Source organism: Clytia hemisphaerica, unplaced genomic scaffold (assembly GCF_902728285.1).
Source record: "Clytia hemisphaerica strain Z4C2 unplaced genomic scaffold, Clytia hemisphaerica genome assembly, whole genome shotgun sequence".
Taxonomy (NCBI): Eukaryota; Metazoa; Cnidaria; class Hydrozoa; order Leptothecata; family Clytiidae; genus Clytia; species Clytia hemisphaerica.
In genome coordinates this window covers 5,337-66,406 of record NW_027103551.1, presented here as the reverse complement: position 1 = coordinate 66,406, position 61,070 = coordinate 5,337, and the positions used below count along the sequence as shown (strand labels likewise).

At 35.5% G+C, this 61,070-nt stretch overlaps 3 protein-coding genes across 4 annotated transcripts; 1 reads left to right on the top strand and 2 right to left on the bottom strand.

Annotated features, from left to right (window-relative positions):
• Positions 1 to 2,223: 2,223 nt before the first annotated feature.
• Positions 2,224 to 5,497, bottom strand: LOC136800128 (uncharacterized). The gene is made up of 3 exons (XM_067056740.1): positions 4,775 to 5,497; positions 3,705 to 4,649; positions 2,224 to 3,283 (listed from the first exon to the last, which is right to left on the bottom strand). Exons 1-3 carry the CDS (start codon positions 5,471 to 5,473, stop codon positions 2,555 to 2,557), a joined length of 2,373 nt encoding a protein of 790 aa, XP_066912841.1. The 5' UTR covers positions 5,474 to 5,497; the 3' UTR covers positions 2,224 to 2,554.
• A 13,329-nt stretch (positions 5,498 to 18,826) lies between these two features.
• On the top strand, positions 18,827 to 45,162 carry LOC136800127 (uncharacterized). 2 transcript variants are annotated; one of them, XM_067056739.1, is made up of 4 exons: positions 18,827 to 19,217; positions 29,081 to 29,170; positions 40,993 to 41,109; positions 44,465 to 45,162. In XM_067056739.1, exons 2-4 carry the CDS (start codon positions 29,092 to 29,094, stop codon positions 44,536 to 44,538), a joined length of 270 nt encoding a protein of 89 aa, XP_066912840.1. In that variant the 5' UTR covers positions 18,827 to 19,217; positions 29,081 to 29,091; the 3' UTR covers positions 44,539 to 45,162. The 2 variants fall into 2 exon arrangements, with proteins under 2 accessions (XP_066912840.1, XP_066912839.1); XM_067056738.1 differs by lacking the exon at positions 18,827 to 19,217 and adding an exon at positions 24,025 to 24,669.
• A 1,626-nt stretch (positions 45,163 to 46,788) lies between these two features.
• On the bottom strand, positions 46,789 to 55,121 carry LOC136800130 (transcription factor TFIIIB component B'' homolog). Its single transcript, XM_067056742.1, has 6 exons — positions 55,050 to 55,121; positions 53,443 to 53,487; positions 51,953 to 52,032; positions 50,721 to 50,815; positions 49,643 to 49,697; positions 46,789 to 47,884 (listed from the first exon to the last, which is right to left on the bottom strand). Exons 1-6 carry the CDS (start codon positions 55,106 to 55,108, stop codon positions 47,187 to 47,189), a joined length of 1,032 nt encoding a protein of 343 aa, XP_066912843.1. The 5' UTR covers positions 55,109 to 55,121; the 3' UTR covers positions 46,789 to 47,186.
• Positions 55,122 to 61,070: the final 5,949 nt, after the last annotated feature.

Sequence of the window (61,070 nt, the reverse complement as noted above, 5' to 3'; positions counted from 1 at the left end):
AGGTGTACGATGACTTTTTCAATTTTCATTTGACTTTTGACTTTTTTTTGACTTTTACTTGACTTTTTTGTTTTTTTTTACTTTTTTCAAACTTTCATTTTGACTTTTTCCGACAAAAACGCCCACCGCCTTCGGGGGCCTAACATCTTCCGCCCAAATCTGTCCAAAAATGCCAAACCGTCCATAGATTTTGCTCCACCCATCCGCCCATTCAAGAAACTTTTTGACTTTTTCACGACTTTTATTTGACTTTTTGACTTTTTTCTAAGAATTTTTGACTTTTCCTTTGACTTTTTGACTTCTTTTTTTGACTTTTTTGACTTTTTTTTGACTTTTTGTAGAGACAATTCCCCCAGACAATTCTCCCCCCAGACAATTGCCCCCCAGACAATTCCCCCCCAGGACAATTGCCCCCCAGACCCCCCAGATGTCAAAAGTAAAAAAAGATGTCAAAATTTATAGTATCGAGTAACTCGATTTTAGCCTTAATGTTCTTATAAAAAACCTCATCTTTGAAATATCCTGAATTTTTTTGAAGACGTTTTTTTAAGTTTCATGAATGAATGAATGAATAAATAAATCGCACCTTGGTTTTCTCGGAGCCAAGAATATTAAAGCGACAATATGAAAGAGCGTCCCACCATCGTCCCACCTGCTCGCATGCTGCACAGGTAATTGTCTGGGGGGAATTGTCTGGGGGGCAATTGTCTGGGGGGCAATTGTCCAGGGGGCAAATGTCCGGGGGCAATTGTCCGGGGGCAATTATCCGGGGGGCAATTGTCACGGGGGGCAATTGTCCTGTCACGAAATTTAAGTCTTTTTTAACAAGAAACTTTTTTACCTAGCTTTTCAACAAGAAACTTTAATTACTACACCCCTGTGTCACAAACCTACCACTGGGACCCCAGCCTCACCCCACTGGATTTTTTAACCTTGAAATAATATAATTTCTATCCCCGTTGTTGAATATTAAATCATCAGTTGTGCAATAAATTTGAAATTTGAAGATCGGTTATCCCCTAACAGATTCACATGACACGTATTTACTGTGAAGGCCATGGCTCAAAAATAGAATACTCTGATCAGGTTCGCCAACCATCTTACTCATCTATTAAATCCATCAGATTTTGGATTGTTTAATGAAAATATCCTACAACTTCAACCCCACTGTCAAATTGCTCTAAAAAATGCACTCCAAAACCATCCCCACTAGAATTTTCGAGCTGGAAACAATAGATTTTCTATCCCCATTGGCATTTTGATAGAAATTTTCATACTCACTGAGGGAAAAAGTTCTACTGGGGCACTGAGACAGGGGTGTCAGCAGGAAAAAAGTGTGGAAGGGCATGCCGTTTACAATCAATTGTTCTATTTTCTTTATTGACAAAATGACTTACTTCGAAAGAGATAATTTTCTAATGATTAAACTTGTTGAGAATACTTTTAGACTTAAAACTCAAAACGCTAAGAACATCCAAACGCTTCAAAAATTTATATGATCTTTAACGTCTTTACATTTTTTCACAAGCATAACTCAGCTCGTCAGCATATTATGAAAGTTTTGGAAAAGGTCAAGTAAAAATTCGACATTCCACGGGCTACTCACGTTCCATGCTCCCAAAATTGGAACAAATTTTGACAAATTTCTGAGATCTCACAAAATAATTGGATCGTCGTGTGAATTATAAGCATACAATAATTCATGATCATAAAAATTAAGCATAGACTAAGGACCCTCTATTTAATTCAGAATTCTAGGTATCAAAGATGGCATTTTTAATTATTCTTGTTGTTATTCATTCATTCAATTCGGTCGTTCCGTAAAAAACGATTACATTACCGGTAGGTACAAAGAATAAAAATATATAATAAAATATCTCCCGACGAAAGGAATTGAGGTTGTTATTCATACGGTTTACGAATGATATTTTTGATAAGATAAATGACATTAAAATAAATTTTGTAAAACAAATAATTGTTTTTTTATGACAAGGGATTGACATTAATTTTGTGAGTGAAAAAAATTTACAAATAGTTACTAAAAATAAAAAAAAAGTGTAAGATGTGTTAATAATATCTACATGTTTTTTATAAGAACGTCGAGAAATATTGAAGCCTCTTAGATGTTCTTAAATTTTTAGGGTTATAACCTTGAAATCATTTTCCATTCATTAACCTGAAAGGTTACATAAAAGTTGCACATTTTAGAGCTTGAGCAAGCCAATAAGAAAAACGATGTTGCTTCCAAAAAAAATACTCAATTCGTGACTCCATTTTAGTTGTCAAAGAAAATATTTGTTACCTTAAAATGATAAAATGTAACAAAAACTGAAATGATTATCTCGAAAATTCTATGTACTAACTAATTTCAAAAATTATATTTAATTATACTGTAGTAGTCTTAATCTTTTAAATTTAATCATCGGAAGAATCTTCAGTATTGGTTTCATCAGAAGAAATATCACTATCACTATCGGTTTCATCTGAAGAATATTCATTTTCGTCAACAATCGTGAGATTTGTCGTGCATCTCATGATCCGATTACTTGGATGGTTACCAAAATTCGTCAACAATCGTGAGATTCGTGGTACATCTCATGATGGAATTACATGGATGGTCATCAATAATTCCTGTATCTCCTTTAAAGATGATGAGGATGATGTTACTCCACTCGAAGCCGGAAATAAGTTGATTGTCAATCAATAACATGTTTCCGTCTACGAGAAATTGATATGGACTTTCACCTTTATTGAAATTGTTTTTACGTTTTCCATACCTTTTCCATTTCAATTGCATAGTGTTCAATGTTTGAAGATCTTCCTCCTCGTATGAAATATCATATATCACTAGCACTCCATCGTTCGTTATCTTTCTCATTTTTGTGATGGCATCTTCAAACGAGCTGGAAGGGTAGGGTTGCTTTCCATTAGGGTGATTCATTGGTGGAAGTACTAAACCGTCTTTATACACCGAACTATCTCTTTCTTCAAAGCTTAATGCCTCTCTAACGATACTTTCACAGTTTCTTAGATTTACGTCAAGTTCATATTCCATGAAATCGTCATACTCCGAAAGATCTTCACGACCTGATAAAATATCATGATGAGCCATTCCGTTTGATGCAATCCAAATCACATCAACGTGTTGTTTGACTTTCATGATCATTTCTTTCCATTGATAATCGGTAATATGACACTCATCGATAAATAAAGCTTTGATGTTTCTTCTTCGAATCCTCTTCGTCAGCCTTTCCATGTCCTCTTTTTGTTGCTCTTCATCGAGCTGTTGAAAGAAAAGAAAAATTTTATTTTAAGTAAATCTCTTCATTTGGATGCAAAGGATCCTAAAAGTCTCTTACAGAAAAATGCATGATAAAATTTTAATTGACTTATCGTTTCTGACTTTGCTTTAATAATACCAGTAAACTTAAATTATTTACAGTATTAAGTGTAGAATCATTTTTTCAAGATGAAAATAACGAAATAAGCAAATCATGAATCTGTGTTGGCAACTTAGGTTGTAGCCTTAAAACGATCTGAATTTTCTTTTACTTTTACTTTTTCTTATCAGTTATTCTATTATCGTTTGTAATCAATAAAACAATATATTGTAATATAATTTGAAGGCGATCATTCGATCAAAGCCGTTTTTATTTGGTTAAAATTAGAAAAAGATTCAAAATTAGATTCAAAATGCAACTTACATGGTAGAGTCTGTATCCATAGACGTCAACTCCATGTTCTTTTCCCAATTCGTCTTTCAATCTCCACTCAAGAAGGGTTTCTAAATCATCAATCATCAATTCATAACCCCTCTCAATGACATACATAACACGTTCTTTGTACTTTGATATTCCACTCAATTGTTTTGCTTTTTCCTGAAGGATGAAAGACTTGCCGCATCCGTAAGGCGCATAAAAGAGGATCTTATTGAATTCAGAAGTGTCTGTCTTCATGATGGGAAGTTGACGCTGACTGTAAAAGAGTATGTTGTCAGTAGTGCAGACGGTATCGATGGCTTGCGAGATATACTCCACCCAGTTCGATGTCGTAATGGGTGCTGTTTTTGAAGCATTAATGGCAAACACAACGATTCTCAGGAGGTCTTTAACTTGATTTACTGCTGGGATGAAAGGTATTCCAGAGGGAACGGTCGGATATTTTGCCAACAAAGGGGATAACCAACATTTCAAATCTGTTTCTTGGTCAATGTAATGTTGATTTTTGGAGAGCAGGTTGTCCTTCTCGACATAAATGACTGGATGGTACGTCCAGCCTTGTCCTAATTGATCACTCAACCTCTTTTCTATCAACTTATGGTATTTATCCAACTGGTCAAAAGCTTTTATAGTCAGTGTCCGTTTGATTTCAACGCATATGATTAATTTCTTGGTCCACGAGAAAAGAAGGACGTCAATCTCCTGGTGCATTTTCTTTTGGACATTGGTGAGGAAACTGATGGAACTGAGAATCACAGTATCTTCAAGAACAAGGTCATCTTTGATCGAATAGAGTTTTTCGAAAAACGAGCGTTCGCCTTTTTCACCGAGCTCCGATAGAACTAATCCGAAAAGCCATTTTATTGTTGGATGGGATGGTGGGTTTTGTATGACCAAGTTTTTGACTTCATCTTTAACGTCTTTTAACGTCTGGAAATGAAATGAAAGATTTTTTACAATTCAATTTGCAAATTGAAATATTCAATTTAATACAGGTCTCCATGTGCTTGTATTAAAGAATTTTTACAGTTTTGAGAATAAAATTGATCAGTTACCTTTTTGAGAGTTTGTTCCAGTTTTGATCCTGGTGATATTAAAGCCAATTCCTGGATACATGCTTGGATGAATGTATTGTTATCCTCGGTTGTTGATGGTAAAGTCAGATCGTTTGTACTTGGTTGACGACAGCAGCATAACATTCTTAAAGAACTTTGGATCGGTTGATTGCCAATCTCTTCCATCAAGAGATACATGATTTGGACATTCAAGATCCAATTATAGAATTCTCTTGCGTTGATATCATTACCGCTAGAGTTGTTTAATTGGAGATCATAGAAAGCTTGAAGTTCTCCCGTAAACCAAAAGGCTGGAGAATCCTTCTTCAAATTATCCAAACTTTTCTTAAGAGTGTTTAAAATGTTAACATCGAAATCAAGGAGATGTACGGTTGAATCCTTCTTTGCGTATTGGTGTGATTGAAAAACTGGGGGAATGAAAATTGGATCGTGACGGTTGGCGTCAAATAATGCTGACTTGGCATATTCTCTTTGGAGAAGATGATCAGCGGCACGAATAGGGTCGGTAAATAACTGACCATTCCCGAGGTTGAATTTTCGGTTTTGTTTGTCGATGGTGGATTTTGCATTTATCAATATTTGATGATATAATGATGTTCGTTGGGTGCATTCTGATGGATCGATATTCTTCGATTTCAATGCTTTGATTTTCTGTTGTAAATTCAATTGTGATGCCATTTTATTTTTTTAAAGAAACTTGCAAATAGAAAAAACAGTAGATATTAAAATTAACACACTTAACAGCCTATTTATCAGAATAGAGAAAGTGATAGTTCAAAGATTTGAAATGATCTTGTTTGCTTTATAAACAGACTTTTGTCAATTATAGTCATACCACGGGACTCTCATTAAGAATTTTCATTCAAAATAAGGTCTGTTATATTCTAAGTAGTTTCTTGGTCTTACAAGAAATGTCTTTTTTATAAGAACAAACAATATACAAGAAAAAATTAAGAGCATTTCAAGGTGTTGCTGACTCTAAAAGCAAAAATACTTACAAAATGGCGAAAATAAGAGATGTCAAAAATACTTTTAGCCTTAAAACCCAAAAAATTGTGAGGTTTCAAAATCTCTGGATGTTTTCATAAAAAAGGTATAGTAAGATATTAGGATATTTTGTGGTTTTCTTTATAAAGCGAACAAACAAACAGAATTTTCATACAACACTTTCCAATATTTTCATTTCACAAGATGGAACAAAAGACTCTATCTAATGGGCTATAATAACATAGCCTGTGGTTTCCAATTACTGCATACCTTTATAATTTATAATTTGTTATAAGCACGTTTTTTTTTCTCGATATAGTATAAGAACACAATATATTTAACCATAAGGCTTCGAGGTGCATAGGCGAAGCGAGATACCCTGCAAAATTTATGAAAAAGTGCAGACGTTTATGACATATTCTTTTGATAAAACAAAGACAATAATTAGAGTGTCGTAAAAACTGCTCTCATCCATATATTTTGCAGGGTATCTCGCTACGCCTATGGGTCAGAAATATATTAATATTAAAATTTGTAAAAAAGAGCATGTTAAAATCATGTTTTTAAGCATCAGTCGAGAACACCAAGGCATTGACATTCTTATAAAAAGTGCGTGCGTAAGAGGATCTTTGTTTATTTTCTCTCTTGTGTGCAACACAATACACGTTTTTTTTATAAGAATTGTGTAAATCCATTTTATCATGGATATTCTTAACTTTTTTGGGAAGATCGTCCTAAAGTATTCTTACAGCATTCTTAGGTTACTATCCTAATTCAAACGTCTCAAGCATAAATTGGCATTTTGCCAAAAGAGTGAATCTTACTTGGGGCTAATTGACAATTTATAATTGAAAATACTCTACAAATGGTATTCTTAGCTTGAGTAGCAAAATTCCATGATGGTGATATTCTTAGCATTATTCTTAATTTCTTGGCCATTTTCATCATGGATATTATTATTTAAAAAAAACGTGCATGTTAGCAGAGAGATAAGTTAGTTAAACACCCCGCGTATTGAATTTAAGTTATTAGGAAGGATAAAAGGGCCAGGGTTTCAGGGGGTACCTGATTTCGGAATTCCGTTAAACACCGTCTAAGAGAGAACCGAAGCTCCACCACCGAAAATTCCTTTGAAATTCAAGATGTCGAAAATTCCGCGAATTTTGAATATTTTTTGCCAATTCCGAAATTCCGGAGAACGTTTTCGAAAAATGCCGTTTTTCCGCATTAAAATTGTCAAACTTTCCGTCTCCGTCAGAGGGCCCAATTTCCGAAATTCCGTCTAAATTTCCATCAAATTCTGCCACACCGTCCGAAAAAAGGGCCGATTGCGCTCCTCCGCCAACTGTGAAAATTGGTAGAAATTTGAATCAAACGTAACTACTTTTTTATAATATATTCTGGGAGCATGACAGACTAAAAAATTTGACGTCAAATAGTTAAGACATGAAATTGCAGCTCCACATGAAAATGAAAATTTCCAGTGGAAAACTCTACAAAAAATAACCAAAAAGCTGTTTTTCAAACAAAAATCAACTACTACAATCCATCTATTTGACCAAAACTCATCCAAATGGCATCGGCAACACCATCCGTACTACCCAAACGAAAAGCTGCTTCCAAAAAAGTCGCACCAAAGGATGAGATCATTATTTGTACCGAAAATCGCTGCGTCGCTGATAATGATAAGGACTCGCTGATCTGTTCGAGCTGCAAAATATCTGTTCACTATCGATGTTGCCTGCTTCCTGCGTTTGCAATACAAACAATTGAAGAAAATAGACTTCAAAAATTTATTTGTATCAATTGCGTTGAAGTCCCGACTAAGCTGCTCGAACTTGTCCCCAAGAAAGAAAAAGCCCAACCATCCCTTCAAACACAAAACGAAATGAAAAGACTTCGTAGAGAAATCGATGCATGTGAGGGAATAATAAAGAGCAGTAGAGAGTTCGAAGATCACCTAAAAAAACAGCTCGAGGACAAAGACGCCGATCTCCAACTTTCTCATACTAAAGACTGTGAATGGAGTGAACAATTAGTGAAAGATCTTCATGTCACCTCTAAGATAAAGAAAGTTTTTAGAATAGGGAAGAAGCCTAACCGTCCACTATTGATATGCCTCAATAGTGAGGAAGATAAAGATAAGCTAATGGGAAATCTCCCGTCACTAAAGGGAAACGAAAAGTATAAGGGCATGAGCATCACGGAAGACCTATGTAGATCCGACCGCGAATGCTATAAGGAACTGTCCCAGCAGGCTAAAGACCGAAATCGTAATCTCACCACGAATGAGTTCATTTGGAGAGTCCGAGGATCCTCAAAAAACGGATTCGACCTAAAGAAGGTTTACAAAAAAACGACACTAAACAACAGCCAAACCAACGTAACAGCCAACAACCCAACCAGCCAATAAGGCCAAACAAAAATGATAACGACGATAGCTCAAATAAAAACCCAACAAACCAAAACATGAACAAACCTACAGAAACAACCCCAACAATTAGAGAACTTAGGATAATTTACACAAACGCTGACCAAATGACAAGTAAAAAGAAAAATGAACTGTTAAAAACGGTAATCGCAGAACAACCACATATAATTGCCATAACTGAGGTAAACACCAAACGAGTCTCCGAGAGAAAAGATCAAGACTACTCTTTCGAAAATTACTCCACACCATATAAAACAAATATTGGAATGAAAAAAAGAAGAGGAATTATAATACTAGTTCACAACTCCATTGAACACCTTATCCTACAAATAGAAACAAAAATTCGATTTGAAGAGGTCTGTCTGATAGAAATAGCAATGCAGAACAAAGACACAATGTTATTTGGCTGCTTTTATAGAAGCCCGACCAAAACCGAAACAAACGACTACGATGAAAATAACAAGAACATGAACAAGCTCATAAAAGATCTCTGCTTAAACCCAAAATACACTCACCTATGTCTTGTAGGAGACTTTAACTACGGAAAGATCGATTGGAAACATTGGTCTTCCCCATGCGAAGAAGATAGCAACGAGGAAAGATTTCTCGATGCTCTAAGAGACTCTTTCTTATACCAACATGTCCTCGAACCAACACGCCGACGTGGAACCGATAGGCCATCGACACTCGATCTCATCCTTACAGGGGAAGAAAATCAAGTCTCTGAGATAAAATATCTTGCCCCACTCCATCTCAGTGATCATAGTGTCCTCTTTTTTAAATTCTATGGCTACTTCACTCTCAAGGATGAACTAAATAGATATCAATATAACAAAGCTAACTACCACCTAATGCGAACCCATCTGAGTCAAATAAACTGGTCCACCAACTTCATCCAGCGGTCAGTAGAATTAAATGTAAATGAGAGCTGGGACCTGTTCCTAAAGCAAATGATCGAGCTCCGAAACCTTTATGTGCCAACTTCCAACAATAACAACAAAGACTTGCCAAATAAGATCAAAAAAGGCAAATGCCCATTAAATTCAAACACTTGTTACCTAATTAATGCGAAACGAAAAGCACATAGAAAATGGATCAACTCTCTACATGATGAAGACACTGAAAGATATAGAAGAGAGTATGTAACAACCCGTAATAACGCCAAAAGAGCCCTGACTCGATCCAAAAGAGAATTCGAGAAAAAGATCAGCGAACAGTCCAAAACAAACCCAAAAAGATTCTGGAAATACATACGTAGTAACCTTAAGGCAAGATCTGGAATCCACCCTCTGCTTGAGAATCCAAATGACGAAAACTCCATTAAGTATGACGATAAAAGTAAAGCTGACATCCTCCAGAACCAATTCTGTAGTGTTTTTACGCGTGAGCCACTCGAGGAGCTCCCTGAATTTGATTCTAGGACGGATAAAGAAGTTGAGATCAACATACTCACTGAAACTATAAGGAAAGAACTAAAAAAGTTAAATCCAAATAAATCCCTCGGCCCAGATGAGCTTCACCCAAGGATGCTCAAGGAGCTTGCCGAATACATCGCAGAACCGATTTTCCTGATAATGACAAAATCTTTCAATGAGAGTTGTCTTCCGAAGGACTGGAAGCTTGCAAACGTATCACCTGTCTATAAAAAAGGAAACAAAAACATAGCAGAAAATTATCGTCCAATCAGCTTAACATCTATAGTTTGCCGAATAATGGAAAAGATTCTCAAAACCCATATTATGACATATCTTGATCAAGAGAAATTACTATCTAGCAAACAACATGGCTTCATCAACCGCCGGTCAACTGTAACACAATTACTAAACTACCTAGATGCTTGCACCGAAGATATTGGAAACGGTAAAGCCGTAGACGCAATATACTTTGACTTTGCAAAAGCATTCGACTCAGTTCCTCATCAACGTCTCCTAATCAAACTGGAAGCATATGGGATAAAAAACAAGCTGCTTGAATGGATCAAAGACTTCCTGAAGGATCGATCCCAGATTGTCAAAGTAAACGGAGTTGAATCGGTGCAAAAAGCAGTGCTCAGTGGAGTACCTCAAGGTAGCGTCCTAGGGCCTACCCTTTTCGTTCTCTATATCAACGATCTACCAGAATCCGTTAAGTCAAAACTATTCCTTTTTGCTGACGACACCAAACTCGTCAATAAAGTGGAATCAGTTGAGGATGCACTAGTAATACAAAACGATATTAACCAACTACAAAAGTGGTCCGAAACATGGCTATTAACTTTTCATCCTAACCAATGTCATGTGCTAACCCTAGGAAAGCCAAATAATATCAAACATGTACACGAATACACACTAGGGGGTAAAATTCTTGAACGTGTATCATTCGAAAAAGATCTTGGTGTTATCATCGATAAGAATCTCTCCTTTGACCAACACATATCAAACCAGGTGAAAAAAGCTAATTTAATGGCTGGTCTTATCAGGCGGACCTTCACGTACCTCACTCCAGAACTGTTTCGAAAACTGTACGTAATATTTGTCAGACCACACTTAGAATACGCCCAGGTTATCTGGTCACCAAAACTGAAAAAACACGCGAGATTGATAGAAGGTGTTCAGTGACGCGCATCTAAAACAGTTGAGACATGTGGACAGCTAAGCTATGAAAATCGAATGCAAAGAATCGGAATAACTAGTCTAAAATACAGACGCGAGGTAAGTGACATGGTTGAGATCTTTAAACATCTAAACTACTATGAAAAATCTTGCATCCCTAAGAAATGTGGTTACATTGTGTGAGAACGCACGACTCTGAATTAGTAGTAATCTTTGGGAACGATGGTGTTCGCGGTCCGCAGAGTAACTCCCTATACTATCGGGGCATTAAGCAGTGGAATAGTTTGCCTTCTAAAGTAGTCAACTCATCCTCAGTGGAAGAATTTAAAGAGACCCTTAGTGTGGCCTGGAAAGCTAAAAAGTTTGAATATGATTGAAAGTGTCACTATTGTTGCATACCTGTCTATATTAACAATGTAAATAATTAACCCAAAATGTATGAGCGATTCATAGAGGCCCATGTGTCCGCACGGCGGCCTGCGAATTTGTAAAACAATATTATTAATACTTCCTCCTATATCACACCCCCTTCTCATAAACCCACTGGGATCATTTCCCATTGGAAAAATTGGTAAAAATTTCGTCTCCAGTTGAAAATTATACTCTTAATCTTTATCCCCGCTGAAAATAACCAGATAAGGTAAGTAAGTAAGTAAGTAACTATTTATTTACCATTTGAACACTTAAAATACAAGGAAGTCGTCCCTGAAAAATATTATGCTATTTTTTCCATCCCCACTGAATTTTCTGACTTTTCTGACAAAAGATAGATATCAAACCCCTATTATAAAAGATATGGGAATATCAATATCAGTCCCCACCGAGTTTTGGTTCGTTATTTTTACCCCTACTATGGCCGATAAAATCACACCGGGTCTGTGAGATGAGGGTTTATTTTCCACAGGGGACACGATATTTTGGCTAATTTTCCTAGTGGAAAGGGTTACCAGTGGGTGTGTGGGAAGGGGTATATCATGGAATTGGGCAACCGAGCCTATAATTTTTAGCGTTTAACCATCGAATACCATAAGGTTGCTCAAAAATGCTTTTTTAGATTGAGATATATGTTGCATGCTAGATTTACGCAAGGTTTGCATCCTAACCTTTGAATACTTAAACATTTATATACGAATATTTCAGGATAATTTTTCCCAAAATTTTAAGAATACATGTATAATCATATATAAAAACAAAAACACCATTCTTGAAAAGAAGCGTGCAATGGGCTCTTCCAGAAAATGTCCTTATATAGGGGGTGGAAGATATATTGTCCGGGGGGTAAATTTTCTCTGTCCGGGGGTAATTTGGGTTGTCCGGGGGGTCAACTGATGCTTGTCCGGGGGACAAAACCCGATGTCTGAGGGGCCAAAAGTCACTTTGTACGGGGGGTAAATCACTGACAATTGTGATATCCTCCACCTCCCCCTCATATTCAATTTTTTTCTAGAAAAGCCTTTCGCTTAGAATATGCAAGATAGGATACTTGATACTTCTGTTGTCTTGTTGCTAAGATACTTGTTGTTTTTTTGTCAAATAACTGTATAAACATTTACTCTGTGGTCATTTAAAATCGCTGTCATTTTGTTGTTATTGCGAAATTTCATTCTCACGCCACTTACCAATTCATTTAAATCATATCACAAATATTTCCCTTTCTTTCCCTCGATACAGATTTTTTATAAGAACAAACTATATATAAGAACATATGGAATCGATGGCTGAAGTGTTAAGAACAAGCTAAGAACATTTCAAGGCTTTGCGGGCTCTAAAAATACCCTACTTCTTTCCTAAAAACACGCTTTTCGGTTTTAAGCCAAAAAATGTTTTTAAAATGCTCTTGACTGTTGTTGCCCAATAAACGATAGTCTGTTCTTATAAAAAAAATGTGTCGAAGTAAATTTTAGAAAAGCGATTTGATAGAATCTTTTAAACAGAGTGTTTACATCTAGGAGAGAATCGATTAAGAAATACACGTTTTTCTTTATAAGAATACACTTTATAAGAATGTCCATGATGAAAATGGCCAAAAAATTATAAATAATGCTAAGAATATCACCATCATGGAATTTTGCTACTCAAGCTAAGAATGCCATTTTAGCATTTTCAATTATAAATTATCAATCATCCCCAAGGCTCACTCCTTTTACAAAAGTGCCATTTTATGCTTGAGACGTATGTACTAAATGTTAGATCTAGTATGATTCAGGATCCTAAACTAAGAATGTGCTGTAAGAATATTTTAGGATGATTTTCCCGAAAAAATTAAGAATATCCATGATGAAATGGATTTACACCATTCTTATATAAAAAAGGCGTGTACATAAATATAGCAATAACAAAATTTCTTTTGATTTCATCACGGTTTCTTTCTTAAGTGCTATTTTGTTTGCCCAAGCTTTCTCATTGGTTCAAATTTTATTACGAAACAGGGGGGGTCATGAAGTTGGTGCCAGACATCATGATGACTAACTGCAAAATTAAAATCTGAGAGCGCCATTAGCATTGAGTACCCAAAAGTGCATTTGACAACTTGCAGGTTTGACACCACCCTTTTTTGCACCTATTACCCCGCAGTACTAAACGCATTTGACTATTGCCAGACTGGTCCCTCTTTCTGCCATATTTAGTGGTCTTGAGTGGCCGAAACTCAAGGTAATCACTATCTGAAACCTGTCAGTACCCTAGACAGCCCTGGGGTTGACACTAACCTTGGTAATTTTTCTCTATTTGATTTATAATAAACACAAAGCCTAACATATGATACAAAGCTACAAGGCCCAACATTTAAAGTCAAGTCTGCCCAACATTATTTAGGTCTAAAACCCTAGAAATAAGAATATATCACTTTTGCATTGTTTGACGAAAGACTGGGAGAAAAGCTTAAAAGGACATTGTAGTGATGCACAACTTAATAAAAACACCCCTGTGTCACTGACCCACTGGGACCCCAGCTCCACTGGAAAATTTGGCAAAAATTTCTTCCCCAGTAGGAAAATACCCTGGAATTTTATCCCCACTGGGAGATTGACTTATATTTCATCCCCACTCGAAATTAAATGTTTAAAAGTTGGACTCCAAAACCATCCCCACTGAATTTTTTAACTTTTGAACAATAAAATTTCTATCCCCCATTAGGATTTCAATAGGAATTTTTATCCCCACCGAGGAAAAAAGTTCCACCGGGGCTGTGAGACAGGGGTGTATAAAAACAAAAGACTGGCAATATTTAGCTGCAATTAATTTTAAAATAAACAAGCTGATTTGGTAAGTCTGGAGGATAAAACAAATAAATCAAATATGACCCACCACGGTACTAATCGTATCATGATGTCTGCGATCAAGGTCGAAATATATTGAGAATTCCGGTTATTTTAACGTTTTTCAAGGTTTAAGCATTCGATTTTGGGCTATCTCTTTAATTTAATCGAATATTTCAATTTGGGATGGGTTGGCAGACTTCCAGGCTATATTCTGAGCCTTAGTGGACTATTATTGAACTTTTGGATCCTAAGTCTAGCGTTATAAAACTCAGAGTTAAAACTCTACCCAGGGGCGGATACAGGAATTTTTATCACTGTGTGAAAATTCTGGTTTACCCCGATTTTCCAGTATAGTCCCGATTTTTGAATCCGATAATTGAAGGATTACTCTACCCCATCGCTACATGCCACACACATGTATATAATATCTTTGATTCACTCTACTTATAAGAGCACAGAATCATAGTTTCAAAATGTACTCATGTTAGTTTATGTTCTTGTAAAAAACTTTAGATCAGACTCAGAAAGAGAGAAAACTTCGTGATTTGTTTACACGTAAATCGCGATAGTGTGAAGGGTATGAAAAAGTGGTTTCACCATGTCAATGGTTTCACACAGTCTGAAGGAATGAAAATTCGTGAAAAGTATGCAAAACTATGTAATTATCCTCACGAAATTCTGCCAAAATAATCTCCACCGTTGAGGTATGATAACAAGATGAATGCGACTCCTTCAGAGAACTTATTACGATGGAGAGTCTCTCTCACACAAACAAAAGCTTCTTTGACGTCATTTTGAACACAGAAAGTGAAACGTATCAACAGATGTACCTTTTGAACATTTTGTGTACAGAAAGCATTTATGTTTCTTTGAAAGAACAAAATATTTTTTCTATAAGAAAAAATTTATAGAAAACAATTTTAGTTTTTTTAGTTTTTCGAATCGAGAAAATTGAGTGTGTGAATTCACCACGTTCACATACCCTGTATCCGCCCCTGCTACCCTTACAACCTACTTTAGTTTAGAGTACTTGCAAATCGATTGTGGTTTCAAAACTTCTTTGGGAATTTTTTCTCAAAAATTATGACCTTGATTGTGATACCAACTGCATGATCCCCCCCTGTACGGAATGCAAGTATGGTTCCAGAAGCCGCCGGAGGAGAGAGTTTATGTGTTCTTATCTTCTAGGAGATCAAATGTCGCAAAAAGTTGACTTTGAGATGTCGCGAAAAATAAATTTGAGATGTGGCGAAAATTTGACTTTGAGATGTCGAGAAAAGGATTTAGAGACATCGCAAAAAGCTGACTTTGAGACGTGGCGAAAAATGAAATTAAGATGTCGCAAAAAGTTAACTTTGAGATGTCGCGAAAAGAATTTAGAGACATCACAAAAAGCTGACTTTGAGATGTGGCGAAAAATGAATTTTAGATGTCGCGAAAAGTTGACTTTGATAAGACCAATTTGATGAGGGGCAAATCACTACAAAAATAGTGTACGAGATTTATGATGTATTTTTGATTTATGAATTACTTATGATTTATTTTTGATTTATTTTTTATTTATAAATTTGTGTACGAGACTTATTTTAGTGATTTGCCCCTTGCAATTTGGTAGGCTAAAAGTAGGAAAAATTAAGATAAGCTAATCATCGACAAAAGCTTTCTGGTCCTTATAAAAAACAGAGTTTGTTGCGACCTCCTGGGGAGGGAGGGTGTTACACCCCTGTCTCAGTTCCTCGGTGGAACTTTTTCTCTCAGTGGGGATGAAAATTTCTATCGAAATTCCAATGGGGATAGAAAATCTATTGTTTCCAGCAAAAAAATTCCAGTGGGGATGGTTTTGAAGTGTAATTTTTTTCATTCAACTTCCAATGGGGACAAAATCATAGATCGATTTCCCAGTGGGGATTGAATTTTAGGGGTTTTTTTCCACCGAGGACGATTTTTTGGCCAATTTTTCCAGTGGGGCGAGGGGTCCATCGGGTCTGTGACACAGGGGTGTGGTGTTGCTTGGTGAGAAACAATCTAAATTTTAAAATACATGAAGAGACCTAATTGCGGGAAGGGGTGCTGCTTTAAAATTGGATTAGTTTATTAATGAGAATATTATTATTAAGTCCGAGATTAGGCGAGGCCAATTTAGTTTCTGTTGTTTTGCGGGCCAAGCTACCCAAAAGAGGGTCGGTCGATCAGCGAAAAAATAAAAATAAAATTAGAATTTCACCAATAAAATCTCCTAAAAAGGCAGCAAAAACTTGACAACAATGTGAAGTAGAAAATAAAAAGACACAAAAAGGTCTTCATTGATAAAATGGAAAATTGAACAAAAAATTCTCAAAACCTTCGAAAAACTACCAAAGTTTTGAAATTTTGGCAGTCTGTAAAGCATTGAAGCATCTGCTATCCTGATTTCCCGACTTTCTAACAAGTGTTTCTATCTGTTTTCTAAGTATTTTTCTGAAATTCGTCTGTACCGGTGAAATAGGTGTCCTACCCCGGTTCGAACCACCAAATGAAGTTTACAAACCCAATTTCTTACCACTTGCGCCAACGAGACATGGCAGAATGCTGTCATACACAAATACTTATAGCATGAAATTTACAGACCTTAATTAACAAAACTCCAAACCCTACCGGTGCCCCTACAAGGATCCTAATTTAAGTCTCAGGGTACGAATGCCTCTAAAAATGCCGTCGGCCTTATATTGCAACTCTAGAGCTCCAACCCTAACCCCCCTTAAGAAAAAATTGACTGTGTAGCAAGTGTGCAGTTGCACAACACAATCACGAAAGAAAATTTAGATGTATAACATCTAAAGACAGGTCCGTACGGCTTTAGATGTAATCCATCTAAATTGGCTTGTAGATTTAAATGCATTACATCTAAACACTAAATCCCTAGTACGCGATCTGTTTGATTGGAAACGAGGCCATTACAATATGCTGAAATTGGCACCCAAAGAAAGCCCGCGAAACCATCCTTGGGGCTCTTTACTGTAGAAATTAAAATTTTTTATTTTACAGTTTTATACAATTATTGGGAATATTTATATGGATTATATAATTTTGGATGGTTGCACGCTTTAGTCATACCTCTTTCACATTCTGGCTTTTCTTATAATTTTGATCAAAGTTTTACTGAAATAAGCATCATCTTCGACGACATCACTGAACAAAAACATGTTTTTATTTTTTAGGAGAATAATTTATTTTTCATACCATTTTGAATTCTGTCCACTGATTGCACTCTTCTGACTGGTATGGTTTCTTTTCATGTTTTTCATACTGCTCCTACCTACCTAGCCTGGATATCCAGACCAGGCTGTAAATTTATTTTCATATCCAGACGATCTCAATCGAACAACGGAATCGACGACCGTACCAGTCAAACCAAATCGAACGCAATCGACCAATTGAAATTCGATTGTCGAACGCAATCGAATCTCAATCGAACGTCAAAATTCTGGGTAATATTCGATTGGTTTGATTGTTATTCGACTGGTTCGATTCGATGATTCAATCGTCGATTCTGTTCGATTGAGACTGTCTGGCTTTATTCTTGCAGCTTCCCAACAACCAAGCTCTCAAACATCACAAGCTAAATGAAATTACTTTCGATTTCCCGTAGAAATTATGCGATTAACAATCCGGGGGTCAATGAATCGACGATCGACCGCATAGTGGGCACCACTGCTGTTATGGTGTCGATTCCAGCCAAGCCATATTTTATCATTCTACAGAAATCCCCGCTTGAAAAATCAAAACATTGATACGTGGTCGAGTTTACTAAACTTTGCCGAATTAAAACGCGCGAAAATATCATATGACATATGACCACGGCTTCCGTTTAGTCCGATCATGATTCTGATCACGTGATATAGCTTGATGTTTTGATTTTTTTAAACCAATGAAATCATTTGTTTATACCGCACTAAAGGCCTTTCTAGATTACCGCGCAAATAAAACCGGGGGTCAACATGAACAGTCGAGTACTATTGCAAACTAGGAGAAATGCGTGTATTTCGCTTAAATAGGATGATTTATCCTAAATAAGATAAAATCGATAGCTTAGTTAGGAGAAATAGCAGAAAAAGTTGATTTTCTGAACAACTTCAGAGATCCGCGTCTTTTTAACTCTCTAAATCAATTATACGCATAAAGAAGATCATGTTAGGCCAAATGTTAGCTTCTTATCAGCGCGGAGTGAAAAAATATAAAACATTTATCCTATTTTGGATAAAATATACAAATTAGGAGAAATAATGCTTTTGTTACACGCTTTGCCGTATGAAAAATATGAGCGTGAATGAAAAGTGTCGAAGGACGAGAAAGTGTTCATTCTCCTTGACACAAACCACACAAACGTAAATTGCGCAAATGTGTCTACTACAATAGGATAAGTTTATTTATATCTAAGTTTCTATTTCTTCAAAACATCGTTACGAGCAAAGTTTTTACTAAGAGAGTTTGATGCATAAAATCTGAAGTTTGTCAAAAGTTGAATAACTTCTGAACGCACGCTGACTGATGGATCAGACTTCACAAGCATACTATACTGGCTCCAAATTTCTTAAATTTATGCAAAGCTTGACGCGGATCTCTGAATTTGTTCAGAAAATCAACTTTTTCTGCTTTTTCTCCTAACTAAGCTATCGATTTTATCTTATTTAGGATAAATCATCCTATTTAAGCGAAATACACGCATTTCTCCTAGTTTGCAATAGTACTCGACTGATGAACTTTAAAGCCTGCTGTGGGAAAGGGAAATGGTTTTGAAGAACCAAATATATACAGAAAGGTTTTAATATTATTCAGATATCAGGAAAACAAGTGACATTTACGTGGTTGATCTTTATAAAGTTTGATCTGACGGTTTGTTGTAAAGAATGTTGACCCCCGTGTTGGTTTTATAACCTTTATTTTTGGATTTGTGAGAAGACAAATGTTATTGTAAAAAAAAGTCATTTGGAAGTGTAATCATACCCTTTCTAGGGAACTGGACCAACATTTTTTAAGTCAGAATTCATTGCCAGTAATGCCGCAGCGTGGTTTGAAACCTTGTTGTAGGTCTGGTGGAAAATGGATTTATTTCTGAATGTGAACATTACTGCAGCTAGAATATTTCCCTTATTTTGACAAACAAAAGGTTCAAGGTTTGTTTACTTTTTATTTTACTGCATTTCTCTGTCTTATTCTGATGTAGTAGGCAGTTGAAAACTCCTAATTTTTTGTTTTTGTCAGTGCTCGCTCGGCAGCCATTTTGAATTTTTTTTTTTTGACGTCTGTACTCGGCAATTTCGTGACCTCTACAGAATCGACGATTTTGTGCCTGAGGGGAACAGCAGTGGCACCCCCCCTGGATTCTGGGGGGGGGTTGAGGATTTTCAGATTTTTAAAAAAAGGGGGGGTTGGGTTGATGAGAAATTTCAGGTGGGGGTAACCCTATGTAGGTGGGGGTAACATTTTTCAGGTGGGGGTTGTCAAGTTTTCTGTATTTAACATTGTTGATTTTGTACTTTTTTGTCTTTTTCAACTTCAAAAACCTAAAAGAAAACTAATACTAATTTTAATGAGTGAGTGTTCAAACAAAGCACATCTCTTTATATCCATTACCTATGACGACATATGTTTCCTAAAGGAAAAAAGGATAAACTGAATTTTCAGGTGGGGGTTCGAAGATTTTACAAATTTTGGTGGGGGTTGCTGAAAAAGGTGGGGGTTGGGCTGATATGAGATTTCAGGTGGGGGTAACCCTATGTAGGTGGGGGTGACCTTTTTCAGGTGGGGGTTGGAGGGGTGTGGCCCACTATGGACCGCAATCAAACGCAATCGAACATCAATCGAACGCAATCGAATATCAATCGAATCTGAAAATTGCGGTATTATTCCATTGATATTCGGTTGCGTTCGACAATCGAATTTCAATCAGTCGATTGCGTCCGATTTGGTTCGACTGGTTCGATCGTCGATTCCATTCGATTGAGATCGTCTGGTCATATTTTTGATGTTTCTGCCTGGTTTACAGCCTGGTCTACCTAGAGCGATTTGCATTCCAATATCAGAAGGGAGCACATGCGCACTTCATCAATTCAAATACGCAACGTTAAAAATTTCCCGACCTTGGGTTTACAAGGGGTCTAGGTAGACCAAGCTGTAAATATCAGAAAAATAAATTAGGCGGTCATCAAAAAAATGCTCTGTTCGCGTCGCAACGGGTGTTAAAAATGCATACGGCGGACGGGCGGTCAAAAACATTCCCAGGTTTTTTTTAATCAGGCCAGTAACTCAGGGGCAGGTGGTAACGCGAGCAAAACAATTTTTCGATGGTCGTCAGAGCAATTGAGAAAAAAGCTATACTTTAAAAGAACAAATTACTCTTCCCAGATTTTTTTCTGCATCTCTGCGCCGGAAAATCAGCGGAAAATTTGATGCGGGCGGGTGACGCGAATAGAACAATTTTTCGATGACCGTCTTAGGCCACAATAATATAGTTGTGTTCGCGTTGCCCGACCAAGTGAACGAACCTTCACCCAGGTCAACCCATGTCATGCGAGGGGAATTGGATAGTTAGTCCAAGGTAAATGTAAATGTGCTCATTGAAAGCAGCTATACTTGTGAAAATATGCCTTAAATCTTCCAGCAACTCCACCAATAGAACTTAATAAGTTGCTTCATCTTTCTTTTTTGTCCAGCAAATGGATACGCTCTTGATCCGTCAGCATTTCTTTTCAACCGAATCACTCTTTCTTTTTGATTTCGCTGCTTCCTTTTTCTTGTTTCATTCTCCATGCTTTCATCATCAGCATCATTACAGTAATCATCTTTTAAGCTTTCAAGTCCTGCTAATTCAATGCCTTGTACTTCGTCTAATTCCAAAGCTTCTAAAGATTATTACAGTAAAATTGTTCAAAATGTAGAAGATACCCTAACATTAAAAAAAAATTTTTATCAATGAGGGTAATTTGAAAGGTTCATTCATAATTAAACAGAGGATTTAAGTGAAAAGAAAAACTGAAAAACCCTAATAATTGACCCATAAAATAATGGTTCTGAAAAAGTGGACTGGGATACAAATTACCTAATAAAGGCCTCTCCTAAAAGCCAAACATTATTAAATAATCTACTTACCCAAGTCTCTATTACCAAGGTCACTGCTGATACCCCTCTCCATTTTGATTTTCCTGAAGGGAGAAAACAAACAGTGCATAAAACAGCTTCCTACAGGTAGCAGAGGGTGTAGAAAGTTTTTGAATTGGTTTGCCACAGCACAAGTAACTAAAAAGCTACTATGCAGATGGAATGATAAAATTTAGGGATAGCAGGGGGGGGGGAGCAATCAGTTACTCCACAACATCATAAGTACTAACTGTTGGAAACAAAATATATATTCTAGAAAAAACTTTGGAAATCCTTCCTATGAAATTTCTGTAAAATCAGGCCTTTCATCCAAATTTAGAAAAAAAATTCAAAAATTTCTACAAAAATTTCAATTTTTTACAAAAGAATTCCTTTTTGGTCAGTTAGTATATATATTATTTATATATATCAATTAAGTTTGAGAAATCATTTTAATGATGATGTCAAAGGAATTTACTATATGGCAGTTTGTATATTATAGCATTCAAAGTACTTAGATTTTCAATCAAACCAAATGCATTTAGCAATGAATAGTCTATTCAAAAAAAGTAAAAGCAAAAATAAAACAGCTCATCAGTGAATTGAAATTGTAATGCTTGATCTTCCCTGTCCCTATATCATTCTGAAAAAAAAGAGATATTTTACATAAACTTCTATGTTAAAAAAAATATATACAAATCTTTCCTAAGAACAACACTAATTCATTAGAAAACCTGTAACTCTAATTCTTTTGACTAGTAATTACTAATTGGTTTTCTTTCTAGCAAAAAATAGAACTGGTACCAGCCAGTGCTTATCGAACAACTTCTAACAAAAATTGCAATCAAATCAAACAAATGTAATCGAACACGATCAAATAATTGCAATTCGAACACAATTGAATCTCGATTGAATGGCTGATTCCTGGGTAATATTCAATTGTGTTCAATTGCGTTTGAATACGGTTCGATTGATTCGATTGATAGTCAACCATGTTTGGTTGGTTCGATTGATCTTTGTTTTTTTTCAATTACAATGAATTATATATTCAAACGTCTCTTTCTCTCCTTCTAGATCTTCTAATGTAAATAGTCTTTAAAAAATCAAACATTGAACTATCAAAAGTTTTTATTTGAATCGCATTGTTTGTCAAAATCAAAACACAGTCAACAACAAAACAAAAACACAAAGATGGTTTGTTGGGGTCCTTCTTGGCCAGTGGTGTTGATTCGTTTTCTTGACAAATTCGTAAACTTTTTGAACGACCCACAGCATGGCCCGAACATGTTTGGGCCAGTTCAGACAGGTTCAGACTATATTTGGGTTGCAAAAAAGTGTGACTAAATTGCCCCAAACATTTGTTTGAAATAAGACAAGCGAAGCAGTGTTGGTAAAAAAATCTGGAAAATCCGGCCCGAACATAGCCCTGTGCAGGCCATTTCTTAAAAAATATTAATCCAGAGGCCTGAACATGTTTGGGCCATGCCGTGACGTGGTTTGTCCGCCTTTTTGATTACCTCCTATCCTTACCTATCCTATCTAAAAGAGCTATCCTATCTAAAAGAGCACTCCTCTCGCCAACGCACTTGCAAAAACCTCTCATTGATTGACCTTATTTTATAACTTTATAGATACTTGCTCTAAAAGTCGAGGAATGATGAAAATCCTTTGTCACTGTTTGAACTAACTATTTTCATTTGACAGTAAACAAACATTTAAAACCAAAGAACTTGATCAACTTCCAAGCATCATTATGATGCGTTCTCCCAAACGTGTAAATATATGTGCAAAACTGCTTCACTCCATATATAAATAATTCACTTTGCAATAATTTTTAAGTATAGCTATAATACTAGGCCCCGCGTGCTCGATAGGATTGATCATCATCGGACAATAACAGATCGATATAATGTGATCAATTGATTACAAATTATCAATCTGGATAAAGGATCGATAGAAGATTTAGCCATAAAAAAGTCTTGAGTATCGATCCTTTGTTGATCATTTATCGTGCTAGTATTCCAATCAAGTATATCGATTAGTTATGGAGCATAAATTGATAATGCATCGGTCATAAAATCGCTTAAAGTTCAAGCATATTGATCATCGATATTATAACAGATCGATGTATAATCGATAACTGATCATAAAGCTTAAAAAATCTTGAGTATTGATCTCCTATCCCGATTGATAAGTAATCCATCGATCACATTTTGATCCGTCCTGAACACTGTCAGATGATCGATCCTAGGAGAACGCGCCGCCGCCGGGCCGGGGGCCTGGATAAATATGAATGTCATCCAACCTACCTTGAATAAGGTGAATATTTCAATTGTCAATTATGTAGTAGTCATCCAGGGAATCGTAACCGTATGGCATATAATTCTCATCCAACAACATCAACCATATCCTTCCATCCAAAACAAGAGTAGTAATCTTTATAGTTTCTAGTTGGTTTGTTGTCTGTATACAATCGAATCTTAATGAATTTATAGCATGTGCATTATGTTTAACTGTTGACAATTCTTTCTAGCTCTTTTCTCTAAAATTATTAAAACTAAAAGAATGTCAATACCTAGTCATAGCTAGTCCAGTAAGTGGTAAGTAAAAGTATAAAGGGTAAAATGCAGTGAAAATTTGCAACGACATTTAGTCTAGCAGCTAATCTACCATTTTATTTCCGGGAACGATTACGTCATTCTACATGCCTCCTCGCTTACACTTGTTTAGATGTATTTCATTTAAATGATATAGTCAATTTAGATGTATTACATCTAAAGCTACACGGAACGTCTTTAGATGTAATACATCTAAATAATTTCGGAGTCTTGCCGCAGTTAGTGTGCAGAAATGAGCAAATGTGTAATCAAATGTGCAAATGAATGATTAAGTGTGCAGCGATAGAGTGCACATATGCACACATGATTCAAAGTTTGTTTTGAAAATGTGCACACTTGCACATTGATGGACAACTGTGTTATTCTAATGTGCAAAAAACACAAATGTGCACATTTAAGTGTGCAAGTGAAAAGGATGGGAAACTTCAGTTTTGCACACTTATTAAACGTGTGCACACTTAATTCAAATGTGCGCACACTTAATTCAAACGTGTGCACACTTGAGTTTACTGAGGTCATTGCAGTGTTATTAGAATGTTTTGAGCATTCGAATGTTGCCAGGGAGAAACAAACAAAATCAAAACAAAAATATTTTTTGAGGGAGAGGACCTAGGACAGACTTACTGATACAGCATGGAACTTATGGAAGAGAAAAACTTCACTTATTTCATTATATGCAAAGAATTAAAGATGAAGACAGCCAGATCAATGGCAGAGCTATGGAGTGATATCATTTAGAATCGTTTTTGTCTCTATGTCTATGCTTGTCTGTTGTGCCTGGATCATGAGAGTTCGTGAAAAGTAGATTGGTTAGAATAAGCTTAGATGTTTTCCAGCAAAAAGATGCTGAATTTTATCACAAGCTTATTCTGTAAGTCTAATTTTCATAGAACTTAAACAAAGATCCTGAATATCCTGAATTTAAAGCTTTCTTTATCAAATATATACAATTTTTTTTTAAAGTAGGGAAATCTTTTCTTCTTTAAACTTTATCACAAATAATTATCAAAAGGTATGTGCTTGGCCTGATATTTGTAGATTTAATGATGAGACAGTGATTCTCAAAAAACATCCGTGTTACGGTTGTAAAAATATTAATGACATTTTGCATCGTAAAAAGTGCAATTAAATAAAAACTTGCTTCATTTGCAACCTTCTATTGGACAGAATCGATCACGTGATGTATATTTTTCCAAAATTTGGGTTAGAAAAAGTGTATTTTCCTATAGGCAGCCTCACAGAAGGAATTTTTTAATTAGATATTATTGTTCTAGATAAACATTCATCTGTTTATTTTGTATCAGGCAACCTTCATGCACTTTTCATTCGTGAGATATCGCACTTCAAATCACACATATATTTTTCAGATAACATCATTTTATGAGCGTTTATTTATCCAGATGAAGATTAAGTGGTATCAGGCCGATCCGTAGTCAATTTGTCTAAAGATTGGTACCTTTATCTTTTGAAAAAAATTACAAAATTTGCAGTAAATAACAATTCAAATTTTCTATCAATTCAGTGGATGTCAAAAAGTGTGTCAAAATCTAGCTAAAAGCATAACACGCACTGTACACAGAGCTATTTAAAGGAGTGCTCATTTCAATAGGAAAACAATGGTTGTTCTCTTGGGAGAAGTGCCTTCTAGAGATAGTTGGTTATCTATTATTTTTACATCGTTGCTTTAACATACCGATAATAATTCCGTAGTTTTTTTTTTGTTTTTTTTTTTGATTATATAGTAACATTAATTTCGAAATTTGGTTTGTTTATATACTTGCTCAAAAGCTTAAATAGAAGAGTGTACTTTGTACTTTAAATTGCTCAACAAACAAACATGAAAACTGCTGAGACAGTTAAAAGGAAGTTTCTTTGTAAGATTAGTCACACCGACCCTGAAAGTACAAAAATCGAAATAAAAATAAAAATTATTTTTGTTTTCAATGCTTTACAGACTGCTAAATTTTCAAAATTTTGGTAGTTTCTCTAAAGTTTTGAAGATTTTTTGCTCAATTTTCCATTTTATCCATGAAGACCTTTTTTGTTTTTTTTTCTACTTCACATTTTTGTCAAGTTTTGCTGTCTTTTTAGGAGATTTCATAGGTGAAATTCTAATTTTATTTTTATTTTTTCGCCGATCGACCGACCCTCTTTTTTGGGTAGCTTGGCCCGCAAAACAACAGAAATTAAATTGGCCTCGCCTAATCTCGGACTTAATAATTATATTCTTATAATAAATTGATCCAATTTTAAAGCAGCGCCCCTTCCCGCAATTAGGTCTCTTCCATATATTTTGAAATTTAGATTGTTTCTCATCCAAGTAACACCAGACCCGCCCCACTGGAAAAATTGGCCAAAAAATCGTCCTCGGTGGAAAAAAATCCCTAAAATTCCATCCCCACTGGGAAATCAATCTATGATTTTGTCCCCATTGGAAGTTGAATGAAAAAAATTGCACTTCAAAACCATCCCCACTGGAATTTTTTAGCTGGAAACAATAGATTTTCTATCCCCACTGAGGGAAAAAGTTCCACCGAAGTAATGAGACAGGGGTGTAATACCCTCCCTCCCCAGGAGGTCGCAACAAACTCTGTTTTTATAAGGACCAGAAAGTTTTTGTTGATGATTAGCTTATCTCAATTTTCCTACTTATAGCCTACCAAATTGCGAAGGGCAAATCACTAAAATAAATCTCGTACACAAATTTATAAATCAAAAGTAAATCACAAATAAATCATAAATAGTGTAATCCATAAATCAAAAATACAACATAAACCTCGTACACTATTTTTGTAGTGATTTGCCCCTCACCAAATTGGTCTTATCAAAGTCAACTTTTCGCGACATCTAAAATTCATTTTTCGCCACATCTCAAAGTCAGCTTTTTGTGATGTCTCTAAATTCTTTTCTCGACATCTCAAAGTCAACTTTTTGCGACATCTTAATTTCATTTTTCACCACATCTCGAAGTCAGCTTTTTGCGATGTCTCTAAATCCTTTTCTCGACATCTCAAAGTCAAATTTTCGCCATATCTCAAAGTCAAATTTTCGCCACATCTCAAATTTATTTTTCGCGACATCTCAAAGTCAACTTTTTGCGACATCTCAAAATCAACTTTTTGCGACATCTCAAAGTCAACTTTTTGCGACATCTTAAATTCATTTTTCGCGACATCTCAAAGTCAACTTTTCGCGTGTACTGAAAACATGAAAAGCCATTTCCACCGTCAATTCGTATCCAATTATATTTCCCCTGCATCAAATTGAGTATCAATATAATTCTTGATTTAATCTCATGGTTGATTGAAATTCGATTGACGTTTTTGCTTACGTTAATTTGAAATTTCCCGCGAACTTGTAATTTCCCTCCTAGCTTTTTTAATTTCCCTCCTAGATTTTGTAATTTCCCGCAAATATGAAATTTTCTTCGTTTGGAATATCATCACGATTTTTGACTTTCTTACTAACTTCAAAGGCTTAAGTAAATGGAATACTATCCAATTAAAACTCGATTCGCGTTTCTATGACTTTTCTGAGACCTCTTTTTAAATTTTCAGATTGATTTCCAGTGTTAAATTGATGTCTTTCAGAATTGTTAGAATTTCAATCCAAACTATGAAATTAACAAGGAATCCCATGCTTGTTTTCGTGAAATTCTGGATAAATTACCCTCGGTCAAATTTCGAAATGTTTTAAATTTCCCTCGTTGCACTCGGGAAATTTCAAAAAATTTCAAAATTGACCTCGGGAAATTTATCCCGAATTTCCCTCATAACCATGAGATTACTAGTACGAATTTACCTTAGAACCATTGTATTTTATATAATACAAAATTTTTATTAAAAAGTGTCAATTCCAAAATGTTAAAATAACGAAAGAAAGTGTCATTATTTTTCTAGCTCTATAAAGTTATCTCTACGATTTTTTTATGATAAAATGACTGTCAACTTTTTATTATGCATCACTTATAAGTATATATTACTTAGTCTGATCATCATTTTTCGGGGAATTTGTTTGACAATCGTTGTATTTAAAGATTTTGTCAATATTTTTATAAAACGTGTCATGTTGTTGACATAGCAGTACTATTTATTTTGGCTTTGCTAGCCAGCACCCTACCATTTTCAGGGTGTTAAAAGCTAATAATATGTTTGGTGCTGGCTAATTTGAAATTTTTACTTTTGAGCAACATTATTTAAATTTTAAAACTTTCGGTTGCCGTAGACTTCATAATATCTCACCGACTTCCCAACTCGAAACTTCTGAACTCGAAAAATATCCTGCCTCTTTTTCGCGACATCTCAAAGTCTACTTTTCGCGATGTCTAAGTCCTTCTTTTGGACTAACCTCGGTGGAGGTCCTATAAATTAACCCATGTTCGTAAGAACATCCTAAATTTTTTAAGCCTTGGCATGTTTTTAACTTTTTGATTTTTAAGCCTAAAATATTCCTAACATGTTCCTATTAATTTTCGTCACTTTTTGAGGATCATTGTCTATTTTCCTTGTTCTTAACATTTTGGTTATCGAAGCCTTATGTTCTTATATAGTTTGTTCTTATAAAAGTGTGTATTGAAAAATTTTAAATAAAAATCCAAAACTTCCAGTCTGTAAATTTAATATTTATTTAAACTGTCCCGATCGCGCGGGCGACGAGCAAAAGCGAGTGCCACTTTAACGCGCGCGCGAAGAAAATAACCTTTTGAGATACTGTAGAGACATACCTAAAAGATGAATATGAGACGTCGAGAAAAGTTGAAATTTGAGATGTCGCAAAAATTTGACTTTGATATATCAAGAAAAAGGATTTAGAGACATCGCGAAAAGTTGACTTTGAGATGTCATGAAAAATTGACTTTGAGATGTCACGAAAAGTTGACTTTGAGATGTCAAGAAAAAAGGACTTTGAGACATAACGAAAATGTTAACATAATGGCAATGTCCCTGAAAATAATAAAACGACATATGGCACGTCATAGGCAAGACCCCTGAAAATAATAAAATGACATATGGCACGTCATAGCCAAGCCCCCTTTGAGTGAGACGAAAGAGTGCAATTTTATAAGTTTATAAATGTTTCTTTTTCTTTAAGAACAAGCTATATAAGTAAGAACATAATGCTTCAATGGTCAAAGAATAATCTACAATTTCTTGGAAATTGCACAGAAATACTCACAAAATCGTGAAATCAATAACATTTAAGAATATTTTCAGGGCTAAAATACATATAAAGTTAAGAACATGCGATTTATTTATAAAATTTTCATGTCTTTCTCTCTTTAGGCGATCCAGAAATGCTTTACAATTCAGTTCACTCAAAAATTTTCTCGCTGCCGGAAGATTTTCATTTATATCCAGCTCACGATTATAAAGGTAATGGTAAAAGACTTATGGAGCTTTTTTTTGTCACTAATCTCTCTAAACAGTTACTTTATGTTTTGAATTCTGAAATTAAACTTATATGTCTTATATACCCTGAGTATCAGAGGTTAAGTTTTCAAAGAATATATTAACCTCTGAAGACCAATAATAGAAATTTTATCGCGCATGTGTCAATCTAATCAATGTAGAGGAAATCAAAGTTAATTGAATCGAAATAATTGACAGACTTTATGTTATGATTCTCTATCACTGACTCTTTGTACAAAGCATTGATGACTTTTTAAGTTGTGATTTCAACAACGGAAATAAAAATATCAACTTTGAACTTCATCCAAGATCTTGGATGGTCGTCATGGTTACTTTTGTCTTTGTTGATTGCGCGCTGAATAGAATCTCGATTCGTCGGCACAGCGTCAATATATGATTTTGACCTGTGCTATTCACGGTATGTCTTATATTTTTTAAAGACCCGGGGGGGGGGGGATACTTAGGCAAATAGAGAGTACGGTATGTGCCACCCTTCAGGGTACCTTTTTTGGATTTCCAAAGTCCCGCTAAGGGTCGAGAAAATCAGAAAGTCAAATTTCAATCCCACTAAGGGTCGAAAAAATAGGAAAATTTTAACTTTTTACCCCCGGAAAGATCGATATTTGGTCAAAAACGGTCAAATTAGTCCCACCAAGGGTCGTAAAATTTCCAAAATTTTCCTTTGTTTTTTCCTTTTTAGTCCCAGTAAGGGTCCAAAGGTCGAAGGTTGGGCGGCACCCCCTGTCAGCTCGCAACCCTAGTACCCCCCGGGTTTAAAGATCAGAACGTTGTTGTGCTCCTACTTTGACATCTTTTTCAATCATTCTCTAAAAACTGAAAGATCTTTTTGCTACTGGAAGATTTTTATTTACATGCTTTTTTATATAAGCAAGTGTCAGTTCCTATATGAGGCTTACATTATGCTTAGCATTCTATTGCTCTCAGACAAAAAGCCATTGTTTAGGTACAAAAAAGTGAGCCTATATATGCTTATAAACGTTATAAAAGCTTATAAAAGAAAAAAAAAACATGTATACCCAGCTCATGATTATAAAAGCAGAAAAATTACTTTTGAGAAAAAAGGGTTAAGGTATTTACCTTATTTACTTACTTTTTTTCTCCAATCTTTTGGCAGACAATGACGTCATCACCCTCATCAGTTACCCTTGTCAACATTATTAACATAACGTTTATAAAATGGTGGGTTGTGAATATGAATGATGTCATTTTCGAGTTTGGTAAGGTAGATGTCGGCAAGATGTTTCATTTTCCAATCTAACTTCTACCGACAATCAGATGGATGCACCATGGGTAGACCCTTGCCAACAACTAGCTTACCAAACTCGAAAACGACAACATTCATATTCACAACCCATATTCACCATTCATTACAGTATTTCCCGATGTCTGATTAACGCACTCACCCCTCTGTTTGGTGATTTTTCTATTTCCGTAAACTCCCCCCTCCCCGTCGGACCATATCAAAACACCCCCTACACGTTATTTATAAGAACAAACTATATAAGAACATAAGGCCTCGATGGCCAAAATGTTAAGAACAAGTTAAAAGAACTTTTAAGTCTTTGCAGACTTTATAGAACACCAAATTTCATAAAAAAATTGACAAAAATACTCAAAAAAAATTGCAAAAATAAGAACATGCTAAAAACATTTTTAGGCTTATAACTCAAAAAGTTAAGAACATCCCAAGGCTTTGGATGCTCTTATAAAAAAACGTGTATTTACTAACTTTTCCAAACTAACACGGAAACCGTCAAAAGAAAAGTCTGTTTTAAATTTACTTTAGTTTTGAGTATTCGTGATATTTCATTACGTAATGTTTTCTGAGAAAACAAACCGATTTTTTGACAGTAATGGTAATGGTAAATTTTGAAAATATTTTTCTTGAACTTTTTGTGAGCAAAAACTGGGTAGTTTCTGTAAAGAACATTTCACTTTTTTTTATATAAGAATACACTTTATAAGAATGTCCATGATGAAAATGGCTAAAAAATTAAGAATGATGCTAAGAATATCACCATCATGGAATTTTGCTACTCAAGCTAAGAATGCCATTTTTAAAGCGTTTTCATTTATAAATTGTCAATTACCCCCCAAAGGCTCTCTCCTTATTTCACAAAAATGCCATTTTATGCTTGAGACGTATAAACTTAATGTTAAAATCTAGTCTGAATTAGGATTTTAACCTAAGAATGCTATAAGAATATTTTAGGATGATTTTCCCAAAAAAGTTAAAAATACACGCTTTTTTTATAAGAATGGTGTAAGTCCATTTCATCATGGATATTCTTAACTTTTTTGTGAAAATCATCCTAAAGTATTCTTACAGTATTATTCTTAGGTTGGGATCCTAATTCAAACTAGATTTCACATTTAGTACATACATATCAAAATTCCATGATGGTGATATTCTTAGCTAGTCTAGCAAGCTAGACGACTAATTTATACATAGTAGAAATAAAGCAAAAAGTAATGAAGGGAACAATTTTAGTCGTCTAGAAACCTTTGTGCACTAACTCCAAACAAAAGAAAAATGTCAATATTGCAATACACGGGTTTCGAATTAAATTTTTGCTTAGCTTTAGCTTTGATCCCATGTAAATTTGCACGAAAAATATCAAGTAAACAGAACGAAAATTGGCCGTGTATCAAGCAATTTTAGCTCATTTTTCCATTTTGATAGACTTTTATGGGTCATTATGAAAACAAAAAACATTAAAATAAAAAGTCAATCGTTTAATCATATTTCTTTTATTGAATTTAAAATAGAAAAACATCTTTTGAATGAACACCTGGCTTTCAAAAGAGAAGAAAGGAAATCTATCAACCTTTTATAAGGCATTTCCCCTTATCGCTCCTTTTATTTACTTGATTTTTTCTCTCGCGCCAGATTTAATTCGAAACCCGTGTATTATAATTTTTTCCCGCTCAAAATAATTCTTGAGAAAAAAATGTGTGTGGATTTGTGTATTGAAAGTTTTTCATTTTGAGTTGATTTTGTTTTGAGAGTTTGTTATTGCTTTATAAATTGTTTTCTCGCTACGCAAGTTTCTGCGTAGCTAGCCGGGGTATCTATAAGGCTGGAACACCGGATTCCTCCAGTCGTTTATACAAACTAAATCCCGTATTATTATTATTATCTCATTTCTTTCCTTATATAAATTCAAAAGTACAATAGAGATTTCCTGTTTATAAATTATAAAGAGTACATCTCGTACTAAATAGTAGCAACATGAATTACCCTGAGGTGTATTTGATCGAGAAAAAAATCGGAGCTTTTCACACATCAGTTTAAAAACGTAAATTGATAATTTGATTTGAAGAAGCTATGGTTACTTCCCTGATGCTAAAAAGCACACTGTGATTTGAAAAGCGAATTCCGCTTCAGATCGTTAGATAGGTTTCGTTCCTAGATATAAATAAAGTGATATATATATAAATAAACTAAAAGATATAATAAACAGTATATATTAGATAATATTTTTCTGGACTATAATTTCCGGATTTTGGGACTAGATTTATGTTCGAAAAGACGCTGTAAAACACTGAAAAGATTCACAGAATATTCATTGGTGACTCGATAAGGATTCTGAACAAGCTTGATTGCGTCTCATGATTTATGATGTTTGTTTCATACGAATAGAATTAGTTTTAATAAATTCCTAATCAAATAATATAATTTTTTTTTTTTTAATATTTTCCTAGCCTATGAATCCTTCCTCAGGCAGGCTTTGAAACAAAAAGAAATTTTGCGTGATATGGGGTACTGTTAGATAAACTTCCCCCATTCACTTTATTTCTTCTTGTTATAACTTCAATTTCACATTTGTCTCGCACTTGTGGAGAGAATCGGAAATTGAAATTATATCAAGAAGAAATGGAAAAAATCGCATCTCAAAGAGAGTTCTAAGTGAATCCTGTACGTGGATTCTCCCAAAAACTCTGTATTCATGTTGCAATATCAATCTATTGGGCTCACGCTTGTGGAGCTGTTCAGAGATTGAAGTTACATCATGAAGCTGTGATATTTCTGAGAAATTAAGAAACTTTATTTAGGAGTATTGAATGTGGATAAGATTCTAATAGTAGTATAAAATTAGACTAAGTGAGAAAAATTTCGCACTATATGCGCTGTCCCTAACAAGGCTATTTTTTGAGCTTCAAATTTATCAAATTTTAGTACCTCAAGATTTAGTTTTTCAATATCCTTATCAAAGCATTTAAACATACAACCCATAGCACCAATAATGACTGGAGTGATATTAACTTTTGACAATCGCCAGAGAGTTTTTATTTCGGTGGAGAGGTCTGAGTATTTTCTTAGCTTCTCTAGGCGTTTTTGGGCAACACGGTAATCGATTGGGATGGCAACGTCAATTATGTTGGCGGTTTTATTGATTTTGTCTATAACAACGATGTCTGGTTTGTTGTATTGGATACGGTGGTCAGTTTGGATCGGAAAATTCCACAGTATCCTAACATGATCGTTCTGTTCGACAATTTTTGGTTGATGTTGGTACCAGGGAATCACTTTATCGAGGATACCGTACTCGTTCAGGAGAAGCATGTGGATGTACTTGCATACATTGTCGTGGCGTTCAAGATATTTGGTGGGTGCTAAGGATTCGCAGCTGCTTATGATATGGTGGATCGTTTCTTTTTCTTTTCGACAAACTCTACAAATGTCTGATTCTTCTGTGTGGAAGATGTGTTTTTTGATGTAATTTGTCGTTATCGCTTGTTCTTGTATTGCACATATGGCTGATTCGGTCGCACATTTAAGTGAAGCTGCAGTTAGCCAATGCATCGAGGCTTGTTTGTCTATGTGTGGTTCGTCAAGAAGCTTAGCGTACTGCCCGTGGAGATTTTTCGATTTTAGAGTTTCAACTTTCATATCAGTTCGTTTATTTTTAATTTTGTTTTTCCGTTGTTGTTTGTTGAGGGTAGACATTTGTTCAATTTCAAACTCGAGCTCCTGGCAATAGATTTGCGCCCTTTCATGTATCGATTTTGCGTTTCTAGAGGTCTGCCAATCAGAAACCAAGTTGAGGAGGGCTTCATTGGTTGATAGCAAATAGGTACTGAAGTTGATGATCGAGTTTTTGAAGTGTTCAGTTAAGTTTATCAGACCTCTACCACCCTCCTTTCTTGGGATGTATAATCTCGTTATGTCGCTTTGGCTGTGCATTGCGTGGAACGATTGCAGCATCTTGCGTGTCTCGCGGTCGATGATTTCAAGTTCGGTTATGGACCAATCCAGTATTGGAAAGCCGTATGACAGTGCCGGTACTGCCCACATGTTGATGGCGTTGATTAGATGTTTACTGGAAAGTTCACTTTTTAATATCATTTTAAGTCGGGAGAAATATTCCTTTTTCAATGACGATTTCGTTTCTTTATCAGTCGTAAAATGTTCTTTGAATCCTAGATATCGATATTGTTGGTTCGGTTGAAGAGATGTTAGGAGCTCGCCGTTATTGAGAGTGATGTCTTCTGATGGTTTGATCTTTCCTCTGATGATGGTGGTTTTGTTGCATTTATCGATCCCAAACTGCATGCATATGTCATCACTAAAGGTTTTGACGATAGCAATCATTTGACGCAGTTGTTGGTCGTTTGATGCATACAGCTTGAGGTCGTCCATGAATAGCAGGTGGGATATGGTGTTGTTGGCGAATCGGTATCCGAGGTTCGATCGTTTTAATAACCATGACAATGGTAGCAGGGACATGATGAACAACATTCCGGACGGGCTGTCTCCCTGGAATATGCCTGTGTTGATTGAAAGTTCGTTTGTCGTAATCGTGCTTTCGTGAAATGGAAGTGTGATTGAAGTTTTCCATTCTTTCATGGTTGTTTCGATAAAACTGATGGTTGTCGAGTCGAATTTATGCATCTTCAGGACATTTATTATTGTTATTATTATTATTAGTATTGGTATTATTAGTATTACACGCATTATAAACGACTCCAGTCTAATTCTTAGCATATTCTTAATTTTTTGGCCATTTTCATCATGAACATTCTTATAAAGTGTTTTTCGTACCTTTGAGAATTTCCCTTTTCTTCAAATGTCACGACCTTGATTGCAGTGGCGCTGTGGGAAAATTTTTCTGGGGCCAAAGTCAATTTTTTTAAATGTCCAAAATAATGAAATGAAACCCCCAATTTTCCAAAGTGGTGCCCCACCCACCAGTCTCAAAACTTTTACTTATTCATTTGCCTAGGCATAATGAGGAAGGGAATTTTTAGTGGATAAGAGTAGATATATTTTTGATGTATGGAAAAGGGATAAACAGGCCCCACCATGACTAGAAAATCGACTGCCAAGACGCCCTAAATCACTAAATAAAAATAGACAAATTTGATACTTGCTAGAGCGAAAAGAAACTTAAAGAAACAATGTGTAATACGAGCGATGCGAGCAAAAAAGTTGATGTTTTATAATTTTCAATTGTTGTCAGCAAATTGGTCTTGGGGCGCAGTTAGATTTTCATTTAATAATGCTATATTGCCGTACACAAAAAAACTAGTAAATTAGCTAGATTGCAAAGAAGTTACCAGTTAACTGTATTGCGATATCAAATCGGGCGAAAAAAATTGCAAGCATTTTAAAATTATCCCAGTAAAATTGGTCCTAGGGCGCAGTTTAAGGCGCATAAAGTATGATTTTTAAGATTGAAGCGTTCAAAAAAATCTCTTTTCGCGCCCCTTGCTCTTCGGCGCCCCTTCAAAAAAGCTCAGCTACCCCCCTGCCAAAACACCACTGCTTGACTGTAGTGTTTTATATAAGATATTTGTGGACCGTAGACCGTTAACCGTTAACAAGAGACAAGATTATAAAAAAACTAGCCTGTAAAATAGTTCACGGTTTGGATATCCAGGCTAGGCTAGAGGTTGATAAAATCAATAAATTTCTGAGCTTTTTCATGACCCACAGTTCAGGCGATTCTCGGACGAGAAATTTATACACGATTATAAACGACCCCTTATATTTAAACTAAAACATATCAATCTTATACAATTGGTGTCTCAGCTTTTTCTGGTATTTCCAAAAAAGGGTTTTTCCTCAGTGAAAACAAAGCAAAAAAATAGCTTTGATCTTTCAGCTGATAAAAAGGGTCTTGGAATTAAATCAGAGATGTCGACATTAGACCAAGCTCGACCAAGTTAAGGTACAATTGGTGATTCAGCTTTGTCTGGTATTTCCATACTATAAGGCGACACAATTTTCCAATCTACATAGTTATGGGCTACCCCTTGCCATGCGTACGTATTCACAGGCGAGAATGTTCTATCTAGAAGCCTCCTAGTGTCAGGTGTTCTTGTACGCGCATATTTTGAATCACTAAAGCGGGAACATAAACTGTTGGTATCTTTATTTGTTAGTTTCTTGTTTCTCTCTATACTCCAGGGGAATAAGGCGGGTTCATGGAGGTCAAAATTCTTGCTACGTTACAAATTAAATAATTAATATGGAAGTTTGAATCACTGATTGAGAAAGGATTTTTCCTCAGTGACTACAAAGCAAAAAAATAGCTTTGATATCTTTCTATCAATTTCAGCTGATAAAAAGGGTGTCGGAATTAGTTCAGAGATGTCGATATTAGACCAAGTTACGGTACAATCGGTGATTCAGCTTTTTCTGGTATTTCCATACTATAAGGCGACACAATTTTCCAATCTACATAGTTATGAGCAACCCCTTGCCATGCGTACGTATTCACAGGCGAGAATGTTCTATCTAAAAGCCTCCTAGTGTCAGGTGTTCTTGTACGCGCATATCTTGGATCACTAAGACGGGAACATAAACTGTTGATATCTTTGTTTGTTAGTTTCTTGTTTCTCTCTATATGTACTTTTCTGTTGATTTCACGTTCTTTCTTATGCTTTGGGGTAGACATTCGATTTAAAAAATTCTCCATTTCTACAAGCGTTTTTTGTGTGCCTCGGGCGGGTGTGGGCGAAGGGTGTCGATTCAAGGGGCGTGATACTCGAAGGTTTATTCGATTCAATTCATCTTCGCATTTTATCGAGTTATTGTTCGATGATTTAATCGAATCGTATCCGATTGATGTTTGCTGATGACGACTTAATCTATTCGAGATATCGATCAGTTCATCTTTCCGATATTTCCGTTTGTTTGTTTCAACCGAATGGTTTTGATTATCGATTTTGTATCGGGTAGAATGTATGTTATAGACACCCTGTTTGGGGCGTGATAATCGATTGATTTGCGTTAAATTCATCTTTTTATTATTTCTTTACTTCTATCTACTAAAAAGGAGAGAAGGAATGAGCATACATTCTGGGACATTAGCATCTCAACTTTTTTAGGAAAATCATCCTAAAATATTCTTACAGCATTCTAAGGTTAGGATACTAATTCAGACTAGATTTAACATTTAGTACATACGTCTCAAGCATAAAATGGCATTTTTGTGAAAGGAGTGAGCCTTACTTAGGCGTAATTGACAATTTATATTTAAAAATATTCTAAAAATGCCATTCTTAGCTTGAATAGCAAAATTCCATGATGGTGATATACTTAGCATTATTCTTAATTTTTTGGCCATTCTCATCATGGACATTCTTATAAAGTGTATTCTTATGAAAAGCGTGTATGCAGAAAATAATGTTGAAGGGACAAAGTCTAATTTATATAAACTGATATTATCCCGTTACGAGATTATTATAAATTTATACTACACCAATGTTACTGTATTACAAACTATATAAGAACATAAGCTTCTATGGCCAAAATGTTAAGAACAAGTTAAGAACATTTTAAGGCTTTGTTGACTCTAAAACACCTGATTTCTTAGGAAAATAGACAAAAATGCTCAATAGTGAAATTAAGAACATGTTAAGAACATTTTTAGACTTAAAACTAAAAAAACTAAGAACATCCAAGGCTTCAAAACTGTTGGTTGTTCTTATAAAAAAACCTTTATGGCGTCATCAAAATGGATTTTGTTAAAGCTTTTTCTTTGTCGTTAAGAAGCCATTCACAAATCAAAATATCCAATAGTTCCATTTATACTGACAGAAAAACAGAAGACAGAAAAATCGTCTGAAACGAGAAGTTTGTAAAATGTGATCTGTGGAGGAGATCCGATTTATTAAAACATGAATGGAAAGTACACTCCTCCATAATGCTCATTTTCTAAATTGCTCATCTCAATTAATCGTGTCAGTATAAATAGAACCAATGAAATAAAGTGGAAGTACTACCAAGATCGCAATCGCTCACCCGAAAGGGATAATTAGTTGGTTTGAAATATTTACCGTGAAGTCGGGTAACTTGCATCTGTGGAGAAAAAACTTGTATAGCCATCAAACGACTGACCAATCAAAGCAGCAAGATTTCAAAACAAATGAACTACACAGCTCCGCTTGCAGCTCTACTCTACCATTTTTGTTTTGATTTAATTTTGTATTTTATTAACCATAATCATTCATTTGAGGGCTATGCATGCTAGCCTCCACTAATGCAAGTTACCCAATCTCGTTGATTACAGAAACCTTCTGGGGCCTCTCCTTCTTTAGTAAAACCTTAAAGTATTTTTGTGTAACAATTTTCCAGAATCGAGATATCAAAATTTGAAATTTCTGAAAATAGGTTCTTACACGGCTCTTACGTTGAGATTAAATTCCATCCTAAAAGCCGAAAAAATGTAATTTAAATATCTCAACTTTGGAAATTAGTTAAGCAAAAATATTTTGAGATTTTGCTCAGGACAATAGAAGGACATATGCCAAATATTACAAACCATCTGATTATTCCTTTAAATTCTGAAAAACTTTAAAACACCTAAAAGATTATCAATATATTTTGAACTTCATTCGTTTACCCTTCTTTACTCTCCTTATTTGCAAAAAAGATCAAGATCAAATCGAAAATCAAAAATTACAATCCAATTATTTCGATATTTTATAAATTGGCATTTTAATAGTTTTAACACTCCAGGGAATTTTAATAGCAAAAACATCTTATTATTGAGAAAACTTTGATATTTTTATTACTCTGTCAAATGATTGGCCTGAAATGATGTAATCTTTTGTATCGGCCAATAAGAATTAAGACTAGCAATAGGTCATCGTTAAAAATCTCTGATTACCCGGGAAACGAGACAGTCGCATTATCTTTATCCCAGCTGGCACGCAACGTTGTTTCAAGGTTTATCTAACGTTCACAACGTCCATTTAACGTTAGATTAACGTTGAAACAACGTTGCGTGTCAGCTGGGATACAAAGTGAACGGAAATGGTATGATCGTTGAGTAGATATATTTCATTTATATACACGTTTATTTAAGAACAAACTACATACACGCCTTTTTTATAAGAATGGTGTTTTTTCATTTCATCATGGATATTCTTAACTTTTTGGCGAAAATCATCCAAAAATATTCTTACGGTATTCTTAGGTTAAGATCGAAATTGGCAATCTACAGGTTAAAAAGCTTTAAAAATGACATTCTTATGTTCAGTTGCTAAATTCCATGATAGTGATATTCTTACCATATTCTTATTTTTTTTGGCCATTTTCATCATGGACATTCTTATAAAGTGTATTCTTATTTAAAAAAAGCGTGTATCAGAACATAAGAATACAATGGCCAAAAAATTCGAGGGGGTAAATCACTTAAAAAGGTGTACGATACTTTTCAACTTTTTTCAAACTTTCATTTTGACTTTTTCCCGACAAAAACGCCCACCGCTTATAGATTTTGCGGCCTATTCAAGAAATTTTTTGACTTTTTCAAGACTTTTTTTATACTTTCATTTGACATTTTGACTTCTTTCTAAGAGTTTTTGACTTTTTCTTTGACTATTTGACTTTTTTACTTTTTTTTTTTGTAGAGGTGTACGATAATTTTTCGAGTGATTTACCCCTCGGATAATTGCATTGTCATGAAAATTTGCGCTTCTCCCATCTACGCCTGATAATATAGAACTCTCGATTGATTCTCGAGACTACATTTTTGAGTTGTAGATTAATGATTTGCCTGAGCTCTCAAAATTTTGAGTTTGAATAGAATTCGTTAAATTTATTTTGGAAAAATATCCTTTTTTACGTTCACTATTACGGTATAGCCAAGTAAACAAGGACTTTTAAAAACAGTCTTTCGATTGTTTTCACGGGGTCCACAAACCGACCGCTAGTCTATCCATGAATTGTACAGATCATTTGAAGGAGTGGGGTTTCGAACTTCAATCTTCTGGTTTGCGACGCTGACCCCTTTGACCACTTGTTCATCGCTCCCACAGATCTGTAAAGCCCGAAGGGCTAGATTTGCGGCCTTTATCGAAAAGTCAAAAGTGAAGCAAGTTTTGGTAGGATTTCCTACCAAAGAAATCACGTGACAACAAGCAATTTCACTGGTTTGGGAGATGCGAAATAGCGTTTGCCGCCTAATTTTTTTGATCTCGTGCTCTGAAAACAATTAAAATGCTAGATCCTATCCATCGGCACGAAATTTGAAAAGTCAAATTTTTGCTTCACTTTTTTTTGCTGGAGAAAGCTTAAAGTTGCCTATCTAGCCCTTCGGGTTTTACAGATATCTGTGATCGCTCCTGCTTTATACAATATAAATGGGGCTCATTGAGGTGCAAAGAAGAACTTGTCCTTGTGTACTTTTGTGCCACTCTTTCTGGGAGTGTGATAAGAGACTTGGAGGTTTTTTAGTGATCCTGATTAGTTTAATATGATGTAATCTTTCTTTGTTGTTGACCAATAAGAACCTTTTATTTCCCACCAGGACATCACGTGACCACAGTCGCCGAAGAAAAATCTTTGAATCCTCGATTGACCAAAACAAAAGAAGAATTTGTTCAACTTATGAAAAACCTTGGTCTCGCCTACCCGAAAAAGATAGGTATGAAAACTTGTATACTGTAAAGCTTTCTTTACTTAAGAATTGTTAGATAATGTTTTTTTAGCGCAGCTCAATCGTCGCTGCTATACTGAGGATAGATTATATTGACAGATTTACTTTTTTCAAGTGAACGTTATCTGCTCTGGGACTTCCTCTCACACGCCAAATGAAATGAGTTTCTAATGTTTCATAAAGGTCAATAGACCTGCGAAATATATTGCTATAAAAGATTTCACTTCCAGCTCTACCCAGGCGCAATCCATGTTCCACATGAACCCATAGCTCAATGGTAGAGCAAACGCCTGCGAATGGTCTAGTCTCACCGGTTCGGTTGGCTGGTCAGAACTTTTCGAGTTTCAAGCCTAAAAATGTTCTTAACATTTTCTTATTCTCAGCATTGTTTTGAGTACTTTTGTACATTTTTTCTAAGAAAACAGATGTTTTAAAGTCTACAAAGACTTCAAATATTTTTAACTTGTTCTTAAGATTTTGGTCACAGAAGCCTTATGTTCTTATAGAGTTTGTTCTTATAGAAAAAACGTGTAAAGTAACGATGGCTGGTCAAAATGGTCAATGCAACGACCGTAAAAGACTTTGGGGGAGGGGGTACTAGGTTTGCGAGGTGACGGGTATGTCCGAGCTAAACATCGAAAATTGACATTGCTGCGGGAAACAATCTTGATTTTTTTGGGACCCTTCAGAGAATTTTTTCTCCCAAAATCTTTGTCGACGTTTCACCAAATTCGGTCAAAACATGATGAGACTTCCGAAATTTGTAACACTTTAAGAAGGTAATTTCGATTTTAGTGATTTTGGAGACCCTTTCAAGTGAATTACCTTTAAGTTTGTATCTCTTTGAGAGATATTTCAAGTATGAAAAAGCATGGACTCGTCACCTGTTTTCACAAGTATCCCTCAGGTTTCACAAGTTCGGCCTACATTTAACCTCGGGAGGCACATATCTCTGCACCCTTAGAGAAAATATTTCCTAAGCTTAGAGAGATTTCTCTGAAATTTTTATTGTTTCAATACCTTAAAGTACTTTCGGGTACCTTAATAGCAAGAGGGTTTTGAATAAGCAAAGGTGTTGGATTTTCGAAAAATTAATTAGCGCCCCCCCCCCCCCCGCTATTAGATAGCCGAGAGTAACTCAAAAGGGGACGGTGTTAAAGCAGTGTTCATTTTTCCTTGAAAAAAAAACTGACTTTACAATGAACTTCTTGACGACCGAAGTTTGTCATGTGTGGGTAGGCCCGTCGTTAAACTTGTTTTTTGTAAGAATGGTGTAAATCCATTTCATCATTGACATTCTTAACTTTTTTGGGAAAATCATCATAAAATATTCTTACAGCATTCTTAGGTTAGGATTTTTAGACTTTTACCTATAACCTTTGAAGGAATTCTTCAATTTTTATAAATTTGGTATCTTTGGATACCCCGAAGGGCTGATATTGTGCTTTTGCTGAAAAGTATGCCAAGTCAGCGCTTGACCAATTAGAAGCTTCGCGGGTTTTTGGAAAAAATTAGCAGTAATATTTTTTGCGATATTCACTTTTTTTGCTTGGAGGAGCTTAAAGCGCTCCATCTAGCCCTTCGGGCTTTATACATCTATGGAACTAATAGGCCTTTCCATAAATTATTTGAAACCATTTATCAAGGTGATCATTAGACTAGAGTCTACTTTTGGCTGAACTTTGCTTTTTGATAATTTTTTATGACGCTGAGTCCAATGAAGTAGACTAGGAGCATTTGGCGAGGTCGTCATTTTGAAAAAAAATGTTAAAAATCCAAATAACAATAAAACTACTTGGAGTTGAAAAGTATAATCAAAAATGAGAAACAAACACGATGAACAGATTCTCAATCCCTTATTCTCAAATAAAAACATTGCTTCATACTGTTTTTAACTTCCAAAAACAACTAAAATCTGGCGGACTGTTTTACAAGCAAAAGCATATTACCATATACTACCGGGCCACTTAATCGCGCCATCCAGTCTATAAAAAAAGCTTTCAGTGGACCCCGGGCTAGGTGATCATAAATCTGTACTGATAAGGAGGAAAATTTAAGATCTCTTGAGTCATCAAGTGTTACTTTTAAAAATAGAGTAAAATTTTATGAACTTCTCTGGGAATCAATTACTATATAGCAATTTTTTGAAAACTAGGTAAACGTTGATCGTGACGTAATGTATGAAAAGGTTTATTGCAAACCAAAAGAAATGATCACTTCAAAAACAACAACAAACCACTTAAGGATTGACGACACGAGAAGTTTTTTTTGCGTTGGTGCAACATGCTCTATCCCACCAACCTGAAACGCTTTCTCGTCTTTCCATCGACAACACTTATTAATAACATTTGTGTGTCTCACTTTTATTTGTAGAAAGAAAAAAGGGGGGAAACACGAGAAAGCGTTTCAGATTGGTGGGATGGTGCATGTTGTATTGCACCCAGGGAAGGGGGGGGGGGGGTACTAGGGTTGCAAGCTGACGGGGGAGTGCCACCCAACTTTCGACCCACGTACCCTTACCGGGACTAAAAAGGAGAAAGAAAACGGAACGTTTTGTGAATTTTACGACCCTTACCGGGACAATTTGACCAATTTTGGCCAAATTTTGATCTTTCTGGGGGTAAAAAGTGGAAATCCAAAAAAGGTACCCTTAAGGGCGGCACTTACTGTACCCTCCATTTGCCTAAGTACCCCCCACCCCGGGCATTGCACCAACGCGAAAACAACTTCTCGTGTCCCCAAGCCTTAAACCCTTCTTTATTGAGAGAGAAGAGAAATAATACACGTTGGTTCTATTTGCTTGACTATCGAAAACAGCCGTGTTCTGTGTTTCAGCTACGAATTTCGATCTGTTCTGATAAGATCTTTGAAAATTAATCAGCTAGAAATAATGATGTGTTCTGACGAGACAGGGATATAAAGGTCATCAAACGTGTTCTTGTTGTCTAGGTAACCCTAGAAAGCTTCAGAACACATCTTTGAAGGAGACAGGGGTATAAGCAAGAGAAAATTGATGTGATCTTGTTGCCTAGTAACCCTGGAAAGCTTCAGAACACATCTTTCGTGGAAAATACAAATATCTTATAAGTTTATCTTGGCAAAAATGTTTTTCCTAGATTTCAGAACACATCCAACCATAAGGTAGCACTAAGTTGAGCGATACAAATAGTGCCATGAAGGTTTCCTAGAAATCAGAACACATCATTTGTATAAGAAAATTGAAGGTTATGACATGTGGTCTCCTGGGGGTCTCCTAGAAGATAAGAACACATATTTCTTAAAAATCTCTCTGCTGGCTGCTTCTGGACTATATACTAAAACTTTACAAATTTCCTTTTTCTAGATGAAGCTGTTCCTTGGAATATGAAATGTGGACCAAGTCAGTTAGGTCAATTACGTATGGATGGTGGCGAATAAATTATGCAAAGAATTAATTATGCAAAGAATTATTAATTATGCAAAGAATGTTAATTATGTATCGATAATGTTTTGAAATGAAGTAGGAAGTACAGCGATTTCTATTGTGACATTTACTTCCTTTCCTAGAAAACGGTTCTAAATTAATTATCGTTTCGAATAATTATGATTGAACTTTACTACCTACAGTAGAATAGAATGATATTTCTCATTTAATTTATTATGATTATGCTAAAAAAACATAAACATTGATGATTTTTATGCTGTGTTGTAAAGTAGCATTTTTTGTTTACGTAGCTTTCTTTTTTATAATTTCGGGATATTTGAAGGAGCAAAAAAGATGTTATAATGGGTCAGGTCAAACGAAGGCCGGGTATCAGAGGCAAAAACCACAACTCGTTCCGTATTGGATCTCCACTCACTCCTATGATCTTCAACGAAAAAGAAAGTCGCATCATGTCTTTTCCTGATTTTTTTGCGATGTTTTTCATACTGTATTCTTACAGGGTCCCAAGTTTTATTACCAATTATTTTCTCTGACTTTTTACTAAGACCAATAATAGAAATTTTATCGCGCATGTGTCAATCTAATCATTGTAGAAAAAATCAAAGATGAAGAGTAAATATTACCATATTGTCAATGTCTACCAGACTGTATCAGTATGCAGTTTACAATTTACAAATTCCCCAGAAACCTGCAAGTGTAATTGAAATGAGTTTATTTCGAAAGAAATCTTTTACACGATTCCCAAATGTATAACAGTAATCACGGACTCTTAAAAAAAAGCATTGATGACATTTTTGAGTTGTCTTTTCAACGACGGGAATCAAAGTATCAACTTTGAACTTAATCCAAGATCTTGGATGGTCGTTATGGGTGCTTTTCTCTGCGTTGATTGCCCGCTGAATAGAATCTGGATTGGTCGGCACAGTGTCGATATATGATTTTGACCTGTGCTTTTCACGGTAGATTGTCCTGTATTTTTCACTAGAAGGACCTATCATGGCTGGGTTCAACACAGAATATTTTGGAAAAATAGAGACTATTAGATTAGATAGGAGCCTTCTGATTTTAAGCATTTATAAAACTAAATTCCCCGACTTACTTAGGAAGACATAATAAAATATTCCCTGACTTTTCCAGGTTTTCCCTGACCAGCTTTTTCCAAAATTGATATAAAAAACCCAGCTGGCACATAACGTTGTTTACTCTCGGGTACCTAATAGCCGTCCCCCCCCGCATATTAATTTTTCGAAAATTTTCCACCCAGGACATTCTTATTCCAACCCCCCCGCTTATTAATTTTTGGAAAAATATTTTTGAAAGTTCCCTCTTTTGTCCTAATTCTGCTGTATTAGCCTACTTTTCAAAAATTTTCCACCCAGGACATTTTTATTCCAACCCCCCCGCTTATTAAGTTTTTCGATTTTTTCCGACCCCCCCCCCGCTTATTCCAAACCCCCCGGCTATTAGGTACCCGAGAGTAAACGTTTATCTACGTTTATCTAACGTTCACAACGTCCATACAACGTTAGATGAACATTAAAACAACGTTGTGTGCCAGCTGGTAAAGGTTCTTTTACTGAAATAGGGCTCTTTCAGAAAATATCTGTACATGAGGGGTGTAGGATATAGTGTCAAAATTTGTCCTGTCCGCGGGGTAAACTTGTTCTGTTTGAGGGCAATTTTGCTCGGAAAAATTTTGGACTTTAACATCTCGAATGCCATTGACGGAACTACACGTTTTTTATAAGAACAAACTATATAAGAACATAAGAATTCGATGGCTAAAATCTTAAGAAGAAGTGCATATTAATACTAAAAAAATGGCAACAAATTTCAAGTCTTAAAACTCAAAAAGCTATAAGAATATTCAAACCAAAGGCTTCAAAAATTTTGGAAGTTCTTATATGAAAAACGAATATTCCACGAGAAGAAATTACAAATCAAATCAATAATGTGAGCCCGGTTAAAGAAATAGAGAGCATAGAGAGCAGCATTTTTATCTACCGGGTGCGCCACAAAAAAGTTTCTCTCTTTGAAACTGATTTTCTCTAAATCTAAGAATTAAGAAACAACTATTCCTATTTCATCGGAAAGAAGAAAGATTAACTTAAATTTTGATGGGTCATTTATTAAATTCGATTCATTATATCAAAAGTTATGCTCAATTGAATAAAAAAGGTACTTTCAGAAAGTGCCGAAAACGTTAAAAATCGACCTATAGGATAGATTGTAGTACAATAGAGTTAACATCTCATGTATATATTTTGTTTTTTCGTAATATATAAAAACGCTAAAAATATGTTACACAAAGTCTCTTTGTTTTGTTTATATATCAAGTTTATATACATAAAAAATGTGCTTGCTTCGAATTTTAATCTACAGTCAACCCTCAGTACTTTGAACCGAATTTGAATCTTTCTATAATTCAAAATAAAACGTCAGTTTGTTCAAATGGAAAGTGGTATAAAATAATCCCTGTAATTCGATTTTTTTTAAATTCGAAGATAATTTGGGATGAGCTGGAGTTTTTATAAGATACTTCACAAAAGAGATACTCGGATGAAATAGGAATCAAAGAATACCAGACGTATGTAAAGTTCAAAAGCAAAACCGAAAAGTGAAAAAAAGAAATTAAAAAGAACTATTCACTATCCGAATCAATCACTCGCAAACGTTTATGTTTCTGTTTCCCCGATTTTCCCGATTTTCCTGATTTCTCAAAACCGGAATCGGTCAAGTCCGTTTCGGGGACATCTTTGAGCGTCCTTTGAAAATCAGTATTATCATTATCTAACTCGTTCTGGTCTGCATTTTCTTCATTCTGTTTTTGGTCCGTAGTTTTAACATTTTCAACAACTTTCGTTTTCTCTACGCGAACAATACATTTGGGCATGTCTCTCTCCAGCAAGGGTCCTTTATTCGAAGCATTGTCCTCCGTTCGAGTGTCATCGCTTTTAATTGTTTTTTTACGACCTTTGTTAATTGATTTCTTATTCTGTTTTTGATCAACGATTGAGCTCTCCTCATCAGCGCTCTCAAACCCCTCGCCCTCCTTCGCGGTCTTTTTCTTGTGGCCTTTCTCTCCTCCTTTGGTCTTACTTTTAGAACTTTCTCCCTCTTCAGTTTCGCTACTTTCATCCCCGTCATTCTCCTTGGCGCCTTTTTTCTTCCGCCCTTTTCCTGTTCCGCCTTTGGCGTTGTTTTTCGAATTTTTTCTTTTTTTCGCCTTGTTCTCAACAGAATCGATTTCTTGGTCGAGTAATTCTTTGAGCTTTTCCTCCTCTTCGCGCTCCTCTTTGCCACGTAAAAAGATCTCCATGTTCAACGGTAAACGGTTTGCTGTGAAAACAAAAACCCTTTATTATCATATACAACCAAAGTAATGTGGGGTGTGTTGAGAAGAGAAAAACTGACGGAATGTCTTGTCAAGTGAAATTCAGATTTGATTCTTTGTATATTGAAATAAAATTTTGCTGCCAAATAAACGCCCCCCCCCGTTTATTAAATTTTAAGAATATTTTCAGTTGGCAAAAAGAAGTACCCTTATTTTTCTCCAAAAAACCTGATTTTAGCCTATATTTACCTTATTTTTGGGTGTTCAGAAGTACAATTTCCAATCCCCCCGGCAATTAGGTCCCCCTCCGTGTTTTAAATTTCAAAAATTTTCCAACCCCCCCCCCCTTTATTTGAACCCACCATCCGTTTATTTGGCACCTAAGAGTATTTTGATTGGATAAACTTTGGCGGATTTCGCAGATTTGAATCAAGTTCTTCTGGGATTTTGCAAAATAGCACGTCAGTGCAGTTAAATTCCCCTAAAATTTGATATATTTTTTTGTAATCCGAGAAATGTTTTGTTTTGTTTTCCTTTAATTTCCGTCATTTAGTATAAAATTCCCATTTCCACACTAAAATTTTTGTCACTTTTCCGGAATCTTTCCGCTATTTTCCCCGGGATAACCGGTATGAGATTGGAAAGGGTTTGTTTCTTTAGACCAGCGTCTGAGATTCAGAAAAGGCCTTAAAACAGTTTTTCGTAGGGCACCCCTTAGATCAGGGAAATTCTTTGATATCATGCTCCTAATGGGGTGTAGAATTAACAAAAAAAATTTTACTGCATTTTTCGAGTGAATCGATTATTAGTTAATCGATAGAACTTACAAACGGTTTTTTCGAGATCTGAAAATCAAATATCCAATGCTACCAATGGATTCAGTGTGAAAAGTAGATGAAGAAAATGGGGTTATTTATTAAGTTTCGACCACCTGGTGCCGAGAAATGGCATTTTTAAGGCGAAAAATCGACGTTTTGGGCTTTTTCCGATGATGCCAGCATTCTTCTGGGAGCTTGTCAGAAAAAAAAAACATTCTCACAGCTGGATAGCCATGAATTAGCAGTATACAAAAAATGGTATGGTTTGTTAACTATCGATGTCTAGATCTCGAGGTAGGTTTGGTTTAAGCATTGAAAATTATCGATATTTTTTACTGAGTCAACCATTGATAATTCTATCGATTAACTCGAAAACTGCAGAAGATTCGAAGGGCAAATTTTTTTTTGTCAATTCTACACCCTATTAAGAGCATGATATAAAAAAATTTCCCTGATCTAAGGGGTGCCCTACGAAGTGACACAATTCACTACCTCGGCCGCTGGTCTACTATAGTACAGAACATCTTGTGTTTACTTTTACGAAACTGCCAAACTTTCCGAAGTTTATTTTTCAACTACCCAAGTCCTGGTCTTTTTCCGCTAGAAAATTGGCAGAAGAATCTTAGTGCGAGAATGGGAATCTTATGCAAAACGACTGTATGGAAAAAAATGAAGTAAGGCGAAAATAAAAAAAATGTAGTGTTTACTAATGTATCAACTACTAACGAACATAATTTGATTTACAAGCGGAATATCTAACCTAATGACGTTTGATAACTTGAACGGTCAACTTGATATTCTTTATGATGAACCATGTAAGACCCATAGTCTGCGGCCGGGTCAGAAAATTATTGCTTTTCACCCGGCCGGTTTCAGGAAACACTAGATCTTTTTTAAATTCGCCTAAGATGAAGAAAAATGAGGGTTTGATAAAGCAGGACTTACACAAAGCCATATCGATGAGATCACAATTGACTTTTTCTTCTTGTTTGAACTTTTTCTGAGAAGAAAAGAAGAGTATACAGGATTTTATATAGAAACATTATCTCTTTTATATAGAAACATTATCTCTTTTATACTTAAACATTATCTCTTTTATATAGAAACATTATCTCTTTTATATAGAAACATTATCTCTTTTATATAGAATCATTATCTCCTTCATACATAATCATTATCTCTTTTATATAGAAACATCATCTCTTTTATATATAAACATTATCTCTTTTATATAGAAACATTATATCTTTTACATAGACACATTATCTCCTTCATACATAAACATTATCTCTATCATTCTTACACATATGTAACAACCAAATTCTAAAGACGGATCTAACCATTACGAGTAGTGTCATTACTTAACAAATCTATGGCTCATCACGTTAGGGTTGTGGGCTAGGGCGCTTTTACGCTTGTGGGTGAGGGCGCCCCAGCGCCCTGAATTATCCGACCATTGCACCAAGTCTTCGGTTTTTAATTCAGGTCTCCAGCCGCTAATTCAGGTCTCCGGCCGCTAATTCAGGTCTCGGTCCGCTGACGGAAAATTTGGCGGTGGATTCAATTTGGCGGATAGGGAAATCTTTGGCACATAAATAAAAAATTACTTGGTAGCTGAATAATTTTTACTTAAAAATACTGATATTAGATTACATTTCTATTCTAAAAGGATTTTGTTAAATTTGGCGGGTATTTTATTTGGCGGATGGGAAAATCTTTGGCACTTGTAAATAAAAAATTACTTCGTAGCTTGATATTTTAAACTTAAAGATACCTTGTCGGGGAAAACTTCGTCGGGGAAAAATATTCGTCACTTGCTGATAGTTGCTAAATGCATTAAGGCTGGGGAAAACTCCGTCGGGGAAAAGTATTCGTCACTTGGCCAAAATTTCGTCACTTTTCCCCGACGAAGTTTTCCCCGATAAAGTACTGATAATCAACTTTCAGAATTTTGGCAGGTTATTTATTTGGCGGATTTAACCAAAAACCGCCAAAATCCACCAAATTCAAGAGAGTATTATACCTTAAGTTCATTCCGAGTGAACCTCGTAAAGACTTGACTCATCAATGTAAAATCTGTTCCGATCTGGCTCAACGCTTTGTAGAATCGAAGTGTTTCTAAGGAAAGAATAAGAGATTTTTTCAGTAATAAATTGTACCATTGAATTTTTTCTTCTTCAGTCTTAAAGGTTGAGTTGAGTTTTTTAATTAAATTCAAATACCTTATCGGCCAAAACTTAGTCGGGCCTTAATTTTAGTCGGCCCTAATTTTAGTCACCAAGCCAAAATTTAGTCTCTTAGAGCCGACTAAGTTTTGACCGATAAAGTATTGAAGTGATGATTTTACTTTCAATTTCCATCATCTAAAGGGACATAAAAGTAGTAAAATATAAACATTGCGCGAACCACGTGTCATTAAAGAGAACAATCAAAATCACGTGTTCAAAACAAACTTGTAAAACATTTGAAACAATCAAATCAGCCATATTTGTTTCGATTTTTTGTTTTGACATGTGACATTTGTTTTGATTTTGTATCACGCTGCATATGGTTTGTTTACAAATTTTGTCAGTACTTTTATGGCCCTTTAAAAGGGTTTTGGGCGAGTGGTCTGACGAGGCGGACGGAACAATGTTTACCGAGGCGGACCGAGGTCGTGGGACCCGTGAAAACGACGGAAGGACTGTCTTAGGGCCTTAGGTAACTGGGCTGTCCACGCAAAAAATAAGAATAATTTGGCCGAAATCATCTTAGGTGCAGATGGTCATAGTGTAATTAACTAAAGACAGTGGAAGGTATTATTAGGTATCCACATTGAAATAATTGGAAAAACCCGTCATATGAATAGGGAAATTTGCAATTTAGAGGGCTTATTTCTAATGTCCGGGGGGGGGGGTCGATTAACACCCCCTTCTCACAGACCCGGTGGGATTTTATCAGACAGTGGGGGTAAAATATAACGGATCAAAACTAGATTGGGATTGATATTCCCATGTTTTTTTTTTATGGCAGGGGATTTGAATTCCATTGTTTTCTAGCCAGAAAATTCAGTGGCGATAGAAAAATAGCACAATATTTTGCAGTGAGGATATGCTTATCTAGTTATTTTCAGCAGGGACAAAAATTAAAGTATAATTTTTCAGAGGGGATCATATTTTTGGCAATTTTTTTCAGTGGGAAAGGTTCCCAGTGGGTCTGTGATGAGAAGGAGGTGTGTATATCATTGAAAACAACAAAGTCTAAACAGACCCTTACCATCCATACGCCAGCGTTTGACCCTTGACACACGACGTCTGTGAGTGTTGGTAGACATGGAATCTTCGTACAAGACAGCACTGAAGATGTTAGAATGTAAAAAATGAAATCTGAAAATCTCAGGATTGCAGTAGCAAACTAATTAAAATAACCAGCATCAAAATTGTACCAACTACAATCATGGACAAAATTGAGAGAAAGGGGATCTCCCGGCGAAATTTTAAACACCACAAATGATTTTTAAGCGCCTTAAACTACAGTTGCAAAGTAGAGTTTTAACTCTGAGCTTTAACATGAAACTTAGAACCTTACGATCTCAGGATTTAAAAGCTCATACTCATAGTATTTGCTCGAGTAAGGCTTGGAATATAGCCTAGAAGCCACAGAACCCCTCTAAAATCAAAATATTCAATGAAAGAAAGTAAAAGTGCTAAATTAGCAATTCTCACCAGAACCCGAACTTTAAAGTTTGAAAAACGTTAAAATGCACTAAAATGTCAATATATTTTGACCATGATTGTAGGATCGAACAATGGATAGCTGTATATCCCGGAGTATAACAGATGGATTTCTATCGAGGGGCCATTTGAATTATAAGCAACTATAGTTAATGAAATTTTAGGTTTTTCCGTTTTATTTTCTGGACCTATAATAAACCTTGAAGCTTTGATATGATTTGTAAAGTTTTGGTTCCGCCACACCGAACCAGATCAGAATCTGAATTCGGCCAAAGCAAACAAGACCAGTGCGAGGATTTGGTTAAAATTAAGTAGTGACTTGGCTGGCTTGGTCAGTTAAACAAAAGAATTTGTTTTGTTTGTGTTCGTGTGGGAGGGAGGGGAGAAAGCTGTGTCTCCTTTTGTATTTAAGACTGCTGTGTGAGCAAATATTATGAGATATGTCTTAGTGTCCTTCAGGGTTTATTCCCCCACCAAATTCTTGATTTTTATAAATCTCCCCCCTCTTCCCCCCCTATGACTTTTCAGTTTTTTAGTTTCCCCCCTCTTTTTTGCTTTCCCCTAGAAAATTCTGAAAATATCTGTTTCCCCTTTATACCCATCTGAATTTCTCAAATTTCAACCTGGTGACACAAACGTAAAATTTTGCTGCAAAAGGAATACTAGACAAAATAGAACGAAAATTGGTTAACGTAGACAAACTTGCTTAGAAAAGCAGACTGAATTTTTCAGTTGCTGAGATAAAGTTGAAGTGATTTCACACTTCCCCCGCCAAATTTGCCAACTATCGATGTTTCCCCCCTCTTCCCCTTTCCTCCCCCCTTTACTATTCAAATTTTCATTCCCCCCTTCACCCATCCAAAATTGGATTTAAATTCTGACCAGGGTCAAACAGTCCAAATTTGCAAATAAATTAAAACTCATCGGAGTTAGTTAAACAATTACTACAGATACCTAGCTCTAAACATTTCGATAAATCAGGTTTTTTCACTTTGTTCTATTCACAATTTAAAAAAAAAATTCAGGCCTTACCTTTTTTTAAGTTCGCTGTCATCCACTGCCTTACGGATAGTCAAACTGAAACACAAAAAGTATTAAAGGAATTTTCAATGTTCAGTGTTCCAAATGGCTGACTTCCGTCGCGGTGCGGATGTACAGGGGTCGGAAACACCAAAATACCGTCAAATTATTTTTTTATCATCTCCAAACAAGGAAGCACTTACAGAAAAAGCAGTCAATACCCTTGACTTCCAAGCCCGAAGGGCTATACTCGAGATTCCTGGATCAGAAATGAAAACACTTTTTTCCCTTCCAGAACGCCCGCGTGTGGTCTTTACACAAACGCCGGATTGAAAGTAAAATCTCTAGATTTCAAAAAATACAGTCCTCAAAAACAAAGGAACCGCTAGATACAATCCGTTGTCATGATTGCGGCGCGTTCTAGGCGCGTTTTGGATGGGAAATAAGTTGCTTAATTTTTTCTTGCCTGGGAACGGTTAAAGATTCTATCCTAGCCCTTCGGGCTTTCAACCGAATGGTTAATACTGATACACGTTCAAACTTAAACGCTCTATTTTTCTGTTGCAACTCTTCAGAAAGATGAAAATTAGAAAAATGAAAGAGAATTGTAGTAAACACAAATCCCAATCCTGAAAGTGGACAGACAACCATCACAAAATGAACAAATAAGGCTTCATAGTGGGCAACACCCCTCCAACCCCTACCTGAAAAAGGTCACCCCCACCTACATCACAAAATGAACAAATAAGGCGAATGTTCTGATTAAATTTTAGGAAATCCCGTGGCTATATCAGCTTGGTTAGTCTAAAACGCCCTTAACAGCGTAGTAGCGAGTTTATGTATTCGAGATAATTCGAAAGAGACGGTTCAAAGCAAAGTTGACATGTAACCAAAATATCCATCCAATTTGCTTGCCGACGGCGTAAAAACACCAAAATACTGTCGCCTGTCTAGGTGAGCGATATAGAGCCGTACATCAACTATGTACTTTTGTTTTGCGTCGATTTCACTTACCGTCGCCCTCGATATCCTTCGATGCATAAACTTGCTAGTATGTATGAATGGGTCATTCCGTTAAATTTCCATACAGGGGGTTGGAAGAGCCTTTTCAAGTCAAAAAACATTTTCCATTTTCCGCCCTGGAAAATGGAAAATTTTTCAAAAAACCCTTGGAAAAATTCTTTTCATGCCTTAAAGTGACCGTGGGTACATGTTTTTTTTACAAACATTGCGCTTATAAGCATATCTAAGCTCATGTATGGCAACAATTAAAGCAAATGTTAAACATTACTTTGAGCCTTCATTTTCAGAATTTGTTTGTTTTTGGCTGGATTTTCGAAATTTCTTTAAAATTTTGCTTAGGATTTATAAGCATCCCTCAAAGCATTTTTCAGCTTTGTAAATCCCTCGATCTAAGCATTTCCGAGCCAGCTTTTGGATTTTGTATGCTTATAAAAAAAACATATAAATTCGTTGTTACCCCCTGGAAAAATAAAAAGTCAGTTAAATTGACGCACGGAAGTTTTGCTCAATTTAGTTCATGGAATGTTTGTTTATTGTTGAGATAAAATAGAATGGGCTCAATAGAGTGAATTAAGGTAATTGAAGAACTTTTATACCTGGTTTCATTGATGACAACTTCACCGTTTTCATCTAACATGACTTGAGGAGCCATCATATCTTCGTCTTCACCACCTGGTCATTCGAAAAAATGGAAAGAGTTGGTCTCAAATAAAATTGCGGAATCCTTCTTGTTTTAGAGAGTCAAAAGCGCTATATTTGAATGTATTTTTGGTTGAAAAATTCGCGATTTTTAACGGCCAAAATTGCGTTTACAAAAATTGAGCTTTTTTCTGTCTATGCTATATAGAACGTTCATTTTTACACCAGTGGTAGCTCAACCTTCCTTAGTTAAAGAAGCAGCGGTCAAAGCAAATCTTTCATCGCAGACGGAAATTGACTTCAAACAACAGCTCTGGTCAGATTGCCCATGTTTTGCAGAATTTTGTTGAATTTGGAGACGGGAAATCCTCTTTTTGTACCTCGCTAGGCTACGTCATATCTTCCTTCGTTTCGAGCGTAAAACTCCTACTCTTCGGGCTATGAGCACTGCTCTTGTTTTGAATATTGAAATTCTACAGATAAATCGCATGCGCACTGAGGTTTTAATGAAACAATAGAGAGTTTCGAAACCTAAGCCAATCAGCTGTGTTTTAAACATTCTTTTATTTAAAATCTCTATTGATAAACATCTTTTGTGAAAGTTGTCTATATATTTAAACCTAATAATAAGCAATTCCCGGTGGGGGCTACTAGTGGCCGCCTATAGCAGTGCCTATAGACCAAGAGTAAGGCCTAAAAGCCTGGAGCTGTCTATTGTGTAGACTAGTACCTTGCTGAAACAGAAAAACTTCGAACACTGAAGAAGGTTGTCAAATTTTCAGCAAGACGGAAAAGTCATTCGGAAGATATGGGACCCGAAATACCACTTGGTAGCACTTTTCTGTGAAAAATCAAACCTCCTACTGCGAAAATTAGTTCCGCAGAATGCGCCAATTTAGTGCCCTTGCGCCGCGAAAATAAGCTCCGCAAAAATTAGTTTCCTTAGCACCATTAAAGTAGTAAAATGTAAATATTGCACGAAACCACGTGTCATTAAAGAGAACAATTAAAATCACGTGTCAAAAACAAACTTGTAAAACAATTGAACAATCAAAGTTAGCCATATTTGGTTTGATTTTTTATTTTGAATCAACGGATCCTGCACTAATGTACTTCCCAGTTTTCTCAAAGGTAACGAATCGAGTGGGAAGTGAACCCACGACCTCTCGCTTGCCGGGTGATTGCTTTCCCAACTGCGATATCGTTTTTTTTTTATTTTGACATGTGACATTTGTTTTGATTTTGTATCCGCTGCATACAGTTTGTTTACAAATTTCGCAAGTACTGTTATNACAAAGGTGCAAAAATTTTTGGGCAAATTTGGGCCAAAAAACGGCTAAAAAACGGGTTTTTTGACTTTGTGAAAAATTTGATCATTAATTTTTTCTGATTTTTTGCATGAAAGTAGGGTACCATCATAGGTAAAAGATGCTCAAAAAAGGCATGTTTATCTATAAGAACCACTATTAATAAGCATACATCAATGTTTCTTAGTCAAATTACTCAATTTTTTATGAGATAGATGTTTTTTTTTGCTCATGAGGGCTTACTTTTGAAGAAATATAGGTGTTTAGACATGAATTTTGGTTGCTTGGCGTGTTTTTATAGAAAACTGGCAAATTCAATATTTTTATAAGCACATTATCAATTACTTAGGTATTAGCTTTTCTCGAGATTGGCTTTTTCATTGTTTATGATTTTTTGCACAAAGATGCAAAACTATAAACCCTCGAATATGACGGAGCCCGATTTTCGAAAAAAAAATGTTTTTGGGCAAATTTGGGCCAAAAAACGGCTAAAAAAAGGGTTTTTTGGACTTTGTGAAATATTGGATCATTGTCTTCATGATCTTTTGCATGAAAGTAGGGTACCATCATAGGTTAAAGATGGCTCAAGGAGATTTTTGTAAAAAAGAATTTTTTCAGCTCAAAAGACGCAATCTTTATCCTAAGAATCACTATTAATAAGCATCCATCAATGTTCTTAGCCAAATTACTCATTTTTCGATGAGATAGATGTTTTTTTTGCCCAAAGTCTTGAATATGAAAGATTATTTCAAGAGCATGAAATTTTGGTTTCTAAATGTTTTTTTATAAGAAACAAACGACTAATTTTAATAGATCGTCACTATTTGTTTCTGAATGATTGTTTTTGTCATGCTCACGTAGAATCAATTATGGTATGGGTTAAATGCATAACCAGGTAGGTCCATAAAAGTATTTGTTAATTTTATATTAGTGAGGTTAAGTAAATCGGTAAATCACGACGACGAACGAAAATTTAACAGGCTACTATTGAGTTTCAACCAATCAATTTCGTATTTTTCACTAGCCTTATACATTTTTCGGGGATGTTCTGAGTTTTTATAAGATACTTCACTAATTGGTCATTAAAAGTAATAGAGATGACGCGTTCTTTAGAAAAAGTAACAAAATTGTTTTATCAAAAAAGAGCTTGTAAAAACTCCAGCTTATCCCATTTTTCGTCCGTCGTCGTGATTATCCTTGTATGCTTAACCTCAGTATTATCTATAGGTGCGAAAAAAAAAGACTATGACGGTTTTAGGGTGGTAAAAAAATTGCCCACGCGGCAATTGGCGGCTACGGTCGAAAAGGTGTATTACACCTTTACATTCGACTCATTCATTCATGTTATTTTTTTAACATTTACCTTATCGTTCAATTCTTTCAGTGATCGCTTGGTCCGTATATGGGAACCTTCGAAAACGTTGGACGCTCAACTTACCGCCATTAGTTCATAACGCCCGCTACGTTTTGGTGGTTGCCGCCCTGGTAATGACTGTCTTGATGGCGATAGTTGCCGCCCCAGTTATAAAGAAGTGGTGGTATGTGTGGAAGTTATTGCATCTTAGAAGCTATCAAAGATGGTTAAAAAAAGATCGATTGTATCTGACAAACGACTGTTCATGCACGTGGAAACGTTGTGAAATCAACCCTCATTTAAAAACTGCTGTTATTCTATTACATAATAGATGTTACATTGCTCATATGTAACGTGCCGTATGGTAAATACAGGTTGCATTTGGTATCGTTTTTACATGATTTTTCATTTTACGTATTCTGTTATCAAGCGATCACAAAAACTTGATATCATAATGTATAAACTTATAAGGGAGATTCGCAGCTAATGATAATATTACGTGTTATACATATAACATCATGTTACTCTCTCTTGTATTACACTACTTTCAATATGCATGGAACATATTACAAAGGAGCTAATGTTAATATGCCGGCGTTATTACATTCATAGTACGCATAACGGCAAAGATTCGTTTGTATTTTATAGAACCATTTAAAAGACTTATTGAATTGAATTGGTTGACTTTGAAAGGACATTTTTTTCCTTGTTTATGACAGATTTAACTCATAGCAAAAATGTGCTATTATGGAGACGAACGTTTTTGAAATGCCCTCTTAACTTTACGTAATTTAGTCATACTTTAAAACCTCTGTACCTCCATTGTAAAACATCTGTAACTTTTTTTTCGCCGTTCCAATGGACTTTTTTCATAAATTACGTTACGAACATCACTTGCCTCGTTTTGAAATTATTGCCATGGTAATTGTTTGGATACGAGGCAAGTGTTGTTCGTGACGTAATTTATGAAAAAGTCTATTTCAAACATGTGTGACAGCCCGAACGGCTAGTCTGAGAAGAGTTCAACCATTTCTTTGACAGCAATTTACTAACGTAATGTTCAAGATTTCTTCCTCCGCCACAACTAAGGTTTGTATAACGTTAAAACATTTCCAGATTAAAATTAGCAAAATTCGAAGAATCGAACTGAATTTATTATTTACAATATATCGTACTTATCCATACCAATCCAAAAGTTCCTCTTAACAATCAAATCAATCTGATTGTGTTAAATCTCAAAATTATGATGTGTAATTGAGCCAAAACATCAGCGACATAACAATTTGATTGTTGAGGAAATTTTTGAATAGCACACCACTATGCAAACGTCATAATTATTACTTTTTACATTTGACCGGAATTTAATCCCACAATCCTTTTCATCTTGATTCGTTATGCGTGCAAGTTATTACTTATGTATTGTCAATAAGTCTAATTGACTTGAAAAAGCAACGAATGCAAAGGATGGTGGTATTAAAACTCGGACAAACAGTAATTTTGATGTCTATTTTTAGAATCACTGCGGTCTGCTATTGCTATGTGCAAGTACGGTATTTTTTGCAGTTTGGAATGCGGTTTTGGAAATACCTTCTTCCGTTTCTGTTACAGTTTTGAGTTTTTCTATTACCAAAAAAATGTTCTAAAACTTTTTAAACTATTTGTTATATTGGGCCATTCCATTTTATCTCCATACAGGGGGCGGGGGTGGACGAACATTTCCAGGGGGTATCCTCACATTTTCAAGAATTTTATTTTGACTTGAAAAGGTTTGTTCACCCCCCCCCCTACTGTATAGATTTTTAATGGAATAGCCCATTTAGATATGGACATTGGTGAAAATAGAAAAATGTAGTGTTTCCGGAATGCGGGTGAATGAAAAAAGCTTTCATGCGGTCGACCGGAAAACAGTTTTTTTGAACTTTAAAGATAACTTTTATGTACAAACAGTATGAAGTAAGATGTATCAGCTACTAACGAAAGTATGCGGCCGGGTCAGAAAAACAATTTTTTTTCACCCGGCCGGTTTCCGGAAATACTAAATTTTTTTTATTTTTCGCCTTATACTCTAGGGACTGAGCTAGGTCCCGTATGCGCATCGGCGTATAGTCATTTTTTCTTTTGATCATGAAAGTATAGTCCTTGAAGAGTCAGAAAACGTGTGTGACGTTATTTGGATCAGGCTCAAATTTCCATAATGGCGGATTTTAGATTTCAACCCTTTTTAGCCCTCTTGCTTGAAAAAAAATTTTCTTTGACTTTAAACATAGACATATTATATACCAATCGATCACAAATTTTATGCTGATTAAGAAAAAGGTCAGAATCATGGTATAAAAATTTCGTTATCTGGAGATATGAAGCACTTTCGATTTCGATTTTTTTGAAATGACTACTTTTGGTTCCAGATTTGCGTGGCTGTAACATTTGATTGGCTTACTCGATTTACTTGAAATTTTCGGAGGGTCTTGCCTACTGTTCAAATAATAAAATTCAGGAAAAGTTTTTTTTCTACATGAATTTCGAAATCCATAATGGCGGATTCAAAATTTTCTTTCGTCACATGGGTCTTAGGCTCTGCTAGCCTAAGAAAAATATTTTTTGAGCTTAAAACCCTGCATATTATATACCAATCGATCAGAAAGTTTATGCTTAAGAAAAAGGTCAGAACTATGGTCTGAAAATTTCGTTATCAAGAGATACGAAGTACTTACGTTTTCTAAGTTTTGAAAACGAAAGTACTTCATAGCTCGAGATAGAAAAATTTTCAGACCATAGTTCTGACCTTTTTCTTAATCAGCATAAAACTTCTGGTCGATTGGTATGTAATATGCAGGGTTTTAAGCTCAAAAAATATTTTTCTTAGGCTAGCAGAGCCTAAGAGCCCATGTGACGAAAGAAAATTTTGATTCCGCCATTATGGATTTCGAAATTCATGTAGAAAAAAAACTTTTCCTGAATTTTATTATTTGAACAGTAGGCAAGACCCTCCGAAAATTTCAAGTAAATTAAGTAAGCCAATCAAATGTTACAGCCACGCAAATCTGGAACCAAAAGTAGTCATTTCAAAAAATCGAAAGCGAAAGTGCTTCATATCTCCAGATAACGAAATTTTCAGACCATGATTCTGACCGTTTTCTTAATCAGCATAAAATTTGTGATCGATTTGTATATAATATGTCGATGTTTAAAGTCAAAAAAAAATTTTTTTTCAAGCAAGAGGGCTAAAAAGGGTTGAAATCTAAAGTCCGCCATTATGGAAATTTGAGCCTGATCCAAATAACGCCACACACGTTTTCTGACTCTTCAAGGGCTATACT

What these genes read in the sequence shown, in the direction of transcription:
- LOC136800128 (XM_067056740.1), bottom strand. Translation starts at nt 5,473, where the DNA reads ATGGCATCACAATTGAATTTACAACAGAAAATCAAAGCATTGAAATCG. An exon ending in TGGAACAAACTCTCAAAAAG is followed by an intron (nt 4,650 to 4,774) that starts GTAACTGATCAA and finishes TTTCATTTCCAG; the next exon opens with ACGTTAAAAGACGTTAAAGA. An exon ending in ATGGATACAGACTCTACCAT is followed by an intron (nt 3,284 to 3,704) that starts GTAAGTTGCATT and finishes TTCTTTCAACAG; the next exon opens with CTCGATGAAGAGCAACAAAA.
- LOC136800127 (XM_067056738.1), top strand. Translation starts at nt 24,624, where the DNA reads ATGTTTTCCAGCAAAAAGATGCTGAATTTTATCACAAGCTTATTCT. An exon ending in TCCAGCTCACGATTATAAAG is followed by an intron (nt 29,171 to 40,992) that starts GTAATGGTAAAA and finishes ATTTCCCACCAG; the next exon opens with GACATCACGTGACCACAGTC. An exon ending in CGCCTACCCGAAAAAGATAG is followed by an intron (nt 41,110 to 44,464) that starts GTATGAAAACTT and finishes TCCTTTTTCTAG; the next exon opens with ATGAAGCTGTTCCTTGGAAT.
- LOC136800130 (XM_067056742.1), bottom strand. Translation starts at nt 55,108, where the DNA reads ATGATGGCTCCTCAAGTCATGTTAGATGAAAACGGTGAAGTTGTCATC. An exon ending in GTTGTCATCAATGAAACCAG is followed by an intron (nt 53,488 to 55,049) that starts GTATAAAAGTTC and finishes TTTGTGTTTCAG; the next exon opens with TTTGACTATCCGTAAGGCAG. An exon ending in TCACTCGGAATGAACTTAAG is followed by an intron (nt 49,698 to 50,720) that starts GTATAATACTCT and finishes TTTTCTTCTCAG; the next exon opens with AAAAAGTTCAAACAAGAAGA.